This window comes from Myodes glareolus, chromosome 1 (assembly GCF_982192425.1).
Source record: "Myodes glareolus chromosome 1, mMyoGla1.1, whole genome shotgun sequence".
NCBI lineage: Eukaryota > Metazoa > Chordata > Mammalia > Rodentia > Cricetidae > Myodes > Myodes glareolus.
In genome coordinates, this window is record NC_142026.1 from 34,948,445 (window position 1) to 35,010,156 (window position 61,712).

At 53.2% G+C, this 61,712-nt stretch overlaps 2 protein-coding genes across 2 annotated transcripts; one reads left to right on the top strand and one right to left on the bottom strand.

Annotated features, from left to right (window-relative positions):
* Positions 1-3,728: 3,728 nt before the first annotated feature.
* Gpc1 (glypican 1) lies at positions 3,729-33,282 on the top strand. Its single transcript, XM_048441895.3, is given in 12 exon segments — positions 3,729-4,189; positions 25,914-26,072; positions 28,086-28,477; positions 29,123-29,288; positions 30,151-30,281; positions 30,384-30,491; positions 30,590-30,723; positions 30,967-31,034; positions 31,037-31,141; positions 31,427-31,482; positions 31,484-31,642; positions 31,644-33,282. Coding segments are annotated over 12 exon segments (1,659 nt in total). The 5' UTR covers positions 3,729-4,023; the 3' UTR covers positions 31,659-33,282.
* A 528-nt stretch (positions 33,283-33,810) lies between these two features.
* On the bottom strand, positions 33,811-57,631 carry LOC146896106 (ankyrin repeat and MYND domain-containing protein 1-like). Its single transcript, XM_085696373.2, has 8 exons — positions 57,376-57,631; positions 56,242-56,349; positions 55,281-55,412; positions 54,025-54,138; positions 53,541-53,706; positions 47,156-47,231; positions 46,248-46,408; positions 33,811-34,424 (listed from the first exon to the last, which is right to left on the bottom strand). Exons 2-8 carry the CDS (start codon positions 56,296-56,298, stop codon positions 34,261-34,263), a joined length of 870 nt encoding a protein of 289 aa, XP_085552499.1. The 5' UTR covers positions 56,299-56,349; positions 57,376-57,631; the 3' UTR covers positions 33,811-34,260.
* Positions 57,632-61,712: the final 4,081 nt, after the last annotated feature.

Here is a 61,712-nt window from a genome sequence, read left to right on the forward strand (position 1 = left end):
GAGGTGGCTGTCTGGATCTCCCGAGCTGCACCATGCTGCCAGTCGCTCCTGGAGGTCACAATTCTCTCGCCAGACCCCTGACCGCATCTGTTTCTTTCCTCACCCTGCTGCCCAGGGTGGGTCCCTACAGAGATGTGGGCCCCCTAGGTTTTCCATATTCCCCAGGTACCGCGCCACCTCCTAAGAGGTCAAAGTGCAATCACCTGTCACCTGCTCCCAGTCCATGCCTCTGACCCCTGCTGCCTGTTGGCGCCACTTTGCACCTGTTAACAGATGGTGGCTTTGCCTGCTGTCTCTCTGGAAGTTGCTTTTGGAGCCACTGAAAGATGAACATGAAGCCAAAGAGAAGATGAAACATGTTGGTTCAACCAGCAGCGGGAGGCAGAGCCAAATCACAGGGAAAATGTGGAGGCCAGTAGGCCTGCTAGGAACCAGCAGACCTCCAATTAGTCCCGATGTCCCTCTGAGAAGTCGAGGCTCAATACTCCACCTCCCAGATCCCTTCAGGACTCTCATGGAAGCCGGGAGCTTGGGGACAAGCACTCTGCTTCCCCTCTCTCCTCAGCTCCACGCTCTGTGACAATGGAAATACAGGTCTTGGAGGAATGCAGTCTCTCCCCCTTTTAATTTACTTTCCACCCTCTCATTTCTGCTTTCTGTCTCACATCCATACCATACTTTGGGCAGGCAAGGACCGCAAGGCACTGTATGCTGGGCACTGCATACAGTGGCCTCAGCACCCAACCTCCCAAAATCTCACTGTAACCCCATTCCCAACCGCCAGAGGAGGTAGCTCCAACCAAGTGAAAGCCTGTATTTGGCATCCAATGCCTAGGGGTACGTGTGCCATGCTATGCCGTGGCCCAGCTAAGTCGTTGCCTGTGCTGCGGTATATATAACTACATCTCTGCAGCCAGGAGCCCAGGGGCAAGTAAGGCAGAGTCTGGTCTGTACAGCTCTCATCTCAGGAATAATGAGGTTCCAGGGGCCACTGCTTCAGGATGCAAGAGCTTTCCCAGCAACTGATACTCTAAATTGTAACCACTCCTTCTCGGTAGGTGGGGGTGGGCATCAAGGAAGGAGGCCACATGGGTGAGGACAGCTGAACAGAAGAGGCACTGGGCAGGGCAGGGTGGGGGTGGGCAGCATCTTCTCTCTGTTCCTCCCGAGGCCTTGTCACCTTGATGGGCAGCTTCAGCAGAGCTCCCTCCCTGCCATGAAGTCCCCTCAGCTCCTGGTGCCTGGGCAACCACTTCCTGTTTAGCCTCCTTTTTTTTTTTTTAAATCACCAAGGCTCTGACTACCTAAAGCCAAGAGGACCTAGACTGCCTATGTCCCTTCCTGCCCCCTTGGCTTAAACTCTGTCCTGGAAATGGGCTGAGAAGCTGACAGACCCTCCCAGAATTTCCTAGAAAGGATGCAGGACCTCTGTGAACTCTGAAGACAGCACCCAGCAATGGGGCAGCTTGGTTCCTGCACATTCCGTTATATCCCAAATGTCACACGGTAAAAAACTTCTTCCACCCCCTAGAGGAAAAGGATGCTATGCTGTGGGTTGGGTCTACCCAAGCAGCTGGTAAGTGGTGGATCCCATTGAGTACCAGGCCTGTTTCCTTTTATCCAAGGCTGAGGCAAGTGAGTTAGCTCAGACACCACATAAGTAGGTAGCTTCCTGCCATGTTTTAGTCAAGTGTCCTGATCAGCAAAAGTAGGAATAGAAGCTTAACCTTTGTGTGGTGTACACATCCAAGGGCCCCTCCCTTGGCCACTGCCATTCCAGGTACCCTACCCTGAGAGGGAGGGAGGCTGCTGGGGACCTGCCAGCCCTTACATGCTGCCCTCTGGCTTCCTCATGGAGGAGCATCCCTCTGGAGGAAGGTCTTGGCTGCCAGTACTGCAAGCTGAGGGAAGGTGCTATGCTGCACTTTTGTAGGTAGAATGATAAGGATGTCCCTAGAAGAGGGGGTCACCCTATACAGGGCACCAACTGACTCGGGATTACAGAAAGGCTCACCATATCCTAGAGATCCTAGAGATTTGAGACCCATAAATGGCTCAGACTCTCAACCTGCCCCGAGGAACTATCTAGACTGGTCAAGTCACAAAGAGACACGCAATGGTGACCGGCGACAGGTCACACAGGGGCCTGTATTGAGCCTCAGCCAGGTTTAATCCTGAGCCAATTCACCAGGCCACCAAGGAGGCTACCCCTTCATCCACAGGCATGTGGTGGAAGGCCAGACCACATGGAGACCACATAAAGCAAGCAGGAGCCTGGGTCAGGTACAAGTGCCCTATTAAAGGTGGTAGGGGACTCAAGCTGGCCTGGTTAGAGGGAGCGGGCCTCAGCATGCAGTGTGCAGGGGTCGGTGAGACAGAAAAGGAGTTACAATGCAGGGGTGTAAGGAGATCTGCTCTCTTGGACTAGGTCTTCATTGCTGCTCTCAAGCAATGACTATATGCATGGATGATGGGGTAACTTCACTAGGAGTTAGGGCAGGAAACCCAGCCTCCTGAGATCACCAGTCCAACAGTTTAGGAACCCTAATGGAAGGGGCATCCTGTGATTAAGGATGCTGTCACGAAACCCATAGGTCCTGACCCAGGTGAATTCAAGCGTCCAGCACTATTTTGTCACATAGGGGTTATCTGACAACTCTTAACCAAGTGAGCCACTTCGTTTGCTTTCTTCCCATTTTCAGATTAGGTCTCTGGGTTCACAGTCTGACCTCAGTTATGACGTCCTCTGGGTCCTTTACCCACAGGGTAGAGGGGAGAGCAGCAGCCAAGCAAGAAACTCTGAACCCAGCACCAGCAGCCCCCAGGTGGGATGCCAGGCACCCTCCCATCCTCCCCCATCATCCCTAAAGCTCTACTCTGCAGCTGATAGTCCGCCACGACAAGTCAGGGGTTGAACTGCCCTACATAGTCTCCTCACTCCACTCCTCATTCCAGAGGTCACCTGCCACCCTGCATCCAAGCCCACAGACCTGCCTCTGCCCCATTGCTTTTGTCGCCCGAACACCCAAGGAGTCACGAAGAGCGGACCGAAACACCCGCTGACAATCTGCAACAATTAAGTCATCTGAGCTGGTGAAGGCTAGTTTTTTTGGCCAGTTTCCCGCGTTCAGCCCCCTCACCCTCCTCCAAAACACATCAGATGAGAACTGGAGCCATTCCGGAGCGGCCAGAAAGGGCGTAGGGAGGTAGGAGCTGTTGTGGGGGTGCGGGTAGGCAAGGAAGCAAGGGACCAGGACAGAAAGGTGGAAGCGATGAGAGAGAAAACCATGGACAGTGAAGGATGGAGAAGAGCAAAGGGGTGCTGAATTCGGCAAGGGGCGGGGAAACTCATGATTGGCTGGGGGAGGACGTGATGTCACGTCCGGCGAGGGAAGCCCTGCCTCAGCGGTCCCCCCCCCGTCCCACCCCCGCCCCCACAGGTGGTGCCTCCGCCCTTAGTGCTGGGCTTGGGGGGGCACCTTTGGGCACCCTGGACTCAGCTTCGCATTACCGGCTCCTCCCCAACCACCCTTCCCACCAAGTAACCGAGCGCATCGCATGGACTGGAAGGGCCTGCATGCCTCCCCCTCCCTAGAGCAAGGGAGCGCCCGGTGCGCCCCGATCGTGCCCCCAGCCGCGCCCCGCCCCGCCCCGCCCCGCCCGGGCGCTCCCCTCTTCCCGCCCGCGCTCCCCGCCCCTCCCTGCCCCTCTCCGCGGCCGCCGTGGGGCCGGGCGGGCGGCGGGGGAGGCGCCGAGCCGGGACTGCGCGTTCGCTCGCCGCGCTCTGGGCGGCCCGACTGAGCGGCTGGACCTCGCGCCTCGCGCCTCGCGTCCCGCGCCGCAGTCGCAGCCGGCTTTTGTTGTCTCCGCCTCCTCGGCAGCCGCCGCCGCCGCCGCCTCTGGACCACGAGCCGCCGCGCGCGCCGGGACCTTGGCTCTGCCCTTCGCAGACTGGGCTGAGCGGAGCCGGCTGGGAGCAAGAGAGGCGCGCGCGGGCGGCCAGGGAGTCCCGGGCCCCCCGCCATGGAGCTCCGTGCCCGAGGCTGGTGGCTGCTGTGCGCGACCGCCGCGCTGGTCGCCTGCGCCCGCGGGGACCCCGCCAGCAAGAGTCGGAGCTGCAGCGAAGTCCGCCAGATCTACGGGGCCAAGGGCTTTAGCTTGAGCGACGTGCCCCAGGCAGAGATCTCGGGTGAGTAAGGGCGCGGCGGCGTCTGGGGGCTCCGGACCCCAACACCCAGGAGGAAAACTGCTCTGGGCCCCTGGACCCGTGCGCTGCAGCTAGCCCCGGGCGCCAGAACCCGCCACCTAGACTTGGAGTGGCCTCCTGCGCCTCTGCTGCTCTGAACCCCGTGGCCCTCGCCTCTTGAGCTCCGATCCGCTCTGTTGCTTCCCAGTTCCCAGTCACTACGCGCTGAAGTCCCTTCCCCATAGCGCTGTTCTGGCCCGGCTAGGGACGAGTGGACCCCAGCGCAGTGCACTCTTTTCGGGTCAGGGTTGGAGCTGGGCGTCTTCAGCCCCTGGCTTGGCCCAGTGTACCGGCGGGGCGACAATCCCAGCTCCGGGGGCAGCGTGCCTGCCGCCCTTGTGGCGGAGCAAGCGGTAGCTGTGGGGCGGTCTATCGGGGCACAGCTCCCGGTGGCAGCCGGCTAGGAACTTCTCTATGCGGACCTCTCCCAGAGGCGTCCAGGTTCTACTTAGGAATTCCCGCGGGTCCACGGCAGGAGCAGCCTAAGTGGAATTTCTGGGAGGAGATCCTATCCTCCGAGCCTGAATTCCGAGGGAATGTGAGCCCACTGTGGGCTTCGGGCGACCCCAGGGCTCGCAGGGATTCCTACCCAGGAACTTGTGCCCGCCAGCGCCCCGGCCCTAGTGCACTCGTGGTCGGGCCGGGTACTTGGGGCCGCCTGGAGCTGGGAGCCCAGCTGCAGGTGGTCGGCGTCTTGGATCCCGCCCAGGGGCCTTGTCATCTCTTTGTAAGAAGAGCGGCCCTCCTGGCGGCGGCCTCGGCCCTGCAGCTGCTGAGAGCAGCTCTTCCCCTCCCTTCCCTTCCCTTCCCTGCTGCCTCAGGAGCTCTGGGAACCGAATCTTTATGAGCTTGGAGCGCCCGATGCAGTGTCCTAAGGACCTCCCCAGCCCCAGGCTTCACCCTGAAATGTGTGGAGCTTCCCGGGATGGGTGTAACATCGGGGCTTTGATGAGCAGGGAAATCCTGCTGTAGGGTTCTTCTGAAACTGAAGGGGCTTAAAGGCTAGCGGCCAAACTCAAGAGGTACCAAAGGCATTCTCAATGAGGAAAATCGGAGTGTCAACCAGAGGGGGTGGGTGGCCTGTGGCCTTGCCTTGCTTGGGAGTGGTGGTAACTTACAGCCAGGCCCTGGGGAGAGACAGAACCCACCGATACCTTGTTTGGCCTGAGTCTCCTGGTAGCTCCCCCTCAGACACCCCCAGTGCGGGCCTTTCTATGCCTCTCTCTGCAGACAGCTCTGCCATTCAAGGCCACACCTCCTGCACTTCTCTGGGCACTGTCCACCTGGGTGCCTGGCAGCAAAAGGTGCTAGTATAATTTCGTTGACGCTCAGCTCACTTTCTCCCCTCCTCCAAACACACATAAATAGGAACTTTTACCAGGGCATCATTGCCTATCTCTGATCCCCGCCAGTCTCCAGCTCCTCACACACAGCAGTCTGACACCTTCCAGCCTACAGCTCCCCGTGGCATGGCCAGGCCCACCCATCTTAATGCCTTCTGGGGACCTTCTTGAGCGTGTACCCAACCCCAACTTCTGTGCCCATGTAGACAGGGACTGGCAGTGTGGACGGTGACAAGGGCACTGAGAGGGCAAAATGAAGAGGCAGAGGTATGGCCCTTCCAGAGAGTCTGGGTCTTACTATCCTGGGGTTGGGGAATGTGGGGATTAGGAACTCAAAACAAGCAAAATGTGTTGATGTCTGTCTCGGCTGTGGGTGCTGGCCATCCAACTGGCGTGTACGGTTATCCTCCAGAATTACAGCAGTCATACCAGTTGGAGCCCAGTGTTTGTTGAGGGTCACCCCACTTATTGACATGCAAGACTGGGGACTGTGTTCTTCACCGTCCCTAATGGTGCTCCTTAGAACTGGTGTCACACTTCCGTGGAACCCCTTGGGCTGTACCTCATAGCACGCAGAAAAGGAGAGGGAGCCCACAAGCCTCAGGGCCCTGAAGTGAGTATTAGCACATGGACTGAGAGAAGCAGGGTAGCCTCCAGGATAGCGGGAGCCCAAGGGGCAGCCAAGCTCAGGGTCCTGTCTGGTTCTGTACCACCAGACCTGGACGCCAGGGACCAGGCGCCCTCTGGTGGCCCCTTGTGGCACAGTCCTCCCCAGAGCTCTAAATCCTATGTGAACCCTTTCTGCACTCCCCAGTATAGACTTCCAAAGAGCATGCTCTTCTAAGGAGCATGGGGATCCCCCAGGAGATAGATACCTGCTGAGGTTCTACTGGGGTCAGTGGGTAGTTGGGAGAGGAGAGGAAGAGTAGTCCCTGGGCACGTGGGTGTCCTTTCCTGCCCCTGTCTTCGGGACCAGAAATAGCAGTGGATAACAGGAGATTTCACTCTTATCAAACAGCACCGTATCAGAGGGAATGGTTCCCCACTTAAGGAACTGTTTAGTTTTCTGGGTGGCCTGGCCAGGAAGCAGTGATGACAACTGTCCCATTCCATAGATGAGATGCAGCCAGGGGAGACAGTCACTATGGTGGTGTCCTTTCTCTATGCCAGGGCCCTGCAGGGGAGCAAGGTCTGGGTGAAGTTGCCAGGAGCCCGTTGCCGAATCACAGCCATGGTCAAGCAAGCCTCTCTTGGCTGGCAGGACTGCTCTGAGGCATGAGTATTACCAAGTGTGCCCTGTATGGTTAGTATTATACCAGGGTATCCACTTTGGCCTCTAGGGTCAGGGACCACCCCTACCTGGTCTCTGTTGTCACCACAAAGCCCATCCAGGCCACTGGCCCCAAGTCGGTTCTCAGTGAACAACCGCAGATGGACAAATGCTTCTCCATGCTGAACTGCCGCACGGGCATAGAGGACGGAGAAGGCCTCGGCAGAGCACACGTGGCCCTCCTTAAGGTCTCCAGTCTGGGCAGAAGTGGGGGTGGGGCATCAGAAGAACTGCCAAGCTTCTCTCATGCCCCAGAGTCACAGCGTGCCTACCTGCCAGCAAGAGTGGGTACCTCACACCCGATACACACTGGACATCCTCTAAACCCCAACAGCACTTAGTTCTGTTGTGGCTATGTGGCTCTGGCCTTCTGTACAGCAGCGGCTGAGAATCCGAGGTCCTTGTACCTGATGACCCTTTCCACCTCTTAGAAGGAGTTGTCTGACTTTCTCTGGAACCCAACAGAATCTCTCCCTCACTTGAGGTCTGTGACTCTAAGAAGTCACTGGTGCACTCCCCACTCTGGACCAGAAGTTTCTGTGTGCACTATTCTGCCAGGGAGGGACACCCCCTTTGTGGCTCAGCACGAACCCCAAGGTGGTCCACATCCCCTGATATGCTGTTAGGAGCTTGGCTTTCATCATCCACAGCATCGCGGCAGGGCTTCTGTGTGCCCAGGGGAGCCAAGATTCAGCAGGGCCGCGTGTGTGATGCAATGGCCTGGGTCCTTGCTGTAGTGCCGAGACTCCCATGCTGGACAGGCCATCCTGCTTCTCCATGGAAACACCTTCTCCCGGTCTCCAGGGTCTCTCTGTAGAGTCAGCACACACTGCACAGGTGATGGCGTCCATCAGCTGAGAGTGCTCATTGTGAGCTAGGCTCCAAAGACATATTTTCACGGCCATTCCATGAACACTTCATGAGTGGGCCCATGTGAACCACTGGAAAGAACGGGGCATCCAGGCCAGAGAGGCCACATTTCTTTCTTAAGGTGCTGCCTGGCTAATCCCAAAGTCTGCTGACAGCTATACCTCAGTAAAGCCAGAGCAGACCTCCTTTGCCTAGGCTCTGTGTTCTGGGAGTCTCATGCTCTCTCAGCTTAGAGACCTGGAGTAGAATTTTGCAATGCAAGCCTGGTGGACCTCACAGCTGCTTTCTGTACTTGGATTCTCTGCCTTTAGCTCCTTCTTGGGGTCTAGGAATTCTTTTAACTGACCAGAACAGCTTCCCAGGCATGTGACACAGGTGACCCCAGAGTATGCACAGAGGTATCCTGGCTGTGCTTCTTGTCAGCCAAGGACAGACCCCCAAATGTCAACAACTGAGAGAGGGAAGTCTCCCAGTTGGGGCAATAGGACCAAGTCCCAAAATAATCTACAGAAAAACAGATGCCCTGGACACAGGGTAAGCCAAGGAGTATGGAAAGTGAGTCTACCAATGATAGTGGCCCTAGGCTACTGCTTGTGCAAGCCTCTGGTGACAGGCCTGACCTGATCCTGGAAGCCCCCACCCCACCCTCAAAGCCTTAAGGATATACTGGCATGCATGCCAAGCGGCAGGGCTGAGCTTTAGAACCAGTAGAGTTCTAAACTCAGTATAGTTCTGAGTTTAGTCACCGTATGAACACAGCCTCTCTTGCGCCATGGTTCCTGTAACATAGCTGTCATCTGGGGAGCAAGAGATGGGCAGGGAAAGGTGGACTTTTCCTTCAGCCAGACTGTCCTCTTCAAGCTGGATCCAGAGTGATTTGGGGGTCTTTCCTATGTCAAAAGCTAGGCTGAGGGGCCCCCGAGTTAGAGTCTCTCTCCAGTCCTGACCTAACCTGGCTATGGGCCCAGTTGTCTGGTGCAGGATGCTCTTCACCTTTAGTGACTCGCAAGTTGGTGCCTCTACCCCAAGCCCAAGCACCTCGCTGACGTCCTGCCGGCAGCCTTCCCTGGTGGTATTTGATAGAAGGCCTGGGCAGGCACCTGTGCTACCTGAAGTTGTTGAGGCACTGTCCCCTGGGTTGGGTGGATATGATCCTCCCTCCCTTGGACTTAACTCCACCTATGCCCTTACCCCACAAAGAGGCTGCTGTTGCAGGTGAGAGCGCAGGGCGGCCAGGGGTGAACTGAGGGTGCCTGGACCTCTTAGTTCTTCTCCATCATCACCTATGTCAGGAAAACTCTGGGGTGTGAAAGGAGCATAATGCCACCCTGTTGATGACTACCTTAGGGACCAACCAGCCTTACCACCTCCTCTGCCTGTGCCTTCAGCGTTATCACCCGCTGCCTGCTCATTCCCCTGCCTGGCACATGACCGCTGCCCCGTAGGCCAGTCCCTCCTGTGCCCACCTAGGGGCACTTCTGCCACTGTTGTCTCCAGCGGTCCCTGAGGTTCTTACTTTAAATCTCGCCTGAGCAGATCGTAGGTCCATTCGTATGGTGAATACCTCTATGTACTCCCTGAGTGCCAAGCCGAGGACCAGCCCTGGAAATTGTCAGCATTTCCATTTCCCAGAGCCACAGTCCCAAAGCACAACAAACAGATGTACCTGCAGACACTTAGTTTACTGCCTCATGGTTGGGGATACCGGGAGCCTGAGACCCAGGCACCGGGCAGGGTCCTACCTTTCTGCATCTGTGGGAAAATAGGAGCCCAGCCTCTCCCAGCATCCTGGCATATGCTGGTACCCCTGGCTTACAATTCATACCTTCATCTTCACATCGCTTCTCCCATATGTCTATCTCTAAACTTCCTCCTCTAAGAACGCCAGTCATCTTGAATTAGGGCACAGCACACTCATATGTTCTTAGTCATTAATATCTACAGTGATCTCATACCCAACTAAAATTCCCTTCTTGAGTTTGGGTGGGGGAGTCATACTTCCATCTACAGATTTGGGGGACCCAATTCAGCAAGGAATAATGCCATGATACCTGTATCTCATTCTCAGCACTTGGGCATTCCTGTCTGGCTGCAGAAATCCTGGGCTCTCTGTCTCAGCGCCATACCTCTCCTCAGCTCCTTACCCTGCCTACCTGGTGCCTTCTCAACAAAGCTTCCTCTCGCTCTGGCTGCCCCTGCCTTGCTGAAGGGCCTGCCTTCCAGCAGGTTCTCTGATATTCTAGGTCTGACGATGCTCTCTCAGTGGCCAGAGCTATAACTGCTAACCCAGTGACGCATCTCTGTGGAATGCCACAGACCCTGGGTGGGTGGGTAATGAAGTTGTGGTCTGAAGACCCTAGCTGGCTGGCACTCTGTGGTGCCAGTGTACCTCAGACAGGCCGCCTGTGAGCAGAAGACTCAAGTCAGATGGGAGACGCAACCCTTGAGCATCTTCTCAGAGGACAGCAGAGGAGCTCGGGGCAGGACAGGCTGGCTTTGGTGGAGAGCCCCACAGCGTGCCAAGAGGGCCACCTCCCCTGGGGCGAGGGCCAGCCAAACAGGCTGCTGCTCATTTGTGCAGAATGCTCCCTAGATTCTGAGGACTTGGCCAGGTGACAGGGCAGCCCCTGGGGGCTCTGTCAATCTTGCTCTCTGGCCATCTGCCCAACTTCCCCCCCTCCACACACACCCTGGGAAGCCAGGGCCGTGACAGAGAGGAAGAGAGAGACAGAGCCCAAGCCCTCTGTGGACTGGACCTAGAGGCCAATGCCAGAAGGTCAGCCTGTTGTGTCTTCTTGCGGGCACTCCAGGTGAATGAAGCAAACTCAGTTGGCTCAGAAAGGAGGCCCTACAAGATGCCTAGGGGATAAGTGCTCCCAAGCTCCTGGTGGGCTGAGCCCTGATTAGCAAGCGCGTGGGAAACTGAGTCCCAGAGATGGAGCACAGGGCAGAGCCTCGCTGGAGGTTTGCTGTACTAACCAACTCCCATTCTGAGTAAGTCAGTGTCCCAGCACAGACTTGGCAAGTGCCTGTGTGTGTGTGTGTGTGTGTGTACACCAGCTGATAGTGCTAACCTGGGCCCTTAACTGGGAATGAAGCACAGGAGACCTTCAAGCGGGCCCATCTCAGAGGTGCTAAAGGTAGTGTCCAAGCTGCAAGGGTGAGATTATATGGGGGAGATCTGGTTCTCAAGCCTAAGTCTCCCTCAGGTACAAGAGGACTACAACATCCTAAGCCAGCACTGAGAGGATCAGGTTCCAAGGGTGTGGGTCCTCGGGAGCCATGTGAGGACACGTCTTCTTGGCTAGCTGCCCGAGAGGACAGACGCACATGCTCGGCCCATCCTCAGCTGGCCACACCCAAGTAGATCTCTTAAGATCAGAGCTGGCCCTTCACTGGTCACAGATGCCTGAGCCAAGCCGGCCTGTCTCCTTCGGAGGGACAGTGGAAAGCGGGCCAGACTGGAAAGCACGAGGCTATTTTCCCTTCAGTCCCTGACTCAACATGTTTAAGTTCTGGTGAGAAATTTAGCTGGGGCTTCCAGGACCTCTGAAATCCAGTAATGGCCAGACTACAGCACTGTGGACCTGAGCCTCATTCACACCCACCGGCCTTTAGTGAGAACAGTGTGTTTGAGTCACAACAGAAACAAATGTGAGACCGGAGGGTGCTGATTAGGCCTTGACTATCTGGCCCACCTCCCCATAAGCTGCCCTGGCTCATGATAGCCTCGGAAACACCTTCAGAAGGTATCTCTAACCACCAAGGGCAGCTGTGGATCACATCCCAGGCTATGATTTGTGAGTGGCCATCCTTCCTGGTGTCTGGGGCGTATTCATTGTCTGGGGCTCTCTGTGGTCCTCTGAGTCCATCCGCATGGTGAACTGTCATGACAGTTGAGTGTTTCCTCAAGCATGTTGGTCACAAGTATTCACCAGAGGCTCTGGGGGCTTCAGGGAATACATCCCACCCACCTGTGACCATCTGCCAGTCTCTGGGGAAAAAGCTGATGCCACTTGCTGCCAGGGTTGGCTCAGGCGTTTACACGTCTGCAGTTGTCATGGAGCTCGGGACACACTGGACCACACAGACATCTAAAAGGATGAAGCTCATAGTAATTCACTGTAAATCTCACTAAGTTACCAAAATTCTTAGTAGTGTGTCATTTCTAACCTCTGCCTCTGCCCTACTCTCATTGGATCAGTACCCAGGACTCTTTGCACATCCTGGTATCTTAGGACTCCAGGTTGGCACATCTCATCCAGTATGTATGCACACAGGACTCTGGACCAGTGGCCATAAGTCAGATACTCTGGGCACACTACTCCGTGAGTGAGGTGATACTCCTGACTAGATCCACTGCATGGAACTTTGGCAGTGCACCGTCCCTAGCAGTTAGTGGGTGCCGTTTTTAGCAGGTTCCCCCAGGAGTTCATGTCTTCCATAAACATCAGCAGCCCCAGGAGAAGCACTTGAGTGGGAGCTATAGGCCCGCCAGAGTCAGGGGAACTTTGGAGGGGTAGAGGAAATGGAGTTGAATCCAGAAGGGTGACAAATAGCCAGGGGTCTTTACCGGAACACGAATGGAACTCAGAGCTCAGGAATGTGGGTAAGGAGACTGACCCCCAACCAGGCTGCAGCATGTCCTTCTTAGGAACAGTAGGACCTGAGGCCTGGCCAGTATAGAAACGACCAGTGTTCTCATGTTCATTTACTTTCGTAGCACATAGCTAGGAATGTGGCACCATCATAAATGCAAACTCCGGTGGGCATTACACCAGCCGCCAGGTCTCACAACAGTGTGTTCCTGGGAAATGGTGCACCACTACATTCTGTAACTTTCTGATAAATGCTCACTGAGTTTTGTAAGAAGTAGAGGCTGACTCCTTGGGTCAGAGAGAAGCTCCAAATGGTTTCCATAGCCCTCTCATAACTGAACTCAGTCCTGAAGAGTTGACAGCCTCCACCAGGTGGCACCGGGTCCAGAACGGAGCCCAAGTCCAGCTGGGTGGCAAGCCTGGTGAAGCAGGGCTAATCCGTGACCAGGAGAGCCTGCCACTGTGAGAACTGGGCTGGGAAATGAGGTATGGTGACAAATCTGGACAGTGATGAGGTATGGGGGGGTTCGCAAGGCCTCTGAAATCTCAGGGTTGCTGCTGGAGCACCTACTGTGTGCTGGATGCTGTTCTTGGTACTGAATCATGGTGGCAGACAAAGCATCCCCAGGCTATGCAGCTGATAGGGTCAGCAAAGGCAAGCAGGTGTCAGTTTCCCCCCTCTAAGCATGGCCTGGCTTGAGCCATGACCAACTGTTACTCAGATCATTTAAAAGCACGAAAGTGTATGGCTGTGGAGTGCAGGGAGACCACCGTGATGGCTCAGCAGGCAACAGCATTTGTTACACAAGCCTAAAGACCTGACTGATTCCTAGAACCCAGGTAAAAGTGAAAAGAGAGACTGACTGCACAAAGTCATCCTCTCACCTTCACATGGAGCATTATGACACACACCCCACACATACACATTACATGGGTACATAATACACACGCAACAATAATAAGTACAGGGAGGACTACAGGTGTGGCTCAGTGATGGTGCTCTGTGGTTTAGCACATGCAAGGCCCTGGTTTCTGTCCCCTGTATGGGGGCGGGGGGTGGGGCAGGGGAGTGGTGGGAAATGAGGAGGGCATCAGAATGTCATCGCCAAGGCTGACAGCCACACACTGCCTGAGTGACCCAACCCTAGGCTGCACAGGACAGGCCCAGGGTTCCCAGACCACTGTCCTCTGTGCAGTCCTGGGTTTCTCACAGAGAAACAAATGTCATCAAAGTAGCTTGAGACACTCTGGCCACTTGTCCAGTCAGCGTATGGCAGTCCCAGCCTTCTGAGTCAGTTGGGGGAACTCTTGCCTTTGGCTGGGCACGTAGAGCTTTGCATTTTCCTGAAGAGCCAGCCTCTGTTTGCCACTAAAGTTACCAGGATTTATAGCCAAGATCATCAGAATAGCAAGATCATCAGAATAGCCTGCTCTTGGGAGAACCAGAGAGAAGCCGTGTAGAGGGGACTGGAAGAAGCTAAGTACCCAGACCTTCAGCAGGGTGAGAGGTGAGGATGGGGATCATTCATTGTTACAGTATGGCTGAAACTCTTGGCAAGAGCCTGCCACTGGTGACCACTCTGAGTTTCCCTGGGTGTGGAGCCACAGAGAAAGTTCTAGTAACAAGAGTAGGAGTGGATAAGGTGAGAGGGATATATTAGCTACTTTGTTGCTGCTGCAACAAAATGCCTGACAAGCCAATTTAAGGAAAGAAAGAATGTGTTTTGGCTTACAGTTCAGGGGTGCAGCCCATCAGGACTGGGAAGATGACCGTGGAGGGAGCTTGAGGCAGCTGCTCACAGTCTATCCACAGTCAAGAAGCAGGTCACAAATGCTGGTACTAAGCTTGTTTTCTCCCTTTGTTGTTGTTGTTTTGTTTTGTTTGCTTGTTAACACCGGTAATCTGTCATAGGTTGTTTCTGTGATTAAACACTGTGACCATGAACATGTTGGGAAGCAGAAAGTTTGTTTCAGCTTACAACCCACGGATCCCACTCTTGCAGAGACGAGTCAGGACTAGAACTCAAACAGGGCAGGAACCTGGAGGCAGGAGCTGATGCAGAGGCCATGAAGGGCTGCTTACTGACTTGCTCCTCAGGGCTTACTCAGCCTGCTATTTTACAGCTCAGGGATGGCACCACCTCCAATGACCTAGACCCTCCTCATCAATCACTAATTGAATAAGAATGAGTGAACCTCAACTGAGGTCCTCTTTTCCCAAATGACTCTTACCTTGTGTCAAATTGGCATAAAACCATCCACGACGGGATTGGGCCCACAGCTCATGTGCGCTAGCTAAGGGTTCTACAACTGAATCACATCCCCAACCCTCTTTTCCCTTTTTATTCTGTCTAAGACCACAGCCCAAGCAATGGTACTGCCCATATGTCTGGTGGGTCTTCTTCCACTTCAACACAATCTAGACGTACCCAGAAGTTTGTCTTCTAGATAATTCCAAGTCCTGACAAATTGATATACTAACACACAAGGGTAGTGGTTATACCAATGGCTGAGAGTGTAGTGCCTGTCTCTAAAGCAGGGCAAGACTGGAAGTCACCTCTGTGAACCCAGTGTGGGGTGCCTTAGCCTGTACCTCCTCCCTGGAGAACTCCCTGAGCCCATTCTGGGTGTCAGGATGCAGCCCAAGTTCTGTACCCGAACCTCCAGAGCTTCTGTTTGGCAGAGTGGCCAGTCCGGGGTCAGCGTAGTGGCATCTGAGCCATGCAGAATGGAGAGAAGAAGGCGTGTGGGTGGAAGGTCTTGGGCAGTTTCTGTTGTGGGCATTGGCACAGTGAAACTGGGCTCTGAAGGAATGTTTGGCTGGCCTGTTGGAGACAACCACACCCTTGGCTAAGAACCACCTCTTCAGGACAGTGACCTGTTCAGTGGCTATTATCAACGCACTGTGAGACACCCACACAGAATTCAGTCCTGGTCCGTTGGATCTAGCTAGTCTACCCATGCTCAAGAGCTAACTCTGTGCTCACTTGGCTGTGTGACTTGGCGCTGACTGTTGTACCTCTATGTGTGTTCTGTGCCCCTCCTGGAGAACAGGGAGGCCCATTCCTCCCCAATACTGTTTTCTCCAGACAGGCTATGAGTGAGGGAACCTCAATAGAGAGAGGGGGCCAGCATCTAGAGAGGCTAAGGAGCCATGGGGCAGGAAGGTCCTGGATGCAGGGGAGAGATCCTAGCCAGCCTCCCACAGTGCTCCTTCCTGAAACCATGTCAGCCACTCAGCTGCTTCTCACTGGTCCTGTCATGGGAATCCAGGAATTACAAAGAGAGCAGTGTCCCCAGAATACAGCAGCAGAGGGGACAGGGCTGCGTGGATGGCAGACCAGCAAGTAAAAGCTGACTTTTAGGAAGGAAGCCAAGAAGGTGCCCCTGGGAGCATTGGTCCCAGGAAAGGCAGAAGGGAACAGGAGAATGTCAAGGGACCAGCCTCTTGTCAGGCCTGTGCAGGTAGCAGCCAGCAGGGAGGGCCTCTCTGTAGCCGATCCCATGGCCCTGACACAGCCCTGATGCTGCTCCCTTGGGGAAGGGCTGACTCCTTCCTTCAACTATCTACCTCCGGGGAGCCAAGCTGCCTGTCCTGAGCTCCACCCCGACGTAGCAGTGTCACTGGATCCCTATGTCCCTCTGCCTGCCAGCAATCACTGACAAGAGCCTGGGCCTAGACAAGGTGGGGCCAAGACACCAGCTCAAAAGACAGCTGTGTGAGCATCCCTGAGAAGAGAGATGAGGAGGCAGAGTGATCCCATGATCCTAGAGCCCAGAGGGAGTCTGGCCTTTGGAGAGTAGTGACTATGTAAATGGCAAAGACAAGACTTTGCTGGGATAGGAGTCCCAGAAGAGATTGGTGGGTCTGGGAGGGACCTTTCTGGGGTGACTTGTGAGACTGTCTCCAGTGGCAGGAGAGGTGGCCCTCCCAGCAGGGCCTTACAGGCACTTGCTAACATCCTGAGGTCTCAGAAAGATTGGTCAGGTCCAGACAGGAGCTGTGCCGACCAGTACCCTGGCCACATCTGGCTCCCGGCAAGGCCCATTTTGCCCTGGTTTTGCAGGTAAAGGTTCATCTGTATTCCTAGAACTGCTAGGCTCCATGAGGTCCCAGAGGTCTCTCATACCAGCCAAGCCTGGGCCAGGGGAAAGCACAGCATTAAGCCTTGAGGTCTGTTGTGGGTAAGTCACTTCACTGCTGGGGACCTCAGTCATCCCCTCTGGTTGGATGTCCACCAGGGACAGTGGACTTCAGTTAGGCCACACCTCGTGTCCAAGGGTTTCTGTTGCTGCAGTGAAACACCATGACCAAAAAGCAACTTGGAGAGGAAAGGGTTTATTCTGCTAACACTTTTATATCCCTCTTCATTATCTGAAGTCAGGAACTCAAACAGAGCAGGAACCTGGATGCAGGAGCTGATGCAGAGGTCATGAAGGGATGCTGCTTCCTGGCTTGCTCCCCAGTGGCTTGCCCAGCCTACTTTTATATAGTACCCAGGACCAGCAGCCTGGGGGTGGCTCTACCCACAATGGGCCCTCCCCCATTGATCACTAATGAAGAAAATGTTTTACAGACGGATCTTTTTCTCAATTGAGGCATCCTCTTCTCTGATGACTCTAGCTTGTGTCAAGTTGACAAAAAAAAAAAAAAAAAAGCCTAATCAATACATCCTGCAAAGGACTGCAAGACACAACAGTGAAAAGGCAGACCACTCCACTGGGTAGATCGTGCCTGGCTTCCCACCATCACCAACTGAACCTCTGTCCCCATTAAACACTAATCTCCTGTTCTGCTTTCATTTCATCGCTATGGTTAAAAAAAAAAAAAAAAAAAACGCCCTGACAAAAGCAACTTAGAGAAGGAGAGGGTTTGTCTGACTTAACATTTCCAGGATATAATCCATGATTACGGGGAAATCAGACCTCTGGACACATCACTTCCACAGTAAAGAGCAGAGAGAAGCAAATGTGTCTATGCTGACAGCTTGTTTGCTGACAACTAGCTTACTTCACTCTTACTCAGGTCAGGACCCAGCCTAGGGGATGATGCTGCCCACAGTGGACTGGATCTCATAGACATGCCCACAGGAGAACATGGTCTGAATAATACCTCACTAAGGCCCTCTTCCCAGGTGATTCTAAATTGTGTTAAGTTGAAAGTCACACGGTCTCTGCTCCGCTCCCTGCTTCTGACATGCAGTTTTACTCTGTCTTTTGTGATTTTGACAGCCCTGGGGATCTCACTCGGCTGCTGTCATTGAGCATGATATCCATCTTATAGTATGTCAGAATTCCTTTCTGGAAACAGAGCCGAATTCCATTTTATGGTTTCTCCATTCAGACATGCTTTTACCTTTTCGCTCTGTGACTGCTGTGTCTGTTTGATACACACACACACACACACACACACACACACACACAACCCTCTGAATTCTTTTGAGTCAAATTTTGTATGAAAAGTGAATGCATTATGTATCTGAGATTCCTATATAACTGGTGGGTGGGTGAGAAGTAAAGGGTGCTTGCTACCAAGCCTGATGACTTGAGCTTGTTCCACAGAACCCACATAGTGGAAGGAGGGAACCAACTCCTGCGAGTTGTCCTCTGACCACACCTGCTCTCTGGCACCTGTTTACACACACACACACACACACACACACACACACACACACGTGCGTGCAGACACACACTTATAAATGTATGCAAAAAAAATAAAATGTAACTGGCATTCTAGTTCCCTTTACCCTACTCTGATTGTGCTTGCAGGGCAGGGTGGGACCACACCTGGAAGCCACATCCATGCCCTTGTTGAACAGACAGAGGTGCCGTGTGGGCAGCACAGCCTAGGGAAGCTGCCTCTTCGCGAAGCACCTTGGCTCCTGCTGCAGTCTTTGCCTTCCACCCAGGAATTCCCCTGGGATGGGACTCTAGGGAGGCCAACACTGCTCACAACGCCGGACACATGGCCATTCCCAGCCACTGACCTTGGGTGTGTTGATTTGGCTATCTGTACACCACCCCTGACCCCTTGTTTGTGTGACACTGACCAGATGCTAGGAATAAGAGCCTTCATGGATGGGAGCTCCTCCCTGTGGTGGTTTGAAAGAAACTGGCCCCCAAAGGGGGGGGGGCACTCTTAGGAGGTGTGGCTTTGTTGGAGGAAGTGTATCACTGTGGAGACAAGCTTTGAGGTCTCATATGCTCGAGTCACGCCTAGTTTCTCAGACCACTTCCTGTTACCTGCCTACATACTGCCATGTCCCACCATGATGATAATGGGCTGGATTTCGAAAACTGTAAGCAAGCCACCCCAATGAAATGTTTTCCTTTAGAAGAGTTGCCCTTCCAGCACAAGCTGCTGGCTGACCTGCCTCTTGTACCTTCTTAGAAGAAGGTCTGAGTTGTTTCTAGTGGTAGCCTCGCTCCAGAAGTGCCCACGCTGGGCAAAGGTGCCCCTACCTGTTGTATTTATAGGTATTTTAGCATGAGAGCTGACTTGCCTGCTCAGCAGAGGTGAAAAAAGGAAGTGAAGCTTCCTGGGGAATAGGATGGGAGCAACCTTTGCAGGGAAGCAGAAGATAGGCCCAGGAAGGTGGCGACCAGGCCCATAGGAACAGCTAGGGTGGCTGCCCATGGTCCCGTGCTTTTGCCCTGGGCTCCATCCTGGCTGGATGGTGGCATGTCTTTGTCACCTCTACTAGTCTGGTATTTACAGTCCTGAGGAGGAGCCTGCTTTCTGTCCCTTTATTCCATGTAGACACATCTGAAGCAGGGCCAGTCTGTCTCGTCGGCCTCTTCAGTTGTCCTGTGGCCCAGAAGTGGACTGGTGGGTCAGCTAGATGAGAAAACAGTGTAGAGCCCAGGACCACAGGCATGACCTGTCCATTTCACATGTATGCTGCCTGAATCCGCACTCTGCACCACATGGGGATTGATTGTGAACCAGAAGGCGAGGCTGAGGTTTGATGACTTGGTGAAGCAGCACCTCGAGCTCTGAGTGGGCTCTGCCCTGCAGCCGGGTCACAGGATCGTGGTCTTGGTAGACATAAACACGGGGTTTTCTTTATCTCCAGTGTGTTCCAAGACCATAGCATGAGCCATGAATACTGGGGCAAGACCTTTGGCCCATGTGGGACCTTTTGCCCTGCTGAGACATCTCCTACCTGGCATTCACTGGTTGGGTGGCCCGGGCAGGGAGTAGGTAACTTAGGGGGCAGCCATTAGGGTTTCGGGGTAGAACCCTTTCTACTTCATCAAACAGCTGCTCACCCAGCAGATTCCTGTATCCCCAGCAGTGAGACTAGGAAGGTTGAAGGAATCTATACATTTCAGGGTGGCTTTCCCCAACTGGAATCAAAAGCTGGAAAGGAGAGAAGATCAAGAGAGAGAGCTGCCCTTGTCGGGGGAGGGGGGGATATAGACAGAGTGGTCTGGGAGGAATATGGGGCTAAGTTGTCTGGTTAGACTAAGAGAAGCCTCAGGGAACTGGGGACAGGACCTAATGGGGATGGGTCCTCACTGCAGGGGAGATTAGGAAGGACTGGGAGACTTGACCTTTGAGTTCAGACAGCAGGGGAGATCTGGCATTCTGCTAGAGAGGGACCTCCTCAACGCAGCCAGCTATCACATTCCAGGGGAGAAATCTGACCATCTCTGGACTTCCGTTGCTAGCTAGCCCTAGTTTCTCATGAGTATTTGCCCTGCTGAGGCCAATGAGCCAGAGCACCCGCCGCCCCATCCCACCCTCACCCCTGGCCTGGAGCTAGCGGGAAGAGGCCTAATCCCTGAGTCCTCGGAAATGCGGGGCATCACCGCAGGCAGGAGCGGGGGTGGGGGTGGGGGGACCGCAAACGCCTACTGTTTCCAGGGAGACAGGGGCGGCGCTGACTTGCCAGTGAAGGCTGCGGGAGGAGGCGCGTCCCAGGGAGCCGCCTTCAGCTGTGTGTGCCAGTGAAGACTGCCGCTGCCCTGGGCTGCAGAGTCCACCGCGCAGGCAGGCACCCCTAGCCTCATCCTGGGTTTTCCTGCTGAGTCCTGCAGCTCTGCATTTGCCGGGCCCCTGCACTGGCACTCGGAATCGCTCTTGCCATCCGGAGTGCGTCCACAGCTGGGGACACCGCTGGAGCGGCCAACCAGGAAGGGGGTCTTAAGGCCAGGATGGTACCTGTTAAATTGGTGGCAGGCTAGCCGCCATCTCTATCACCATTCCCATTTGCCTCCTCCTCCTCCCCCACGCTTTCACCTCTCATCTTCAGCTTCACTACAGCCTATCTATGTCTCATCTCCTTCCCATCAAGACCTCTGTCACCAGCCCCAATTTCCATTCATGTCTCTCCAACTCCTCACCTTCGACCCATCCCCATCTCCCTGAAGTTGTCCTGCACCATCCTGGCTACCCCTCCCTAACCCATCCCTCCCTCTGCACCCCCACGGGCTGCCGCAGCCCCCTTTCTGCAGCAAGCCCCCCTTCCTCCGCTAAGCCCATCCCCCTACAGCCTTAGCACACCCCTTCCTCCTCTCATATCTGCCTCGCCCACTGCGGCAAGCCCCTTCCCCGCCAATCACATCGCCCTCTCTCCCCTCCCTCCATCTCCTGCTTGCCGCAGCCCCCCCTCCAAGTGCCCCCTCTGCCTGCCGCAGCGCTCAGCACTACGCGCACTAGCCGCACCCACTGCAGCAGCGCCCCCTCCTCACTGCGCCGCCAGCACCAGCGCCGGCATCTGCAAAACCTGCTTGCCGGCTCCAGCTGCGCAGAACCATCTCTGTTATGGAGGAGGCAGAGGTGGGAGCTGCAGGTGTCGCCTAGGCTTTGTTCGCCTGGGCATCGCCTGATGCTGGAGAGGCAGCTGGCAGGAGCCCTTGCCTGCCCGGAGATGATCCCTCCCACCGAGCCCATAGAAGTACCAGCAGCCGATGCCCCCCAGTTAGGGGGCCCCCTGCGTGATGAAGGATCTTCTTGGTGATGTTGTCATTTGGGTGAAATTGAGGCAGGGGTGTGGGGGTCCTAGTGGCATCCAGGAGGGTGGGCATATTGAAAGTGAAGGCAAAGGGTTGTACTTGATGCTTTTCCAACTTCAGAGATGGGGTTGAAATACCCTCCTTCGGGTGTGACCCTCAGGGGCTAGCCAGGTTCAGGTTTGTTGGGGAACAGAAACAGGAACTAGTGAAGGCCCCCTGGATCCTTCCTGGGAGGCGGGTAGTCCCTCAGAAAGCTGAGCCATTTGCTCCTGGTTGCTTTTCTGCCACCAGAGAGAAACCCTCAGCCTCCGGAGCTGCAAAGAACCCAGGAGCACAGGGGTCTGGTTTACTTTTCCTGACCTATCAGGCAACAGAAAGGCTTGTTCTAGGAGCCAGCACTGGGTAGAGGAGGGTAGCCTGTGGGTCTGTCTCTCTTGGCTGTGGCAGCTGTGGTGTTGAGAACTATCTGTCCTCTTGTGTGTTCCTACACTGCCCCAAGCCATGCAAGCTAGTTGTCCACATTGAAATGAGAGTATTTTAGAGGTGGTAAGGGAAACAGGTTTTTCATTTCTTCAGCGTCCTGTGAACAAGGGAAGCTTCTGGAGGAATGGGCTTGAGGAGATGGTCTGACTCCAGTCTCTTGAGAAGGGTGGAGGGTTTCAGGGCATTGTGTCTCTGAGATGTCAGGAGAGGTCAGGTCAGAGAGGTCTATGGACAGCATCTGAAATGCCCTCAGGATGCTGAAGCCCTAGGGTGACTACTGATGACCAAGAGGGGGGCTGTGTCTGTCGGGGAGGAGCAGGAGCTGCAGCTGTCAGCAGGTGGCAGGAGGGTGTGACCCCTGAAAGGTAGGCAGCCACAGACTGTTGTCTGCTCTGGAGAAGAGTGGGGGTGGGGGATACGCAAGCAGCCAGAATCCGGGAGGAGGAAGACAAGAGGTTGTTGCCTATGGGTTTGATGCAATGGGGTGCCATGCTGGGTGTCACTAGAAGCCAGAGTCCTGGAATGGGGGGGGGTGCTTTGGGTTTGGGGGCAAGGTTTAGAAAGGAGATTAGGGTGAGGAAAACCTGACAAACAACCCCCTCCCCCAAATAAAACCTGGGGGCACCAGGGGAGGGGAATGTCCCAAAAACCAAGGAAGGGAAGATCTGGAAGAATGAAATAAATTCTGACTGATAGAGATGGGTGGGTTGGGGTAGCAATATTGCTGTCCCCACCCACCTTCAGGACTGGGAAGGAGGGAGCTGCTGGTGGGCTTATCCCTTTAGGGTAGAAAATTACCTTTCTCCAGGGATTGAACTGAGAGAAGGTCAAGTACCCAGGATGTACGCCAGTGCTTTTCTGGAGGTGTGGGCAGCTTTGCAGACCCTGCCCTTGCTGTTCTGATACTGAGTGCCTGTCACCTATGGCCCCAGTCTCAGGGGCTGGGGCTCAGCAGGCAGCCAGAAAGCCTCCTGTCTTTTATCCCCCCCCCACCCCCCAGCAAGCAGCTCTGCCTTGCATGGGCTTCTGGGCAGCCTGGCCCAGCCTGCCCGGGGCCCTCAGGCCGGTGCCCGGGCTCTGGCTCCGTGTCTTCACTCCCGTGTTTGTCCAAGGAGGGAGGGAGGGACGGGGGCGGTGCTGGGGCAACTGGAACAGCGCTGGTCACCGGGCTGGCTGGGCGAGGTGGCCAGGCAGAGCCAAGGGGCTACAAGGGGAGGCGATTGAATGGGGAATGTTCATAGTGGCTGGCCAAGAATCTCATGCATCCCACTCACCCAGAGCCTGCAATGGAGTGGGGCCAGTGCCTATTTCTTGAGTGTGTGCTTTTATTTCCCTTCTTGCTGTCTCAGTCTAATTCTCCCATATACATGGTTAGGGGTGGCAGCTGGGTCCACCAAGATGGTGGAGGATGTCAGGAGAGGGAACAGTGGGAGGGGCTCACTTCTGTCCTGCTGGTGCTCTCCTGTGCAGCCTGGTCCTTGAATTTTCCACCTGAAATCTTAGGCCCACACATATGCCTTTGCCCTGAATGCCCCTGTCACAGCTGATCCAGGATGTCCCCTATACCCCATACTCACACCTGCAACCTCCATCCTCAGGGAATGTTCCTCAGCTCACTACTGGAATCATGGGTGGATCCCCAGGTAGAAGTGACCACAGCATGTAGCCTTAAAGCCCTACTCAGGGAGAGAAAGAGAGATGTGGGCTATCCCTCCTTAGCCAAGCAGGCCATGGCCTGGAGGAGAGCTAGCGGAAGGTCCTGCTCTCAGTCCTGCCCCTTGTAGGGCAGGCAGCATACTCACTGATTGAGAACCTTCTGCCAAGCCCTCCCTACTCCAAAAGAGCAGGGGACCCATGGGGAGGTCCTCATCTCTGCCAGGCTTGTAGCTCTCAGCTCTATGGGCCCTACACCAGCCCTCTCTTGAGGCTGGTGCTTGGTAACATGTTGCTTCCAGAACCTTCAGCCCCTGTAAGGGGCAGGTACCCTGGGCAGGAGGAGGAAGCAGAGTGGTCAGAGCAGGGTGGGGCACAGGTAGGGGAGTGATGAGAGGGCCAGAGGTGTGTGCCTCCCATCCCTGGCTTCCTTCTTTCTTGACTCCCCCAAGAACTCTTGACTCAGAATACAGTTCTGTCTGTTCTTCTACCAGCTGTCAGCCACTGCCCTGCTCTGTGGGCCTTTGGGGACTCTGAGACCAGATGGGACTCCTCAGCTCGTGAGGCGGAAGTCCCCAGAGGGTTCTGGGATGAGGCCCAGCTCCCATACCTCAGTGAACAGGAGGCGGGGTCTCTACGCCAAGATCTCAACCTGAAACTGAGAGAGCAGAGATAGAGGTTGGACTGCCAGGGTTGAGGGGTAGGAAAGGGATGGAGAGCCCCCACCCATCCTGGCTCTTCTTGCCCTTTCCTACCCCCGACACCTCCTCCTAGTCCCTCACTTCAAGGTAGCCTCGGAACCTGGGGATAGGTCTCTTCCATGTCAGGTTAAAGTCACAGAGGCCACACACAGATCCACCCCGCAGCACTGCCAACCCCATTCAGCACACACAACTGCTTGTACTTACACGAGATGGACTCGTTAGAGTGGCTTCAGGTGGGTGAGGGGTCGTAGGCATCCCCCAACACACAATGATCTCCTCCTGAGGTAGCAGGTTCCTGCCCACACACACTGTTGCTGTCCACTTCCCTCCGGCTCTCCTCAGAGTCCTCCACCCCACCCCCACAGCATCGAGCAACGTTACATCTTGGAGTCGTCAGCATCTCACCTTTCCCAGTCCTCTCCTACTTTCCCATCAATCCATCAGCAAGGAAAAGGCGAGGCAGGCTTTGACGTCCAGGGGCCAGCCCTGGCACCTGCTCCAGGCTCCGGAATCTCTGCATCTCACCAGCTTCCTGGTTTCAGCCCTATAGCTGAAATATCATGCCTGGCTGAGGGATGCTTCTGCAATCCCTGCTGGCCCCTCCCTCTTCCCAGATCCTCCACTTAAGCCAGGGCAGCTACCTCCACCTCTCCTCTGTCTGATTCAGCCAGTCTGGGGGGGGGGGCTTTCTCTAGCTCAGAGACCTGTGAGGAGAAAGTGGGACAGACTGGGGTCCAGCAGGCCTAGTGGGTCTTAAACAACTCAGAGACCCCCACACACACACTGGGACAAAACCTAATCTCCAAGCCTCGGATTCCCTGTAAAAAGGTGTCACTGTAACCTTAACAGAGGGATTAACACATCTCGCTGAGGATTTCTTCTGATGCCAGGAGGCTCTCTTGGGTATGAAGCTGCCTAGCACATGCTGTAAGGACTCCGTGGTGGACACTTCACAGCTGATTGTAGGCCCAAAGCAACCCTCTGTCTGCAAGTGGGAAGCAATATTGTCTTGAATGGTGCTACTGCAGGGCCACCAGGAGCTGGCATCTCAGCACAGCAGCCCGGCATGAGCTGGCACCTCAGCACAGCAGCCACGGATAGCTAGTGGAGTCGGGGAGCTCCAGCCAGACCTCTGAGAACTGGGAATGTAACCAGCTGGGTGGGAGCCTTAGGCCAGGACTGGGAAGCCTCTGGGACACAGTGCCTGCACACAGAGAACATGCTTTTCTTCAGCCCACATTGGTAGCCAGGGTCTGGCAGGATGCTGCCACTGGCCCTGTAGAACCTTCTTCACCGGACACTCCACTGTCTGTCCATCACGTGTGGAACTAGGTGGCCTCTGAGACTGGGGAGGGCCAAGAAGAAGCTGGCTTCCTCCCCTCTGTCCCCCGGGCCGAGGCTTCTGCCAGGCTTGAAATCCTCTGCCAGATTTCCAACCTAAGTCAGGCAGACTCTCCCTCTCTCTCTGCAAGGTCCAAGCTGGCTCTTTGTTTGGGAGCCCTAAAATGGCTGTCCTTGTGCACCTGACATGCTGGGATATGCCCCACAATACCCCCCTCTGATGACTCTAGAACACATGTGGTACCCCATCCCCAAGTCTTATCGGGGTCCTGGGAGGTCAGGGCCACAGGAGCCCAGCCTTGCCCTACCCTGTCCCTGTCTCTGCCTTGGGCATCACATCCTGGGCCACTTCTCCCCGTCACACCATCCTTTCCCATCCCACAGGTGAACACCTGCGGATCTGCCCCCAGGGCTACACCTGCTGCACCAGTGAGATGGAGGAGAACCTAGCCAACCATAGCCGAATGGAGCTAGAGACTGCCCTCCATGACAGCAGCCGTGCCCTGCAGGCCACACTGGCCACCCAGCTGCATGGCATCGACGGTGAGTAGGGGCCGGAGGGTAGGGACTCGTGGGTGTGGGGCAGAACTCCAAGGCCAGGATTTGGATGGCTCATAGCAGCAAAGGGATCTCCCTCTTCCTGCAGGACTTGAATGGAACAGTGAACCCAAGTTGTTGGCAGAGCCCTGGGGAGAATGGGCCTGCCTTTCAGAGGGGGAACTGCTGCTCTTGGGGTGTCACTTTGTCCCAAGCAGAGTTCCCTTGAGGACCTCCAGGGGGCTGGTCTGCATCTCACCTGCACTTTTCGGGGGTCTGTGATAGACCACTATCCCAGCTACCATCCCCTAGCCAGGGAGCTCAAACTGAGGGTGGAAAGAGTGCAGGGCCTGCCCTGAGGTGACTGCCTCTTGGCCAGGGTCCAAAGGCTCCTGCTTCAAGAGGCCAGGTCACTGGCCAAACAGCTACTGTTTAGCATCATTTTTTAAATGAACCCCTCCTGTGGCCTCACTGTACATGGACAGAGAACAGTAGCCAAACAGTGATGGCATGTTCTACAGGAACTGTATGGTGCCCCTGGGATCAAAGGCGTCCCCTAAAATGTTAACCTGTAAGCAATGAGGTTTGCTGTCTTCAGAAGGGATACAGGGCCCACGCAAAGCTATGGTCCCCGCAGTGGGGTGGTGTTGGGGACTGCAGACCTCCAGACCCTGAATTTCCTGTTAACAACTTGCTTTTCTCTGCTCTGAGCAGCCTGCAGCTGCTCTGAGCATGAGACCCTGGTGACAGGGCAATGGGTTCTGATGAGTCTGCAGTGGAAAGATCCTGAGATCTGGGGCGGGGCCAGAGCACTACATAAGCTGCCCCTGAACACATTAAAGGGGACATTCTTGGCACTCTTGTATCAAGGATGACCCGTGTCCCCGTCTGTCTGTGTGTGCGTGTGATTTTAAGTCGCCAGACTAGTGCCCGAACCGTGAACCGACCTGTAGTGGCACAGGAGCTACAGGTGGAGGCCCCCAGCAAGATTGGGAATGGTGTTGGGGGGAGGTCATTCTTGGCATTCTTGTATTAAGGATGTCCCGTGGCCCCATCTCTCTATCTATCTCTGTCTGTCTCTGTTTGTGTGTTTTTAGACTTTCAGCCTAGTTCCCGTAGCGCGTAGCAAGTAGAGCGCAGAACGAAACTAGCGTAGTTTTACAGGGTGGAGCTGGGAAGCAGGAACTGTGAAAGTGTAGAGAGAAAGCAGGGACACTGAGTCTAACCACAGTTGGGGCATAGCTTCGAGAGGTTGGAAATGCCAGCAAATACCCCAGAAAATATCAGAGAACCCCTAACTCATACCCCAGAAAATATCAGAGAGCCCCTAACCATACTCTGACACTTGTTGCTGAGCGTCCCTTGTTGCTCGGTATGGAAGGGAGGGGCTTGCTTAGCAGTCACAGACCTTAAGTCTCAGAAGATATGCCACTGCCAAGTGGATGCCAGGATGCCACCGCAGACATGTCTCTGAAACTTAGAATCTGGTGCACATGTTCACACCTCCCCAGAAAGCATCTGTCTGAGGTGCTGGCTTGCAGGAGGGTCTGAGGACTGAGGCTCCAGAAACCTGAGAAGCTGGGGGGGGGGGGGGGCGGGGCTTGCTGGAGAGCACAAGAAGGAGGAGGGCTGCCTAGGGCAACTGGACGCCTTGAGGGGAGGGTGGGAGAGACAGGACAGCTGGCAGGTAAGCTAGGGTCACTCTGGTCCCCCGACACACCTCTACTATGGCCCCTCCCAGAATCACTGAATCTCAGCATCTGTTGGTTCCTAAGACCCAACTCAAAAATGACCTCTGGAGCTCCAGCTAGAGACCTATGTCCCTAGAGAGCACAGCCCTGACTTCTGCACCGCTAGTGAGGGAGAGGTCTCCAAAGAGGCTGCAGAACCCTCTGCAATGTGGTGCCCAGCTTTTAGAAGCAGGTTCCGAAAAGCAGGGGGTATTCTGCCAAGCCCGCTAGCAGGTTGGCGGAGAAACATAGCCCGCCTCAAGGGGTCCTGACTCTCCTCTGCACACAGACCACTTCCAGCGCCTGCTGAATGACTCGGAGCGCACGCTGCAGGATGCCTTCCCAGGGGCCTTTGGGGACCTGTACACGCAGAACACGCGGGCCTTCCGGGACCTGTATGCTGAGCTGCGCCTCTACTACCGCGGCGCCAACCTGCACCTGGAGGAGACCCTGGCCGAGTTCTGGGCCCGGCTGCTGGAGCGCCTCTTCAAACAGCTGCACCCGCAGCTTCTGCTGCCTGATGATTACCTGGACTGCCTGGGCAAGCAGGCAGAGGCCCTACGGCCTTTCGGGGATGCCCCACGGGAATTGCGCCTGCGGGCCACCCGGGCTTTTGTGGCAGCACGCTCCTTCGTGCAGGGCCTGGGTGTGGCCAGTGATGTAGTCCGGAAGGTGGCCCAGGTACACATACTGCCCAAGGGACCCTTGGGAGTCCCTGATGCTGCACCTAGGCGCTTGGTATCCTACCCTCTCAGCGCTGTTCCTCCGAGCCTTCGGGCCCTCAGCCTCCTAGCTGCAGCCCATTCTCGGTTGCTCACACAGCAGGTCTTCAGATGTGAGCCCTCTGTCCATCTGCCGGCCAGTCCTGTGTCCTTAGCCAAATGATGACGGTGGGCTGCTGGGTTCAGGAAACAGGAAATGAGAAAATGATGTCGCTGGGCCTTGAGCAAGCCGAAGCCCGGCAGGCCAGCATGGTATCGCACAGAATGGGGCAGCGCACAGCAGACCCACGTGGGGAAGGGTATGGGGAGGGCACCAGCTTTAAGCTGCACTGCCCTCCCCATCTCTGCTTGGTCCAGCGAGTCACTTCCCAACCTCTGGGCCTTGGTTTCCTTGTCCACCGTGAAGCCTAGTGGCAGCAGTGTGCCCCGGTGTCCATTGGACTGTTGGCGTGAGACGGCCTAGGCAAAGTCCCATAGCCTGTTAGTGCAGAACCCAGATGTCCTAACTTGTACCTAAGCCCTTCATATTGGTGCTTCTTTAGGGGTAGCTGGAGACCAGGTGCACAAGGACCACAGGGAGGCTCAGGGTGCCTTTGTTCTCCAGGTACCTCTGGCCCCAGAATGTTCTCGGGCCGTCATGAAGTTGGTGTACTGTGCTCACTGCCGGGGAGTCCCTGGTGCCCGGCCCTGCCCCGACTATTGCCGAAATGTGCTCAAAGGCTGCCTTGCCAACCAGGCCGACCTGGATGCTGAATGGAGGAACCTCCTGGGTGAGCCCTACCCCCGGGCTGCCTGTCCTGTCCTTAGGAGCATTATACAGGGGTCCTTGGGATACAGGAGCCCCTGGTTTGATTGGGTCTGTGGGGGTCAAGGGACAGGTTCCTTCATTTTCCCAAGGGGTGTGGCTGAATGACCGCCTCAGCATGCATATACACCAACACATAGGTGAAACGTGTCAAGCCTGTACGTGCATGTACATACACTAACGTGTGCAAGCTGGCATGCATGTGTGCTTCACACAATAGGCGTTTGTGTGGTGTGCACAGGCTCTCCCTGCCAGTCACAGGTGTGCCTACATGTACTGGCAGAAGGTGAGTTGACATACACACATGCCGATACATATGAATCACTGTTGCTGTAAGGCACATTAGCATGCATACATGTTGACACTGGTACATAGCTGGCATGAGCTTGGTTAGTATGCCGGTCATCATCCATCTGACACGTTACATCTGTGCTGTATGAAAGCATGCACGTGCAGATCCACAGTTCATGTGTACGGGAGCTGGTTATGAGGCACATCCACATGCATACGTATCAGCTTATGGGGGCACACAGTAGGCCAGAAGCTATTCGAGCATGTTCAATACCTGCATGAGCTAACATGGCCATATATGGACATGAACCAGGCCAGCAAGATTACCAAATGTCCTGTGTGTTCGCGGAAACCTATGCACTGGTTCTGGGTATCCACTGTTAATACTCTGAGCTTCGCGAGGGTGAGCTGTTCTAGTCTGGGTGTGAGCTCCTGTGAATCTCTGGGACCAGTACCTCTGACTGGTGCTGTCAAGTCTGTGTGTTATTAACGTGCATATGTGATGTGTGGTGCCTATGTATTAACACCCCTGCCAGACTCCATGGTGCTCATCACTGACAAGTTCTGGGGCCCATCGGGTGCGGAGAATGTCATTGGCAGTGTACACATGTGGCTGGCGGACGCCATCAACGCTCTCCAGGACAACAAGGACACACTCACAGCCAAGGTGTGTAAGGACTGGGGGCCACTGTGAGCGTTGGAGGGTCTATCCAGATCCGGGCCTGAGAAACCCTGCTATCCCTCCAGACCTCTTTTGGTATCTCTGCAGGTCATCCAGGGCTGTGGAAACCCTAAGGTCACTGGGTCTGAGGAGAAGCGTCGCCGTGGCAAGCTAGCACTGCAGGAGAAGGCCCCCACAGGTACTCTGGAAAAGCTGGTAAGTTCCACCATTTCAGTGGCTAGAGCCCTATGTGTGGGAGGGGACACAGGCAATCTGCCCCCTGGCTTTTCACTGGTCTGACTGCCGTCCAACAGGTCTCTGAGGCCAAGACCCAGCTCCGAGACATTCAGGACTTCTGGATCAGCCTACCAGGGACACTGTGCAGTGAGAAGATGGCCATGAGCCCTGCCAGTGATGACCGCTGCTGGAACGGAATATCCAAGGGTCGGTAGGTATCCACCATTGGCCACGTCCTCACAAATGCCCAGAGCATGGGAAACAGGGCTAGAGGATTACACACCTTCACCAGCTCCCAGCATGAGCACATACCCGCTACCGTGGGGCCTGCATGGGTTACCAATATGTCGGAAATTCATCGGCTCTAAGGGTGTGATACACGATGCGCCATGGTTCAGCTCCTTTGCAAAAGCTAATGTAATGAACTGTGGGCCCTCTGGCTGCCCTGCTCTAGGTACCTACCTGAGGTGATGGGTGATGGACTGGCCAACCAGATCAACAACCCTGAAGTGGAAGTGGACATCACAAGCCTGACATGACCATCCGGCAGCAGATCATGCAGCTCAAGATCATGACCAACCGTCTGCGTGGAGCCTACGGTGGCAATGACGTGGACTTCCAGGATGCTAGTGAGGCCCGCCAGGTGTAGGGTGGGTTGGGGCGGAAATCTGTCCTGCTCATTAGAGGAAGGGTATAGACCTCTCCAGATTCCTCTGCCAGGGGCCCTCACAGCCTCTCATCCTCATGAATGCTGTAAGGGTCCCGTGTCTTGTAGCACAGCTGAAGTCCAGTCAGGTGGGAACAGCAGGTGGCAGACCTAGGGACTTCCGGTGCGGCACGGCTTGGCCTCCCAATGTCTCCCAGCACCTGGGTCCCTGGTAGAAAGAGCGGCTACAGCCTCCTGTCCTCCCCAGGTGATGATGGCAGTGGCTCAGGCAGTGGTGGCGGCTGCCCAGATGACACCTGTGGCCCGGAGGGTCAGCAAGAAGAGCTCCAGCTCCCGACCCCCTTGACCCATGGCTCTCCCCGGCCTGTCAGACAGGAAGGACAGAAGACCTCAGCTGCAGCTGCCAGAGCCCCACAGCTTCTTCCTGTTCTTTCTTGTCACCTTGGTCCTTGCAGCAGCCAGGACCCAGGTGGCGGTAACTATCCCCTTAGCCACAAGGGACTGTCTTGGCCAAAAACATGCAACAGACAATATTTAATTCCCTTGGCCATCGAGGCCCAGGGCAGGATGAGGAGACAGTAGCTCTGAGTACTGGGGCAGGGTGCATGGGGTGCGGCCTCCCGGTCTGACCGCGCTGTCACCCTAGCTTTTAATTTCGTATCAGGTCAGCTGTGAGCCATTGTCCCCAAAAGCCATGTATTTCAGGGACCTCAGGGGCACCTCTGGCTGCACACTCCTCCCTTACCCTCCTGCACCACCCCGGAAGCTCATGAGGCAACCAGAAGGGTGGCTGTTAGCTGCAACCCATCAAAGACCTCAAGTGAGCCTGTGCCTTCCTTTCCCGCCTCTTCCCAATGGGGACGCCTCACCAGACCCCAAGGGCCACAGATGTCAGAAACTGAGGCCTATCCCGCAGCTCCCCAGGAAGCCTGCAAGGGCTGCCAGTATGTTGCTGTCCAGGCTCTGGCAGGGCCTTCAAGTTTATGCATGATACCCTCTGCTCAGAAGAAACTCTGCAGCCAGGATTCCCATACACACCAGGCCTGGACCCTGTGCCACTGTGGAGCCCAGTGAATGTGGTCCTCAGAGAAGACCCACTGTGGGTGTCCTTTGAGTGTGGCATAGGTGAGGTGGTAGCTGGCCTGGCTACACTAGGCTCAACTCTGCCACACTGCTTGAGGGTGTGTTCTGTTCCCTCACATGGGCTCACAAAGTCTGGCCTTGGGGGGGTCCGTGAGGAACCTCACTTCAGGGGAATAGCCAGCCATGTCTAGCCTCCCATCCCACTTATAAAGGTCCCCTGGCCACAGGGATGCTGGGTGACTGGTGGAACTTCAGCTCAGGGTCAATGGGACCTGGTACTGCAGGTCGGGAGGGTGCCTGAGCCCCTACCTGACCAAGGCAGCCCTGCAGAAGCTGGGGGAGCATTGACAGTCAAGGGCTTTTACAGACATGCACATTCAGACCCTCGGTGTCCTTGTCCACTGAGCACTATATCTCAGTCTTCCTTGACAGCACTGGAGAGGCTCAGGGCACCGTTTGCATCCTGGTATCCTCCTGTGACCTTGAGACTTGGGGGGCACCTAGCTTACTGAGGCTGTCACAGCTCCTTCTTCCCTTCCAGGGCCTTGTGGGGGGGGGAGGGTGCTGAGCTGCTATAGCCTGAAAGACCTTGGTCCTGACATGCAGAAGGCCTGGAAAAGGCTGCTTACCACCCTTTTTTTTTCTTTTTGTCACTGGGTTAGGGAGGCTACTGTCAGCACCAAGGTCTGCCCAGTAGTCAGGTCCCCTGGCCCAGGATGACAGGATGGGTATTCTCTGCAGTTGGTCCATGGATGTGTTGGTCCTTGTCCTGAGTGTACCCATCCTGCCACAGCCCTGCTGCTGCCACTCAGGCAAGGGTGGCAGGAGCCAGAGCTGGGCTCCAGGATGTGAGTGCCTACGTGGTCAGGACAGCAGCACCCAGGATGGACAGGACAGCCAGGATGGTGGCCAAGCTACTGTGTCCTTCCTCCATGAGGCTCCGTGTCGCCAGTGGGTAACATGTGTTCTTTGGGTCCTTGTATGAATTAAAGGCTGGAGACCTACAGTGGACATGACTTCCCGTAACTGGTGAGACTGCATTTGTGTTCATGTGAACGTGGCGTGCCCACAGCAGGGCTTGGCGGAAGGGGTTTAAGCGTGGGTTGCGGCTGTAGCAAGGTCCTAGGGTTTCCATGTGGTGGTTGACCATTGCACCTCTCCAAGTCCTGGCTGGGAGGATGCCCACCTGTGCCAACTGAACATGCCAAAGTTCATGGGAGGAAGGGGCTAGGATACCAGCCTGCGCTGGCCCCACCTACCTTCCACGTTACCAACCCCCCTCAATGCACATGTGCCTTACCCATAGAAAGGTTCCCATTTCTGCCAGGGTGCCTCCGAGGTACCCAGGAGAACAGTGTAGGAACCAGACATGTCCTCCCAGTCCAGTCTTTTCCGAGCTGTCCTACATCTGCAGACAGACCCTGAATAGCCCAACACATTCAGGCCTGTTTACCCTCACTTCAAGAACCCTATATGAGCACACAGTGCCAGCCTCCATGGCTATGAAGCTTCACTCAGTAGCAAGACTCAGAAGCCCTGCTCAGCCAGCCAGGTGTGGCATGTGTACTTTATCTGGGAGCCGTGGCCCATGCTGCTGTAAAAAGTACATTTACAGTGTCACCATTCAATGGGGACACGAAGGAACAGCAGAGCCCTAACCCACAAATGCTGCTCGACCACACAGCCCAAGGAGACCCAAACATCTCCCAAAAGGAAGGGTCCTCGGGCAAGCTCCTGCTGGGTATTAGACCCTACCCAAGGGTCCCCGCAGTGTCCAGGCCCAGGGTGGCGGCTGTGTCCTTTCTGCCTCTTTGCAAGTCCTGGGAAGCACTGATGCCAAGTGGCCTAGATTCTTCCCTGGGAGTGGGAAGGAGTACAGTCCTCTCTCCTCAAGTGGTCAGGATAGACAGCCATGGATTGAGGGTGAGACTCGGTAGATCCCTTTGGGGAGAGCTGAGTAAGCGGGTGCTCACTGGTGCCTGCAGATGGAGCACTGTGTCAAATACTCCAGCAAGATCTCCGCTTTGTGGGCACCTTCTGCTTTGAATCCTTGAACCAGATACACTTGGGCTCCTGGTCCTTTGGCTTTTTCTTTTTGAGCTGGATATGGGTGGGCACATACATGTACCTTTCGCTCAGTGGGGGCAGGACGCCCGTCCTCCCTGTCAAGAAAAGGAGGACATGTCTGAGATGGGTACCCAATACAGGAGTCAGCAGCCAGGCCTGGGCCAGGTCTAGCACCAGACAAATGCCAGGTCAGCGCCTTGCATCTAAGTCCTGCCACAGTGCTGCCAAAGAGGGTAGCTAGAGGGTAGTCCCTTCTCCGTCATCATGAGTTCTCAGAGCCTTCCTGACTGGCCTAGTGGCAGCGGCCAGTACTCCCACACGCCTGCAGGCGATCCTGCAAAGCAGCACGGTGCTTTCAGCCCACACATGCACTCACCCGTACTCGTCCATGCACATGCCCATACATCCCGAGACATTAGAAGGCAGTGGTTAGAAAGCCAACGAGGTGACCCTGGGTGGGTGAGGGGCTAGGACTCCTAGGGCACCTTTGTAGTTGGCCAGCTACTTTGCTAAAAACCATGACTGCCTGGTGAGGAACAGGGGCAAAGTCGTTGCCCAGCAGGCTTTCCCTCTGCAAGAAAGTCCTGCTAGATGAAAACGGCCCCATGTTCACACAGCTCGAGGACAAATGGATTGCCCTGGAAGTAAGACCTTAGTAACTAAACACTTCCCTTTTACACATCCCGAAAGGATGTGTAGGAGCATTCATTTCCAGCACAGGCCCACCTGTGAGTGCAGTCTGAAGTAGCACTGGAGTGAACCAGCCGAAAGGGGCAATCAGCCCAACCGCCCCGTCGTGATGAGTGTTCTGAAGTGTGGGTTTGAATGGATTACAGGGACACGGTAGACTGTAGGATGAACCACTTCCCTCACAAACATCAAAGCGAGGGGGAGGTGTGAATGTTTCATAGTCGGCAGCCTATACAAGATTTCAGATGAACTAAACCCTGTGGCGGGGGAAGGGGGAGCACTGAGAGTCGACAGTAAACAGAGCTGTGTGTCTAATGCAGACCTATACCTGTGGTGGAAGCTAGGGCTGGGCCCCCAAGTGACAGAACAACAGGGTGCCACAAGGTCCTGCTTCTCAGGAGAGAGCAAGAAAGCATATGCTGCTCCCCAGCCCCCCCTCCCAGTCAGTAGCTGGTGACAGTATATAATGAGCAAATGCAAAAGCCTTGGGGTCACACACAGAGAAGCAGCAAAATCCTCACAAAGAAAGAGAAGTCAAGACACACTGGTGCGGCAAGCTGAGATTTGTAAAATCACAATATGGCAAAAAAAACAACTTTACCCTGAGAACCATATCACGGGCAAACTAAAATTGTAAGTGCTCAGAGAGAAAGCGAGGGGAACAGAGGCTATTGGGTTAGGACAAGCCTTTGTGGGTGTTCACAAAACATGAATTGGAGAAACCTCAGAAGAAGAAGGGGTGACTCAGAAAGCTTACTTAAAAACAGACAAATGCAATTTTTTTTAATGTAGCTGCAATGGTTTGTTAATGGATACACAATATAAAAAGACTAGCATAAACTGGGGTGGGAAATAACAATATAATTTTTGCAACTAAGAAGTTACTATCAACTTAAAATAGACTATGGGGCTCAGGGAATGTTGTAGAAGAGAGAAGAGAAAGATTTTAAGAGCCAGAGGACCTGGGCATGTGCTGTACAACAGTGCCTTCTAGACATGCCAGGGAAGCTGCACATCTCAAAAATATGGTTACTGAAACAAGACCTGCACGATAACAATACCAGTTGATATGCCAACATGGTTGGTGGAAATCTCACAAGGTCCCACCCTTAGATTAATAACTAGAGGCAATTAATAGCTCCGAAGAAGGGATAGGTTATCTAACTCCATGTGGTCAGTCCACAATGCATATATGTATGAGCAACACTAAATGGACTAAGTAGGTTTATGTTATATACATACATGTGTATATGTCTGTATGTAGAACAATAATAAAGACATCATGAAATTGAGATGGGGTGGAAGGACATAAAAGGAGTTAGAAGAGGGAGAGGCTGGGATAGAAATGATGTCAATGCAGTGTTCAGGTATGACCCACAAAATAATTACACAAAACTTTTAACTATACTTGGGATTTGGGAGGCAAAGGTAGGAGGACCAGGAATTCTGAAGCCAGTATAGGGACCACAGCAAGACCTCTGAGACTGGGCCAGAGGGATCCAACTATACATTATATATGAAATTCATTTCACCACTGTTATGGGCCAGAGGGATCCAACTATACATTATATATGAAATTCATTTCACCACTGTGATGGGCCAGAGGGATCCAACTATACATTATATATGAAATTCATTTCACCACTGTGATGGCTTGGATGAGAATAGCACCTACAGGCTCTTACGTTGAATGTTTGGTCCCTAGCCGGTGGAACTGTTTGGGGAAGGATTTGGAGGAATGGCCGTGTTAGCAGAGGTGTCACTGGGGACCTCTGAGGTTAGCACTTGTGGATCAGATGTAAGCTCTCAATTACTGCTCCTGCACCATGCCTACCTGCCTGCCACCATGATCCCTGCCATGATGGCCATGGACTCACACTCTGAAACTATGCGTCCCCATAAATATTTTCTACAAGTTCCTTTGATCACGGTGTTTTGTCGTAACAACAGAAAGGTTACTAAGACAACCACTGGGCTGAATGAGAAGGGATTTAAAAATATATCCTATGTGAACAGTAACTAAAAGGCAAAGGAAGTGTCTCTATCAACCAGACAAAACAGATTTCCAGTCCAAATCACAAGGTCACCATGTCATCATAAAGAAGGCAGTTCATTGATCAGATATAGCAATTGTAAATAAATGTGTGCCTAACACTAGTGCACTGGACATACAAGGCAAACGCTGGCACATCTGAAGGGAATGTACACAGTAACTTCAGCATCCCATAATATTCGGTGATGAGTGTATAATTCAGACAGAAAATAACAAGGGAGCAACAAGCTTGAAAAATACTAAAGATAGAGTGGGCTAGCATACACACAGATAATTTTATACCTACACATTAGAAAACCTGGAAGAAATGGAGACTGTCCTAGAAATATTTAACGGATGTAGGCTAAATTATGAAAAAACAGAGTTTGAACAAACATAACAAACATGAAGATACTAAATCAGCAATAACAGGCAAACCCCACATGAAAGCTCAGGACAAGGGCACTTCATGGGTGAATTCTACAAAGCATTTAAAGGAGGATTAAATCTCACAGAAAACAGAGCAGGGGGTGGTAGGGAGTCTTATAGGCTCATTTTACAGGGCAGTGATCTCCCTCACACCAAATTCAAAAAGGGAACAATAAGAAAAACCACATTCCCTGTGAACTTGTCACAGTCAGTATCGCCAGAACATTGAAGAAATCATGGAATGTGACCCAGGGTCACCTCCCTGGGCTGCAAAGAGCTTCAGCACATACAAATCGATGTGATGCATTAAATAGTCACAGAATAAAAAATAAAAACCACCAAGTAATCACAATAGATGTTAAAAAATAACTTCTGACAAAATAACATATTTTTATGGTTAAAGAATAAAATTAGGTTATTATGAGGGACTGTATTTTATTATATGATAGGGTATTTTCCTTAATTTGCCAAATATAAATGGACTAAATATTGCAACTATAATTCTTGCTTGATAACTGTTTTGTTGTATGTAATCTTGCTATGTTAAAGTTAAAATCTTCCCTTTTTATTTAGACAGAAAAGGGAGGTGATGTGGGATTCCTCTCTGTATGCTGTAAATATGTTTTATTACCATTGATTAATAAAGAAGCTTCTTTGGACCTATGGCAGGGCAAAATAGAGCAAGGTGGGAATTCTAAGCAGAAATAGAGGAAAAAAGAAAGTGGAGTCAGACACCATGTAGCCGCTAAAAGAGAAAGTCGCCAGCCCTCCAAAACTTTACTGGTAAACCACGAGACTCGTGGTCAAATATAAAATAATAGAAATGGGTTAATTTAAGATGTAAGAGTTAACAAAAAACCTAAGCTAATAGGCCAGGCAACGCTGCAATTAATATAGTTTTTGTGTAATTATTTCAGGTCTGGGTGGCCAGGAAATGAACAAGTAGCCTCTGTCAACAAGGCCGGGAAATGAACAAGCAGCATATATATATATATACCCACACCTAATAGCATACTTGATGAACAAAAAACAAACAAACAAAAATACCTAAAATCTCTTTATCTAAGATCAAGAACAAGGTGAGGATTCCATTTCACCACTTTCACTCAGCTTATTGCTTAGAAGTCCTAGACAGCAAAAGACAAGAAAGAGGAAATAAAGGGCCGCAGTTCTGAAATCACATTATCTTCACTGGCAGACAACAACATGTGTATTTCTCTGCAGAATTACGCCAAACTCTGAGAGCTAACAAGAAGTCTCAGCCCAGTACCAAGATGTAGAACTGACATAAAGTCCATACATAAAAACAACGAGTCATCTGAAAAGAAACTAAGGGGCCAGAGGTGGTGGTGCATACCTTCAATCCCAGCACTCAGAAGGCTGAGGCAGGAGGATAGAGTTCAAGGTCAGACTAGGCTACACAGCAAGACTTTGTCTAGGGATATAGCACAGAAGTAGAGCGCTGGTCTCACGTATGCAAAGCTCTGTGTTTGCTTCTCAGAGCCAAGAAGAAAAGTGGGGTGGGTGGGACAGGGAAGGCACGAGAGAAGAAAGGGAGGAGCTAAGGGCACAATCTCTTCTGTAGTAACATGAAAATTAAAGTACTTAGAAATAAATGTATCTAAGGAGGTGAAAAACTATAAGCTAGGAATCAGAAAACATTGACAAACAAGTTTAAAAAGTCATAAGTAAGTAAGAAAATATACCATAACTGGATTGGGAAAATTAATACTGCTGGAATGCTTTGATACCATCCAAAACAATCTACAGACCAAAATCCCAATAATATCTTTCATAGGGCAATCCTAAAATTCATATGTAAGCACAAAAGACGGTGAGAGCCAAAGCTGTGTCTGAGGAAGAACCAAGACTACGGAGGTGCGGAGATGTTCCGTTTTCTATTTAAAACTGCCCACAAAACCAAAGTAATGGAAACAGTAGCAGGAGTCAGGTAAGGATGGGCATGGTAAGAATACAGGAAGCCCAGGAATTAGTGAAAGCACACACATCCAGCTACTCAACAAGGCCAGTAGAATACAGTGTGTGTGTGGGGGGGGGGGTGGATGATGCCCTCCCAAGCAGTGTAGTCTGAAGAGGCTTCCTGACTTCAGTCCGGGGCAGCCAGGGCCTGGGGGAAAACAGGGGACTGGATGTCCTTCACAGGCTTCAAAGGAACAAACGATCAAGGGAAGCCACAGCCCTGGCCTCGGCTACACTGCGTGTAGCACAGACCCTTCTTCTAGCTGCCCCGTTTCTCCCTCTCCAGAGAACACAGAGGTTCCCAAACTTCTGCACGGAACCCTGGCGCCCGTGTTCTAGGCTTCCATCTCCATCACGACCCAAGCTACTCTTTGCTGTTGCCATCTGAGACCCTCTCAGGGCCATCCTCAGCTCTTTTGCCTTTCCTCCCAAGCCCTGGATGGTCACCTAGCCATGGATCCTGGCAGCAGTCCAGTCTCCCAAAAGGCCAGATGTCGGAGGGAGTTGAGAAGAGGTGCCCATTCTTGCTGGTCTACAACCAGACTCTAACTCCATGCCCCAGACTCTGCCCTCTCTTGCTGCCTCTTATTGACTTTCCAGGTCTTGCCTCCTTCAGAGACCTCCGGGCACCTCTTGTTCCTGTCCTGCTGACTGGCCAGGGCCATGACATTCATCACTTCCTGACTCTTTCCCCTACAACTCTGCCCTCATTTCCTGCACTGAGTCTGTGCTCTCTAAAAGTCCAATCTGATCACTTGCCACACCCCGCATCTCACCGTCTTGCCTCCTTGCTTTGGCACCATTCCCTGGGGGCCTTTGAGGGCTCAGGTGGATAACAAGGCACCTTTCACCCAGACAGAAAGGACAGGGCTGCTGAGTCTAGCCCAAAAGGAGAACCCAAAATTCCAGGTGAGCGCTGAGAAGGAGATTCTGGGGGTAACGGAGATGGAGATACTGGGTCCCACAGACATTGGCACCTCAAGCATGGCCTAAGAACCCCCCTAGGGAGGTGGCCTCCAGAGAAAGGGTTTCTCTTCCCTCCCAAGGTGCCTGGGCCTCAACAACTCTTATCAGTCTCTGCCCTTTGTCTCCTCATCCCACCAGCTGATCCTGCATGCTTCGAGAACAGGAGCACATGGGCTGCAGCAGAGTGGCAACCACTTGGACATGCACTATGTCCTTTCCACATTCAGGTTCCCAGCAGTGCCTGGCAACCATCGGGACAGCTCGGAGGCAGAGATTCAGTTCCACTCTGCTCAACAGCTTCCCTGATTTAGGGGCACCTGATGGAGGCACGTGTCCTCTATACACTGAACTCTAAACTGAATCCTGAGCCCCTGCTGCTTTGGCCCACTGGGTCCCCCAGGAAGTGCAGGTCCAGGGCAGTCCTGATTTCCTGAGGGCTGCCTGCCTGAGTGGGTTACTTTGGGGAAGTGCCAAGGCTAGAACAAGAGAAGGAGCGCATCTCCCAACAGGGACGGAAGTTAGCTTCAAGGTGGAGGCTTGGCAGCTGAGCAGCCAGGGCATAGGTAGCTAGAGAGTGTCAGAGAGAAAACAGAGCAGCTGTTGGGGTTTGTGGCATCTCCTTCCCCTACTGTCCCATCCCTACCATAGGACAGCACAAAAGGCTCACCCAGTGGTCTCAATACTATGCATAAGGCCCCTGAGATAGAAAAGGTGCTGGTGGCAGGAGCCACAGGACCGATTCTGAGATGCTGCGACAAGTGCTTGGGCTTTCCCCTAGAGAGGGCTGTGTTGAGGTTCCGGTAGACAGCAGGTATATGGTAGAGGAGGCCCCGCCCTCCATCCGGCCATGTGCGGACCTCTCCTACTTCTTCCCTCCGTGTTCCAAGTGACCCCGCAGTTATTACCCGACACCACCTGCCCCAGAGTACCCACGATAGCCACAAACAGCACTAGGGCCAGCAGCCCTACTGAAGGTGAGGAGGAAAGAGATTCTGCTGTGAATACCAGCTTTTAGTATCACCTCTCTTCCCTGCAGGCAGAAGCATCAGTGGCATGGGACATGACCACTTTAGAATTTCTTCCCTTTTCCTCTGTTCCCTGGCCTGATAGTTCAGGCCTCCAGCTGCTCTGGAGTACAAGCCACCTGGCTCCATGAGAAAGTTCACTGCTCCACAGGAATTGCCAAGGCTCTAAGAAGATGGGGAGGGGCTGCTCCTGGAAAGAGCATAGATACAATTCCCTCCTGGATTTCCGGCCCCATCCCTCCCCTAGTATCTCACTTCTTCTTCTTCTTAGAAGCAAAGTTCCCTGCTAAGAGGGGCTTTTCTCGAGTTCCAGGACAGCCAGGACTGTTTCACAGAGTAACCTCTCTCTCTTGGAAAAAAAAAAGGGGGGGGGCTTTTCTAGATCATATGCCCAGGGCCACAAAGCCCCTCCTTGCTTTAATGAGCAACCCCATCCATGTATGCCTTGCCCCACCTTCCCGCTCTCACTCAATCCTTCTTTCCACCAATATACAGTAAATGTAGCTGGAATGTGGGATCCTGAGGCACAGGGACCAGGCCACCATGTCTTATGACCTAAAAGGTGCCAGTTCACAACAGAGTCGATCCAGAAGAGACAATACATCTCTGAGCCTGTGACTAGCAGGAAAGGCACAGACAAGGACCCAGCGAAAGCCACCCAGTGGAGGTGGACACAGCAGGGAGCCACAAGGGGCCAGCAAGTCTGGGTGGGGCTAAAGATAGGCATTGCTGCCGTGGCAGGGAGACCCCAGAGCAGTAAGGCCAGGAGGGATTGATTCAGGAGGAGACAGAGAAACCAGCAACATCATGCAGGATAATCAGGATGGGAGGGACAGGGCTCCAATGGGCTTTGCTTTTGAGGGCAGGGATACGCTGACTTCCACAGGTAAGATGTGATGTGAAAGCCAGAGAGGAGCCATCAACGAATCCCATGCAAAGAAAACGACGAAAGTACAGCCTCACATCGAACCTACGGGGTGTCAGTACTTCCAGGTTCCCCACTGTCTCTCACGAAACCAGTCAACCGCAAAACTTCCAGCGAGATCATTGAACTCGACGACCAAATTTGCAATCATATCTAAAAGGGCTTCAGGGAGGTATGAGTGGGTTTGTCCAGCAGACGAGAAAAGGTGTCACGGCCCTGCAGGTGGAGGCCACAGGCTTAGGAGTCTCCTGCAGTTCACAGGGAGAGACACGACTGCCGCTGGCCATCGGAGGGAAGACCCAGGACCTTTCAGTTCCAGGTAGACAATGAAACCACAGGTCAGTGGGTGGCATACTAAAATAGCTATGAACAGCTGAATTAAGTCATCAGCTGACAGCGCCCTCAGTCTCAGGGATGGATGGATCTGACAGCTTTCATGTGGTACAGCCCAGGGCTGCAAGAAGCCACTTTACAGGTAAGACAGAAAAAGGAGTCGCGATGCCGCCGAGTTCTTCACACAGGAAGTGTGAGAAAGAAGATGAAAGAACATAAATTTCACACCAACACAGACAGATGTCACACACGGTCACTCTGTAGCACCCACCTCTCTAAGGCCCACATAACCTCCGAGAGCACACTTCACACCAACCACGAACAGATGTCACACATGGTCACTCTGTGGCACCCACCTCTCTTAGGCCCACGTAACCTCCGAGAGCACACTTCAGAACACAGGGAAGCTTCCTGGAAACCAATGGAAGGGACAAAACCCCAATGAGTGTGTGCATGTGTGGGGGACCCTTTGCCGACCGAAGGACAAAATGGCCTGAGTTATAATCTGTCACTCCAACCAACCTCCACGACTAATTGAGAAATTGTGGAACAAGTGCATTAGAAAGTAAGCTTTAGGTCACAGTAACTGTCATACTGTTCAAGGCAGAACTCAGTAGAGAGGTGTGTGTGCATGTGTGCATGGCGTCTTGGAGGGCTGTGTGCAGCCACAGATTAAAATCTAAATATATTCCCCAAAGTGTTTAGAATGGACCCTAAGGTTAATATGGTTGTCACTATTACCTCCTTTCAAACAATTAGGGGTGGCTGGAAAACTGGCTCAGCAGTTAAGAGCCGATTTTCTGCTCTTTCAGAGGACCCAGGTTCAACACCCAGCAGCCACACGGTAGCCCACAACCATACACTACTCCAATTCCAGGAGATCGGGTGCCCTCTTCTGGCCTCCGCAGTCATCAGCCAGGCATTTGTATACAAAAATTCATGCAGGCAAAGCATTCATACAAGATAAAATGAAAACAATTAGCACATATTTTAGTAAAACATGATAGGGCTTTCACTTGGAGAAAATGTTGTAGAAAAAATACAAATAAAAGGTGTCCATGGCCTTGTTTGGAACAGCGGAATGCCCTTACTTTTAGGTATGCATGTGAGTGTGTCCCTGGCTTGTCCCTGCATCCTGCATGCCTGGAGACCCTTGCTGGTATCAGGGTAACTGTCATTTGCATTTGCTTGCTCTTGCTTTCCTTAAGAAGCGTGGAAAGCTCCTTCCTTGCTAATGGACTGGAAGTGGGATGCTCATGCACACCGGCTGCTGGCATGGGCACCAGCACCCCAACCGGGAAGGACCACCAATGCTAGCATTCTAGAACAAGGAGCTAGGTCACCCATGGTAACAACCGATCAGTGCTAGGGGACAAAGCTCTAGTCCCTGCCTGTCAGGAGTCCCTCTTGGAAAGCTATCTGTAGCTGAGTTCCACAAGGAACAGCTTGTTCCTCTGACTATGGTCGTTCTCACCTACATATATGCTAGCCTTACCTGCCACCTCTATGAACCTCCCCCTTAGAGTAGAATTCAAAACGCTGCTGCCAGGAGACAGGCTGCCCAGCTGGTGTCTTCCCCAGTCCTCTGTAGCCCCCTTTCCACCTCTTCTTCAGTCCTGTGCTCTCTGCCCCACCCACTTCCTCCCCCAGGCACCCCTAGGCCTGTCTACCTTCAGGCAAGTGGCTACAGTCCTCTCTGCCTGGCTGCCCTCTTTGTCACCCTGAAAGCGGAACCGATTCTCCGGGGCAGACTTGCCAGCCTTGGCCACACTGCCTTGCTCTAGTCCTGTCCCTTTACCCTCATCAGTCCCTGTGACTTCCACTGTGGCCTCAGGACAAGCTGAGCACACGGCAGACATGCAACTAATGCACCACGAGAGTACCCTGGACCCCATTGGGAGTTGGAGTCCCTGGAAGAAACCGAGACAGAAGAAAATGACTCTTCTTTGGGACCGGGGGACGCCTCCAACTGGGAGAGCCAGTGCCAGCATGAAACAGGAGCTGTCACTGCCCTGCAGTCAGCTCTCTAGCAGAGTCCTTACCCCTGGTCTGCCAGTCTACCAGCCCTTTTTCTTTCCTGGAGTACTGGGCACGCCACAGCTCAGCCTTATGAGAGACTACCAGGCTAGTCATAACCAGAGGCCTTATGAGAGACTACCAGGCTAGTCATAACCAGCAAGGACAGGGATTCTGAGATTTGGCCCAGGACACAGACTTGAGAACACACCATAGGTTACTTTATTGCCAGGTCGGGAGGAGGTGACATGCAGCTGCAGCAGCGCACACACTTCTTGCACGAGGCCACCACAGGGCGCAACCCTGGGCTCCTCCGCAGCCTCAGCACCAAGCGCTGTCCCCTCACAGGGATTCTGCCACCCTCCACACCGAGTCATCCAAATGGGGCACTGGATGGATAAGAGGAGGCACAGGGAGGGGTATGGAGGACCAACTGTTGGGCCTGAGCAAGAGACTCAAAGGGTAGATGAATCTGGAGTATCCCTATGGAGGCCAGGCCCAGGAGCAGTGACCACTATGCCTTGCTTCCTAGACCAAAATGTTTCTCTCCCTGAGCTGCCCCCACTCTACGGGTTACCCGTGAGTGAGCCCCCACCTCACTCAGCTACAGCCTGCAATCAACTTCCCTACGCTTTGCCCAGCGCTTGGAAGTGCTGCCTGCAACAATAGGAAGGGCTGGCTATGGTCACCCTTCAAAGACAGCTCCCTGCAAGATCTGCAAGGCAAAAGCTATTACCAAATTCTGGGTAAATCCCACTGAGGGTACCTGTAACAGGAAATCCTGGTTTTATAGAGGAGCAGCCCAGCCACTTGGCAGGTGCCAAGTCCAGGACAGTAGATAATGCCCCCTAAAATGCCAGTATTAGAATATAGGCAGACCCCCATGCTATTCACCACTTTAGTAGAGTCAGTGGGGAGGAAGGGGAAGGGAAGGGCATAGATCCAGGGAGAAGGAGGATGGAGGGGAAGGGCATAGATCCAGGGAGGAGGAGGATGGAGGGGAGGACAGAGCCAGGGGAAAGGATCAAGGATGCCATTCATAGAAGCAGACACCTGTTGGAACCCACATTGCTAGAAATTCTAAGGGGGGCTGCTAAGTGGACACTTTAGAAGCAGCCCCTATGGTAAGCACCATCTTGTGTTGCATGTGACTAGCAGATGCCCGGTGACAGCAAATCGCCTGGCACCCGTATCTCAGTTCTGCAAGGAAGTTACATGACCACTTCCCAGGTAGTGGCCATGCATAGAGACATCACCACAGGTGAAGAGCCAGGATGGCTCCCTGCTCTATCCTCCCCTTTCAACCCCTCAACACACACACACACACACACACACACACACACACACACACACCCCTACCCATTCAGTCCTGGCTGTAAATTCTAGGAAAACAGCATGAAAGAGCTTCCAAGGGAGATGGCGATTCTCTCCCCCACCCACTCCCAAGGCCTACATCTTTGTCCCGGGAGGCAGCAGAAGGCCCCTCCCTCGCCAGCCCATCCCAACATGGCACCCAACCTACTCAAGATCATGATGTCATTGCAGTCCTTTTTATGGAAGTCGGTCCAGGCCTTGGTCTTGCAGTACTTGCTGCAGGTCAGGATCCCATAGCAGCGGGGACAGGGTGTGAGGCGGACCCCAATGGAGCGACCACACTGGTAGCAAAACTTGTAAAAGGCAACGCTGTGACAGAATCCCAAGGTCAGGTCTGTGCCCACACCTGAGCTCCTAAGACAGTCATGTCCACACATCCCACCAGGCAGAGCAGCCACCACATATGGGCAGAAGCCCTGATGTCCCCACCCACAATGGTCTCCACACGGTTATTCTCAACAGTTAATACACACGGAGCCTTTGGGCCCACCACAGGTTCTGCCATAAAGGCTGCTCAGGCAAAGTCTGTGCATCCAACTTGGAGGCTAGATGGCAGCTTACCAGCACAGAGAAACGGGTCGTGAGCAGCGTGGCTGAGATGAGTCAGCTACTCGAGGGCAGACCTCAGAGCTCATGTGTGGGGTAAGACTCAACAACCAACCTCCGTTTCCAGAGGAGATTCTCCCTACCGCCCTCTCTAGCCCTGTCCTGTCCCTTGGGATTAATGGTGCAGATGTTCCCACGCATATGTATGGGTCCTTCCCAGAAGGCACACAGCACAGGTGACTACAGAGTCTGTCACAGAAACACCCTGCAAGAGGATGATGGGACTTCCTGGAAAAACAGTGGTTGAGCTCTGCCGCCGGAGGTGGTCACCCCCCTGAGGATGCAGAGCTCGTGTGTCCCCCCCCAGACAACCCAGTTCACTGAGTGTGCCCTGAGACTCCATCTGTTAGCCTCATTCCAGCTGGAGCCTGTGCCTCTGCGCCGGGCTGCCTGGCCCAGGCTCTGCTGTTCAGGACAAAGAGCAAAGGTGGCCCCCAGGGATCCACTCACTGATGCTTATCTGAGGCTGAGGTCTTAGGCACGCTGGAGCTCCTCTTCTTCATCCTGTGGCTGGGGGACAGCTCCGCTGTGGAGAGAGCTGAGTTAGCACCTGGTAAGCAGGGGAGCACGGCAGCTAGGGGAGGGGTCCTCACCCGTGGCCACCACCTGTGCTTCAAAGGGCTTACCTACCTGCAGCCCTTGCCTAGGTTCTACTGTTGCCTTCCGCTTCCATTCAAGATCTGCCTTGCTACACCACTAAAGGCTACCTGGCAGCCTTGCCCAGTTCGCAGACTCTGAAGGAGTCACCCTGATGACTTCCCATCTGTCTCTGAAGTCCTGGTTATTTTTCCCTGCTCGTTCTCAGAGGCCAGTTGTTCCTTGCTCAGAAGCCTGAATTGGTGGAGTCCACAGCGGTGGCTAATCTTGTCAGTTTGGTGATTTAAAATCGCCTAGAAGGCAAACCTCTGAGCGTGTCAGGGAGGGCATTTCCAGACAGGCTCAACTGACACGGCTCAACCAATCCTTAATATAAGTGGCACCATCCCGTGGGACAGGGGCCCAGACTAAATAAAAAGGAGACATGAGCCGAGACCAGCATTCATCTCTCTCCGCTGCTGGACTGAGGACCTAAGGTGACCTGCCACTTCCTGCTTCTGTCAGCACAACTTCACTCGTGAACTATAAACAAAAATGAATGCTTTCTCCCTTAAGTGGCATGTGTTGGGAGTTTTGCCATGGTAACAAGGAAAGTAACTAATCCAGAAAACCAGTGCCAGGGGCTGAGGTGAGGCTGTGACGGCCCTGGCCATGTGGAGGAACTGACGTGTGGGGGGAATGTGGAAGTGTCTGGAGCGGAGGGATAGGCTTGCCCTCGACTGCTGCTGTAAACCGAGCTCAGTGGGCCTTTCTGGGGGAGTTTGGAAAACAAGAATGGCTAAAGAAATAAAGAACCACAGACAGTGAGGGCTCAGCCCATGGAGGTTCTGAGAAGATCAGGACTCCCTTGAGACTTGGACTGGAGTTTATTCAGATTATACTCTGGCAAAGAATCCACCTTCATTCTACCCATGTCTCCAGAGTGTGGGGGAGGCTGAATCCCTAACGTAGACATTTCTTTAGCAGACGACAGCATGGCACTCGGGCTGTGGCACGGTCACGGCACCTTGTTCTTATTCGGATCAGCAGTGAGAGCGGGCAGCAAGTTTAGTGAGGAAAACAGAGCTAGCATGAGAGAGGTGATAGGAGGTGCAGTAGAACCTGAGGCGGGGCTAGCCAAAGCTTTTGGGAGTCCGTGTAGTTCTAGAAAATCTCCAGATGTGTAGAAAGGAGGCTGTAGGATTTGGTGTTTGCCTTGTTGAGATCTGGTCTTGCTTTACTCCAATCTTCTCTTGCTGTCTGCCTTGCTTACTTTTTATATTGCTGTGATCCGACACTGCGACCAGGAGAAGCTACAGAAGAGTTTATTTGGGACTCAGTTTCGGAGGGCTAGAGTCCAAGCCCATCAGGGCAGGGAGCATAGCATCAGGCGGGCAGGCACGGCTGCTGAAGCAGTAGCTGAGAGCTTACATCTTGGTTCACAAACCTGAGACAAAGCTAACTGGGAATGGCATGGACTTTTGAAAACCGCAAAGCCTGCCCCAGTGCCGCACCTCCTCCAGTCCCCTAATCCTTCCCAAGTGATTTCACCAACTGAGGGCCAAACCTTGAAACTCATGAGCCTATGGGGGCCACTGTCATCCACATCACCACCACACTATCTTTGGTCCTCTCTTTTAGAATGGGGAGGTTCACCCCATGCGTTATGAGATGAGAAGGAGGCCCTAGGAAAGCCAGTAGAATAGTACGATTTTAAAGGGGCATGTGAACTGGAGAGAGGGCTCAGCAGGCAGACAGTGCTTTCCACCATACCTGACCACCGGAGTTCAATCTCTGCTACCCACGTGGTAAAAGGAGAGGACTGATTCTTGATGCTTACATGTTGTCTTGGCCGCCACGTGTGTGCCAAAGCACACATTCACCTACCACACACATACAACCTAAAGGTAATAAAAATAAAACTAAAGGGTGATGTGTTTAGAGGCCAAGTTGACAATAAATGGACTAGTGATCATGCATCTTGATAGGCAAACAGCAGAATTTAGAATTGCCAAAGAGACAGACAGGTTTAGCTGACACAGGAAGGCCACCCTTGATGTGGGCAGTCCAGCCCCCAGGCTGTGGGCCATGAATGAGTAAAGAGAAAAAAGCAACTTGGAGCAGCAACATTAACCTCTCTCTGCTTCCTGACTGGAGGTGTCACGTGACCAGCTGCTTCTCAGCTCCTGCCACCAGGCCTTCCCACCTTCCCCTTTTAAAACTATGAATCAAATTAATTTCCTCCTCCTTGAAATAGCTCTCTTCAGAATTTCATCACAGCAATGAGAACAGTAGCCGACGGATCTCTTCTCCCCTGCTCCCAGTACTACGCTTCTCCTTGGAAGGTACAGCCTTAGGAGTTCCATGGTCACCCCAGGAAGACGGTGGCTTGAGCAGGGTCTTCCCTGACCACACCTGGCTGTTTAATTCTTGAATTGCTGATTGGTTGTCACTGGCTTCCAACAGTGCTCCCTCCTGGCAGAACTTGCTCGAAAGACCCACACAGCCAAGTCGGGGCTGGCTGCAAGGACAGGCCCAGATCGGTGTTGGCTGCTTGCTCTTTCCAGCCACTTCCCCCATGCTCACTGGCTCCTAGTCACAGCTGTCTAGCTTGTCCCTCCAGCTGGGCTGCCACTCTCTTCCCAGTCACCCTCAAAACCTTTAGTTGCTCTGAGGACACCAACAGGCCAGACTGAGTTACAATAATGTTACATCCTTGAGAGAGATTTAGGGCTCTCTGTTCAATGGGTTTTTCCTCTGAGTAATATGAGCTGAGGTCCTGGAGTCAATGGCACACGTCTCTCTAAGGGACACCCCTCACATTAGAAACTGAGTACCCAGTGCAGAGTAGGAGGTCTTCACAGCGTGCGTCTCCTGGCATGGAATCCTGCCCCCACCAACTGGACAAGGTGGTCAGGGTCCCAGGATCTTCATCAACACTGAAACTGAGGCTGTGCCTCTCTCTGTCCAGCAAGGGAGATTAGGCACAACAGCGGAGGCTCTCTTCCCATCACAGGGGACGTGCACTCGGTGTAGAGCCTGGCCTGTGGAGTGAGCAGCTAGAGACGGCATGAAGACTGCGGTCCTCTGTGGTTTCCAGAAAGGAAGGGCCTCCTGTTGGAGATTTCTGGAGGAAAAGACCTCCGATTGGGGGTTTCTAGAAGAAAGGGCTTCTATTGGGGCTTTCTTGGCTATGGAGTAAACTTCCTGCTTCCCTGAACCGGCAGAATGAAGAGGAAAAGCAGGCCCCAGTTTAGCATTCAATATTATGGTCTGTTTGCATGGAACTTAGTGGATTGTGTTGACTAATCGTTCCCTTATACCTTGCATGATCTTTGAACCACTTGCAGAAACCTTACATAGTGGGGTGTTGCGTTTTTGCTTTGTGTTGGTGTGTGTGTGTGTGTGTGTGTGTGTGTGTGTGTCTTGGACCTGCAGACAATGCCAGGCTACCATGGCTAAGGAGGGCACTAGATCTGCTATTGTGGGAGAACTACACTCATCAGGAAGAGAAGAAGGAGGAACTGTGCCCTTGTGTACAGCCACCGTTCTTTTAGAACTTCTCACACTCCGTTAAGCAGGGTCTGCTAACAACTCTTGGCTTCTGTTATCTGGGAATGGTCTTGTTTTTGCCTTCTTTCTCTAAGGATAGTTTTGCTAGCTATAAAGAAGACATCTTAGTCAGGAGCAATTTTTGTGGCTTGGTGGTGAAGAGCATGGGCTGTTCTTCAGAGAGCCTGAGTTCAGTTGCCAGCACCTACATGGTAGTTCCAGGTCCAAGGGAACCAGAACCCTCTTCCGGCCTCTCTGGGCACCAGGCACACAAGTGGTGCACATACATACGTGCAGACAAAACAATCGCACACATAGAAAAGTTGACGATAGTTTTAAAGCAAAAGAGCAGTGTTTGATGAGAAGTCAACTATTGGTACTCCCTTGTAAGGACTAAGCCATCTTTGCTCTTGATGCTCTGATGTCCCCCTGGTCTTCAGGGGTTTCGGGCATTTCACAATAAAGTGTCTCTGGATTTCTTTGCACTTAGGTGTTGATCTTCTAGAATGTACTGATTAGCACTTTTAGTGTCCCTGGGATACCGTAAGCACACATCTTGGACCGCCTCCTGCTTCTTTCTCTTCCTCTTGTGGAATCCCACCATGTGTGCTGATGAGCTCACGGGTGCCTCACTTCTGCTGAACTCAGTGCTTTTATCTTGGTACCGTCTTTTCTCCCCTTCAGACTGAACTCATCCGTTTATTGTCTTCTGGATTGATAATTTTTTTTTTCAGGTACAGCCGAGACCCTCTAAGAGAGTGAACTAGGGGGCAGAACTGAGTGTGAACACTGGAATTCCCACCTGGTATTTTTGATAATTTACACTCTTTACTGAAATTCTCTACTATGCAAGGTGTTGTCAGGGTACCTTCCTTTACTTCTTTACAGTGTGTTTTAGTTTTTTGAACATGTTTATAATGGTGCTGCTGTTAAATCTGACACCTGCGTCCTCGCCAGGAATCTCTGTGGTTCATGCTAGCACATGGGTCAGACCCTCTTTCTTTGCATGTGTCTTGTTGTGTTGGTCATAGTGTTGTGCTAGGTCCTAATCCCACACCACAGCCCAGGCTTGCTGCTGTTCACTTGTTTGGTGGTTATCCGGGTTATGAGGTGTCCCCATCCCACAGCACAAAGCTCCCGATACTGCTCCCCATGAAGTGCAGCCTAGGGCATGGACCCAGTCACCCTCTCTGTCTCTGTCCATGACTGCCTAGATATCAGCTCTACCAGTGCTGGGCTGGTTACTCCACTGGTTTCAGAAGTGTTCCTGGAACATAAGTGACCCCTCGGAGTGAGTCACTCACTTTGCAGCTACTTCAGGGGAAAGTCTCCAAGGCCAGTGCCTGAGCTTGTTCTAAACTCCGACTGCTCCTCTGCCCTCATTTCTCCTCACTCTTTCTAGCGGTAAGTCATCCTGCAGTTCAGCCTGTGGTACCAGTGGATCAACTCCCTCATAGGTGCATCTCACTATCGGGCCTGAACTGGTCGATGCGCTATTGAAAATGAGTCTGTGTCTCTGTCAAAGCTTACTGCTTTTCCAGCAAGGCTCTGGAAACAGTGAGGGATGGCAAATCTCTCTCCATGGGTGATATCCCTACTTTGGGATCTACTCAGTGAGGGAGAGGAGAGGTTGTCTGGACAGATCTTCTCAGCCAGCTTCCCTCAGCCAGTCCCCTGCCTAGGAGCGGTTGTGAGAGATCAGAGGACCAGAATTCTCGGTGGTATCACAGCAAAGGCACAGCCTGTGCCCTGCAGTAGAGTCTGCATACGAATACAGGCGTCACCTTCCAGTCACACTGGCCAGAACTCGGCCTCCTCATTCTTCATCTCTTTCCAAATGGGACAACTATTTGCGTCAGGATCAGTTAGTAGCATGGGCAGGGACAAAGGTATAGGAATAGTTGGTGGCTGTGTGTGTGTGTGTACAATAATTAGGTTCTGGCCACAAATGTGCTAATAGTTTTACGGGTGGGAATGTAAATAGTGTGGGGGGGGCTGGTTGTGTGTATAAGAGAGGGCAGTCGTTCAGTGTGCAAGCTTGGGTGTGAAGATTGCGTGTAAGCGTGGGTGTGTAGCTGGGAACTATTTGTGGAGAACAGGGGTAGGTGGGTGTGAGCATGGGAGAGGGGGAGGATGAGCACGTGTAGGGGGGTTCAGGATATCGGGGTGTGAGTGTGCAGGTGGGTAGGTGTGCATGTGTGTGGCGGATATAGTTGTGGGATAGGGGCGGGCTACTCTGTAGGGGAAAGAGAGGATTATATTTAATTGTGGCCAAATTTGTGGCCATCAGGAAGGTGTCCAGGTTGGTGTATGTGCAAAGATAAGTGGATCCTACATGTTTTTGAAGCAGGTATTGGTGTGTGTGAATGCAGGGTGTATGGTGGAGGCGGTGGTTCATGTGTGGGAGTGTCATGTGGGTGAATAGGTGTGCTTTGGGGCCAATGTAAGTGAAGGCATCTGTGGGTATGATGATTATGTGCACGGTGGGTAATCGGGGTGTTGGGAATGAGTAGCGGGCGTGTAGCCATGTGTGGGAAAGTTGGAACAGGGCGGGCTGCAGTTTGACATGACTGAGAGTGAAACCGTCAGGGACGACGTCGGTGGGGGAGGTGCGGAAAGGATGTGGGTGAGTGGATAGAGGCCTGAAGCATGAGGGCGTTGGGGCAAGAACAGAGCTAGGTCCTGCACCCTGACAAGCCTCACCTACCCCGTTTGCTCAGGTACAGCGCCTTCACGTCCAGCTGATTCTCTTTGACGAGGACAGCACGCCGCAACTGCAAGCCCATATATTCTAGCAGCCTTTTCCGGGCCATGAATATCTCCCGCTCTGCTGGCATCAGAGCGTGGAAGGGACAGTGGGCGATCTTCCGGTCCTACGACAGAGCGCGGGGTCACTCTGGGTCACTTGCCAGCCAAGGACACTCAAGGCTCACCACGGACTTCAGGCCACCCCCAGCCCAGACTGCGGAGTAACTGAGTGAGCAGGTCATCTCTCTGTCCCCGGAAATGTGACTGAGGACACAGAGGACACTTGCTTGACACAGAGGGCCACTCGCCCACAAGTGCCCAGAGCACCTGTTTGCTATCATGAGGTCATCTTCCCCGGAAGACCAGCGTTGGCTGTGGACTCCTAGCTTTGCCCAAGAGGAGCCAAGTCTCAGAGGGGTCCTGCTCAGGAAACGAAGCCACACCTGGTAGAATTTGAAGTAGCCATAGTCCACAGCTGTCCCCACTGCCATCCTGTCACCTTGCACAAGCATCACAGGTTTCAGAATATCTGCCCCGTAGCTAATCAGCCGGTCAATCTGGAAAACACAGAATCTGTTAAGTACACAGGGCCCCTGGAAAGGTGACAGAAGCTGCCACCTGCAACACTGGAGTGTGCAGGGCAGTTCCACGCGTGATCATGTCATGCTGTGCATGGCTCTCGGGTCCTGTGAACACACTCACTGGACAGTTGAAAGACAGCCAAAGGGCACCGCCCAGCCAAAGAGCATAGCTGCCCAGAGGGATCGTTGTCCCCTGCTTTCTACAGGGTAGCCATGCCCCATGTGTGTGAGAAAGTCAGAGACAAATACAATAGGCAAGATTGACCTAGCCTCATCCTAAGATGCCACTCCGTGGAAGGGAGCCCTCCCTGACTCCATTCATGGTCACAGTGACATTGTGAATGGACAGACAGAATGTGGCACGCACACACAGTAGAGCATCAGTCAGCCTTCAAAAGCTGTGTCCAGCTTACGTAAGTCAGAAGCGGCCTCTGTCAGCACACCAGGAGGGACAACACCTCCGCGTCACCTGTTTCTGAACCACTCCTTAGCCTGTGCATGTTATTATGTGCAGTGCAATGTGTGACCTGAGAGTTGTCAGAGTTCACAACCAGGACTGGAATACAATAAAAGAAACAGTGACGGCCGCAGTTGGCTCACCAGTGGAATCAGGAGGGGTGGTGAGCAGCGGCCTGTGGACTAGATGTGGCTGTTATTCAATAAACCACAGCTGGGTGTGGTGGAGGACAGCTGTATTTCCAGCGCTTAGGGGGCTGAGACAAAAGATTACAAATTTGAAAACTGGGAGAGGCTACAGAACAAGGACCTCCCCCCCACACACACCAAAAAACACCTAAATAAATATATTTAGGCATTGTGGAAAGATACAAATGTCTACTTTCTTAGCATATTTCCTTCACACAGGTCAAAAACCCTGGGTTCCAAGAAGCCCACAATGCAGAAGCGGGCCTGCCAGGTCCAGACACTGTCAACAGATTAACACCATCTCGTTTCCCAAGCACTGTGGGAGGCGGGTGCTGGCTGCAGAATGCTGGGTCCTTTAGTCTATTTTAGCCAAGACGCGATCTTAGGATGACGCCGCCTATCCCACCCTGACCCCAGCCAGTACTCACCATCCCCCTCCCTCGTCCCCAGCATCCTCCCATGCTTCCCCTCACCAGGGCAATCTTGTTCTCGGTGCTCCTCTGCTGCTCATAGGCCAGGTCACATACAACGCATAGGGCAGTGCCCAAGCCTTTGGTCAGAGGCAAGTTGGGGTCAGCTCCCTGGGACAGGAGCTCCTTCACAACCTGGACACACAGACAGACTCCTCAGTGACCATAACCCTGGGTACGATCCACAGGTCCCACCCACGGGGAACATAATGGGTGGGAAGGATCGTGGTGAAGCTCCTTAGGGAGGAGTTGCAGCTCTACCCAGGGCCGGGTAATGACACTCTCTTGGTGCTGCTCCAATGCAGCTGCTCTGATGGGTCCTGCTCATGTCTCACTTTCTAGCCCAGGAAAGAGCGTGGCTCTTGGGCAGGTACGTACCACTGGCCGGGAACGCATCCTGTCTGAGCCCTTTGCCTGCTCCTCCCCAATTCTCCTTTTTCTTTCATGATACTCATCAATATCTAAAACTGTGCTACGTGCTGGTGTAGGGCCTGATTCCCCCAGCTGTGATGTGTGTAGGGGGATCCTCAAAGCGGAGACTCTATTCAAAACCTACTGCGCATAGTGGTTCCTTCCTTCCCATTGAAGGTACTCAGTAAGCAAAGTTAAATGAAAGGAAGGATGGGTGAGAGGTTGTGTAGGCCAGGGGGAGGGTGGACGAGTAGGTGGATAGGTAGATGGACGTCTGGGTAGGTAAGGGAAAAGCTGAGTAGCTATGTGGTTAGATTGTCAGGTAGGTGGCTAGATGGGTTAGTAAGTGGGAGATTGGGTAGATGAACCAACCAATAGATGGAGAAGTGGAAAATGATACAGCAAACCCAGTGGCTGATTGGAGGAAAGGGGTCAATGGTGACAGAGAAAGCACAATTGCCGGGTGCACAGGAACTGGGTACATGAGCACCACATACAGGCACTGAGTGTACAGGTGTGCAGGAGTCAGGCTCGTGGGTGCAGAGAGGCTCACCAGGTCATTCCCACTGGCAATGGACAGGGAGAGCGGGGAGTGGCCGCTCCACAGCATGTTTGGATTCGCTCTGTGCGAGAGAAGGAGCCGGACTATGTCTCTGGCACACTGTGGGAAGAAAGGCAGAAGCACACGAAATCAGAGGATCCCCTACACACCATCAACAACACTATCGTCACCTTTAAAGTCAAGCCAGTCACTCAACTGCTGGCTCCTTGCACCAGCACCACCTAAGCAAAAACTCCAAACAGGGACATGGGACGGGGGAGATGGAGGATGCTCAGACAGACCCCAAGCATTCATTTACAGGAAGCAAACAGGAAAGGCACTGGGATGATGGGGGGAAGTTCCTTTACCTGGGCTCACTTGGCAGCCTCTCCCCAGTACTGTCGGTCACACAGTGGTCCCTCTATTTCCCCCACCTCAGGGACTTCTCTCTAGCTGCCCTATACACTTTACCGACACTATGCCCTCAGCATGTGACAAACCCTAGGAGCTGGGGACCAATCTCCTTCCCCAGCCTGTTTCCCTGCAGTCTTAGTGACTGGCCAATGACACGCCAGAAATCTGCGGAGGGGCTCTTGGGAAAGCTTCTCCATCCTCACCAGATAAGGGCGGTGTAATAGGTTGACTACCGCGGCCTTGATGCCCGCAGCTATGGACTCTGAACCCCACGCCCTCGCCACTGATGTCTCCACTACCTAATGATAGTGCCACGTTAGTGTCTCCTACTTGCCTGGGACTTTTCATTCTGAAATACACATGAAGGGAAAATTGTTTGTTCAGGCTGATGCCTCACACTGGCCGGAGCCTTGGTCAGCCTGCCTTCTTGGAATCTCCCTGCCCCTGTTCCCAGAGTTCACAGCTGTCCTCTGGGGTTCTAGAGAGAATGTGCACACACTTATACCCACATGTGTAGATACATAAGCACACACATACACACCAACTTTGAGGTAATAGCTTATAGGCACATACATGCCACTTTTGAACACAGCTCTTGCCTGGCCTAACATTCCTCACACAGCACCCCGCGGGACTCAGGGCCCAGGGCTCGGCCCCTTCCTTACCCCCACCGTCACACTCCACAGTCTGAGAAACCAGTCGACCCCAGGGCAGGGCCCCATGGCTGCTCACCTTCTTGTTGTCCTCCCGCTCACAGGCCACATGCAGAGCCGTGCGCCCACCCTCTTCCGGGACTAACGAGTGCACGGTGTAGTAGCTTCTGGGTGGGCCAGGTTCATTGTTGAGCTTCAGGCTTGAGGGCTGGAAGTCAGTCTGCTGGTAAACACAAGGCTTGAGACAGATCTGATGTGTTCAGGAGTGCCTGCTGGCAGACTATAGGTGTGGAGTGTCTTCCCCCAGAGCCCTCCGCACACCCCTCCGAATCCTCCCAGAGCCACGTGACTCCCACAGCACTCAGAACACCCTCAGGAGGGTTGGACTCACAGGCATGCACCACCAAGCTTGCTTTTGTTGTGGTGGTGATGATGGTGTCTTTGTTTCCTTACTATGTGATACTGAGGAAACCGGGCTACCAAATGAGCCCCAGCTCCAGACTCCCCCCCTCCCCTGCCACTTTCTGACACAGGTCTCCCTATGAATTTACAGTGTGGACTAGACTGTGCTGGAACTCACAAAGATCTGCCCACCTCTGCCTCTTGAGTACTGGGAATTAAAGGCATGTGCCACCATTCCTGGCGACATCTCCAGCCCTTTAATCAATTATTTTTGCCTGGAGTCTCCTAAGTGTGTCAAGCTTGCTTCCTCCCAGGGCCACTGTTGGGTGCTGACTCACCTGACCTGCCCACACTAGGAGGGGCCGTGGTCAGGAGCATAATGGTCAGAGCATTCACACGGGTCACTTTGTCACCCAGCCCCCCTTGTCAGCAGGCGAAGCTGCAGATCCAAACAGAACCACACCTTGCCAGCTTTGTAGATGTCGTCCTGGTCGGCCGCCTTGGCATCCACGTCAGTGGCGGCGTGGAGCAGGAGCTCCGTGATCGTGACGCCCTCCTCCCCAGGAAGCGAGGCTGCGATGTGGAGCGGGGTCAGAGACTGCAGCTGCGGAGGAAGTGCGGCGAGGGTGAAACCCGGTCTGCAGCCAGGCAGGTGAGGCCCTGGTTTGGGGTTTGTCAGGGTCCTTGCTGTCTGAGCAGAGGAGAGGATGCATACCTTTCTGCAACCCTTTCCGGTTTCCACAACACCATCTCCTCACCAGGCCCCTGGGCACAGGATGCAGAGACCCAGGAGGCCAGACTTAGACAAATGCCCACGAACAATGGATGAGCTGAATGCTCTCAACATTCCATGTAAGCCACAAGCATCCAGGGTCACAGCTCCGAAAGCTTGAAAATCAACTGGCTTGAACCCAGTTGGTTTTAGGCCGCCTGTCTGACACTATCTTCTAAGAGTACCACCTCTGTGTCCCTGCCAGGCTCTGGTTCAGACACCACCATCTGACAGCCTTCTGACTCTCCCCATGGTGTGCCTCTCTCCACTGTCTGAAGTTGGTCCCTGATGGACAGTCTCTGACCTCCAGTAGCTAATGGCCATGGAGTGTGGGGACCCTGCTCTCACATTGAATACTAGCAACTGAGAGGACCCAGCCAGAGAAGCCAGGCTATGGTCAGGAAGGCATGTTCCACTTGTCCCCAGTCCAGTTCCCCTCAGTGCGACCTCACTCAAATAGAAAGGTGTCCCTGAATAAAAGCACCTGGAGAGCCCCCTGAAGGCAGGGTGTGGTTAGCCCGGAGTGCAGAAAGAGCCCACAGTGGGTGGATGTGATGAGGCAGGGGAATATATTCAAATGCTGGGAAGCATTAGCTCTACATGGCACATGACCTGTGACACACTCCTGCAGCTGCTAACTCGGGCATTAGTGCTCCATAGCCCAAGAGCAACTTGGTGTTGTAGACTATTAGTTTAAGATGTGATACCTTATGCCAGGTGGTGGTGCACATGCCTTTATTCCCGTGCTGGGGAGGGAAAGGCAAGTGGATCCCTGTGAGTTCAAGACCAGCCTGGTCTACAGAGCTCCAGGACAGGCTCCAAAGCTACAGGGAAACCCTGTTGTGACCACCCCTCCACTCCCACCTTGCCAAAAAAAAAAAAAAAAAAAAAAAAAAACGATGTAATACTATGTGATAGTTTATGCTGTGGAACATTTGCTTAAGATGTGTTACACTCTTCTCTATCATATTTGTATAACTCTGTGAAGCTGTGTTACTTTCCCTGCCTAAAACACCTGATTGGTCTAATAAAGAGCTGGATGGCTAATAGCTAGGTAGGAGAGAAATTAGGCAGGTCTGGCACGCAGAGAGCATAAATAGGAGGAAAAATCGAGAAAAGAGGATGAGGAGCGAGAAAAGGAGAAGATGAGGATGCCAGGGCCAGCCGCCCAGCCAGCCACAGAGTAAGAAGGAAAGAAAGATACGTAGAATAAAGAAAGGTAAAAAACCCAAAGGCAACGTGTAGTTAAAGAGAAACAGGATGATTTAAGTTAGAAAAGCTGGCAAGACAGAAGCCAAGCCAAGGATGGGCATTCATAAGTAAGAATAAATCTTTGTGTGTTTACTTAGGGGGGTGGGTGGTGGGCCCCCAAAGAGTGAAAACAAAAACCTACAGCCAGTCCTTACCCCTACAGCCAATAACCACAATCGACAGCAGCCTCCGCACATGGTGACCACGGAGACGTGAGCGGTCGGTTCCATCCCTGTACACACGAGTGAATGAGTGAACACAGCGGACAGCGCGCTTTCCTGTGGTGTGGATCCCAGGAGGAGACCACGTCCACGACAGCCAACTGAGGCTCTCAAACTTTTCAGCCGTAGCGACTGAGATGCAGCAGCTGAGGCAAGCGACGGAACAGACACAACCGGAGGGTAAATCAGTGGTGCCACTGTGAAAGCGTCCCAAAAACAACAGGAAAAAAAAAGAAAAGAAAACACGCTGCTCCTCGCTCCCCAGTCAGCAAACAGAGGAGAGCAAAGCGATGAGGGTGGAGAGACCCACTCACGTGATAAGCCATGGACCGTCAAACATCCCAAACAGAAAGACCAGCTACAGAAGGAGCCAGGATCTCTCACAGCAATGCATAATTGGGTCACACTTCTCACGAGATGACAGAAGTTCTGTGCTGATGTGTGCTAAGATGAGGCGCCATTAATAAAATGGTGGAGTCATGGCTCCGGGAACTACCGCTAGAAGACCAATGCCTCACACACCAGTGTTTATAGGCAAGGTGGACCAGTCCGACTGCTGGCCCTGAGGAGCTGTGGGCTTTTGGGAAGAAGGACCTGCGAGTCTGTATGTGGGACATCCATCATGCCTCAGAGGCCCCTCTGAACCCTGACACCTACCTGTGGGGGATACTGGATATCAGTCCGGGCCCCGCTCTCCAACAACAGCCTCACCCCATCCACATCCCCGGCCTTCACGGCAAGAAAGAGGGCCTGCATGGGCACTTGACATAGGTTGGGATCAGCTCCTCTACGCAGCAGCAATGTGATGGTCAGCCAGCGGTTTTTACGCCTGCAGGTACCAGAAGGACAGTCTCACGGGATGGAGGGAATGTGCAGGGTAGTTGCCACACCTATGACCTGGATAGGACCTTCCACACAAGAGATGTGGGGTGCTGACCTCACAGAAACACTGCATCCCCGTATCAAGTCTTCCTTGAAAATACCCAATGTCAGCCCTTCTGAGAGCCTGGTCCCCACCCTGGGAGATTCAGAAGCATAACATCAGACCTCCCTGTGTGGGTCATTTGAGCCAACCTCAGCTGTGGTCACACAGGGCTTCGGTCCAGCATGGGTCACTTAACCTCATGAGATGGGGACTGGACTCTGCTGGGGTGGGGGCCAGACAGTGAGGTGAACACAAATATACACGCATCACATACTGCCCGTATTGAAAATGCAGCCCCACCTCAGTGCCCTTGCAAGGATGCTGTCTTAGTGAGGGTTTCTTTAAGTGTGATAAAACACGATGCCAAAAAGCAACTTGGAGAACAAATGCCTTATTTTATCTTACAGTTCCAAGTAACAGTCCTTCATTGAGGGAAGTAAGGGCAGGAACTCAAGCAAGGTAAGAACCTGGAGGTAGGAGCTGACACACAGGCCATGGAGGGGTGCTGCTTACTGGCTTGCTCCTCATAACTTGCTTAGCCTACTTTCTTTTATTGATTGATTGATTGATTGATTGATTGATTATGTATACAATATTCTGTCTGTATATATGCCTGCAGGGCAGAAGAGGGCACCAGACCCCATTACAGATGGTTGTGAGCCACCATGTGGTTGCTGGGAATTGAACTCAGGACCTTTGGAAGAGTAGGTAATGCTCTTAACCTCTGAGTCATTTCTCTAGCCCTAGCCTGCTTTCTTATACACCCCAGGATCACCAGCTCAGGTGATCACCACAATGACCCGGGGCCCTTTCAAAAAATCAAAAAAATGCACCACGGGCTTTTT

Bases quoted from the DNA above. Each gene is read 5' to 3' on its own strand.
- LOC146896106 (XM_085696373.2), bottom strand. From the start codon at position 56,298: ATGCTGTGGAGCGGCCACTCCCCGCTCTCCCTGTCCATTGCCAGTGGG. The intron at 55,413-56,241 runs GTGAGCCTCTCT...CTGTGTGTCCAG, and splicing joins TTGCCAGTGGGAATGACCTG to GTTGTGAAGGAGCTCCTGTC. The intron at 53,707-54,024 runs GTGTGGCTTCGT...GCTCTGTCGTAG, and splicing joins GCTACTTCAAATTCTACCAG to GACCGGAAGATCGCCCACTG.